Genomic DNA, 68,452 nt, shown 5'->3' on the forward strand with positions numbered 1-68,452 from the left:
ATTTGAAAGGCTATATAATGAGTTAATTTGATGGAGAGGCAATTAGCTACATCATATTTTCTCATAATTTTTTTTATTTTTTAGTTTTTTTGAAATTATTGTTTATTTTTCTTTTTTTATACTATAATAATATATAAATTCACTATTATAATCATTTTTAATATTATTTTATTTTTAAAATTTTAAAAAAATTAATATTTAATAAAAATTTAATATATTTAAAATAAATATAATAAAACATTATTTTTTAATATTTATAAAAAAATAAAATAAATAAAAATTATAAGATGGAACAGAATATAATTCTCAGAAGAGATCTTAGTTTTGATGTCTCACCACAAGTTAAGTGTTGTTCTTCCTAGTAATTCTCTAATTTTCATCATTAATTTCAATTTTTGCCTTAATTAGTTTTAAAATATTATTTTTTAGTCTTTAAAATAAATTATTTATCTTCAACTAAATTAGTAAAATTATTGAATTTAATATTGTAATCCCTCCATTGTTTCTCTTTAATATTCATTTTAACCCCTCCCATTTCTTTTTTTTTAAAAGAAAATTTCTCAATAGCTCGGAAATATGTTGTTTGAAATGAATTTTTTTAATTATATTTCCTCATATTTATTGGTAGATGTTACATAAATAAAATTATTTTTGGATTTGTCCTTTTTTAACATTTTGAATGTATGTTTCTTATAATTGGAGTTTGTGGTACTTTATTTTTCTAATAAAAATATTATGCATTTTTATTTTAGTTAATTTTTTTTAAAAAAAAAAAATTGTTCTATGAGATGTAGGTTATTTATTTAATAAAATATTAAATTTAAAAGTTATCTAATAAATTTCATTCTGCCAAAATGCTACTCCATTTATTTTATTTTATTTTTATAAAAAAGACTTGACATTATGTAAAATACAAATCAATAAGATAAACTTCAACTCTTTTTCTTTCTAACCACTTGTGAATTTCGAACCCTAAATCATCAAACCGTTGTATATTCTGTTCGTATTAGAGTTATTACTAAAAGTTATTTTCTTCTCGATTCTCTACATAGTATTAGATTAAAACTATACCATTGTAAATAAATTAAAATTTTAATTTAATTCAATTAATTTTCAAATGATTCAATCTCGATTTTAATATTTACTCATTTAATAAACAAATCAGACTTAAAATTACAGATGTAATCATTTGTTTTGTTCACCAAATTCATGAGTTAGTGGGGAATTTTTTGTTCGCTTAAAATTAATTAATTTTAAATTAAAAACCATTTAGATTATAAATGAGCAAACCTGCTCGGAAATTATCTAAAATTTGATCCGATAAAAAAAATAATTGGCTTATATTGATTTGTTTTGTAAATAAATTAAGTTTGAATTTATTAATATTTATGTTGAGTTTAAAATAAATCAATTTAAAATTAAAAAAATTGACAAATTAAATTTAAATAATCCAAAACTCAGACTCAATTTAATTAATTTGTGGTACCCTAGCTACCTAAATGAGCTACTTTACTTTCAATTTCTCAGTTTTAGATACATCAAGTTGTTATGTCTATTCCAACTATACCCTTTTTTTTTCTTTCTTTTTTTCTACCCTAAACATCTACAAGCTACACTAATTTATTCATAAAATTCACAACTAAAAATTAGTTAATAGCTTTAATATTTGGAATGATTAATTCTAAAAAAAAAATTAAATAAATTTTTATAAAATTATGTATAATTTTATTTTGTTAAAATAATTTTTTTTATTTTCACTTAAAAGAATTGATAAAAAAAACTACACATTAAATCACTATCTCAGTAAGATTACTCTCTCTATTTCATAATTTTTATTATTATTTTTAATTGTTTTGACATTATTGTCTTGTTTTGTTTTAAACTATAATAATATAGAAATTAATTATTATAATTTTATTTTATTTTAAAAAGAATTTAAAATATATTTTAATATTTAATAGGAATATAATGAAAAAATTAATAATAAAATTATAGAATAAAGTATTTTGTTAACTGTAGTATGTAGGCTGTAGCTGTTTCAAATTAAGGCATCATTAACTGGAATTTTTCATTTTTAGACTTAAATGTACATTTAATTCATAATAAATTGGATGTGAACAATAATAATGTTCCAATTAACTAAATAGCTCTTACAAATAATTTCAGTAATTTGAAAAAAAAAACAAAACTGAAAAATAAATCGACAATTGTTATATATAAGGAAAAAAGAGAAAGCGATGAATGTTTTTAAATCCAAATATTATAATAAATTTACAAGAAATTGTCAGCCACTTGCGCATTCATTAGAGGGCAGAATGGTTATATCAACCAAGGAAAAAAAAATACTCTTTTATTTCAAGCAGTTATACAAAACAAATATAGAACGAACAGAGAGACAGTTAAAATTTTAAGTGTATTCAAATAAATTTGAGAAATTTCAGATTCTACTCTTTCAATTCCCGGTCTCTATTTCAAAAAAAATAGAACTAGCTACATGCATCCAATTCCAAGCTATGATTGTTAACTGAAGTCAATAGCCTTTAAGCAATCAACCTATAAATAAAGCTATCTTAATATGAAACAAATATATACTCAAGTTATTGATAATTGATTAAGCCTGCAACTGCAATAAGCCTATGCACCTAAATAAGGAAAATAATAATTAGAAAGATTGAGAAACCCTAAAATAAAATCCATATAATATACATGCATAAGGAAACTAATTGAAATCAACTTGACTAACCTAGATTGTACTTAGCTTTGATTGCATTAAATTTAGATGTTTGTAAGTTTCTTGATCCTAAATCACTGATGATAAATGTTTTGCTTTTTCTGAACATCTAAAGTCTTATTTAGTTTAAATGTATTATTTATTAAAAAATTCACTTTTTAAAAAAGTAATTTAACTGAATTAAGAAAAATAAGTTATTTTTTCAAAATAAAGAAAGAAAAATTATTAATTAAATAAATAAAATTTTGATATGTTTTGGAAACTTGAAGTTCTTAATTAATTGAATTATCTCAATCAAATAAGGCATAAATCTTTCCCTCTTCAATGTATATATTCTTACAAAGAATGTTATAAATTGAGTGTATACAGCACCACAAACTAAGACAATCCCAACATCTAAGGAACCAAACATAAAAACCATATTATTAATCAAGTTTAAATGTTTGATGATTATAAAATACATTTCCTAATCCTGGGATTTGGATTATAATTAATTTGTAATATGTGTTCGTTTTTAGCTGGGAGTTCAATCTAATTTCTTGCTTTCATGTCTAAATATAAATTTTATTTCATTTAAACGTATTAAGTTCTGGAAATTCACTCTCCCGTAAACAACTTAACTACGATTAGTTCCTCTCTACTAAGGAAAGAAAAACCGTTAACTTACCAGAAAATAAAGAAGAAATGTCAACCAAATAGAAATAATTTTTACACTTACCTAAAAATTTCAAATTTCCTAATTGAATTATCCTAATCAAATAAGATCCTAAAGTTTAAAACTTGAGGTTTACTGAATTATCTCAATCAAATAAGGGCATAGAGTTTAAATGGGTACCTACCTGATTTCCCTTACAATAGGCCTATGATCCCAACAACTCGATCTTAAATGCCATGTCTTTCTTCATTAGCTAGAGAAATCTCATTTTCTAGATTAATTCTTTACAATAGTTAAAAGTTGCTTTCACATACATGACAACTATTAAATTTATATATTTATTATACATATTTTTCACAACTTCGATTTAAATATTTATTTTTTATTTAATTTAACTGTTGATGAACTTGTTACAATATAAGATTGAGCATATTTTAAATTAATTCACAGAGTGTCAAAACGTAGAGTATGCAGGATATAAATATCATTCAAAGTACAATTAGCATTGTCCGTACTCCCATTCAATGAATTAATTAACTATTATATTCCTTCACCATTGAATTTTACATTATTTTAAAAGGATAAACAAACTATAGCTTCAGCAATCAGAAGAATCATTATGTAGATGATGAAATTACTGTGGAGACTTTTTAATCGTCTTCTACAAACAAGGGAGCTTTCATTTCTGTTTTCAAGAACAGACATATTTCTAATTCCCCAAGAAAGGGAGAGACTAATAACAACAGCATATATATACATCTAACAAGCACTTAGATTATATGTTCAAAGGACAAATTTCATGTCTGCACATAATTTAGTCACTAGATTCACTATTACGCAAGCACTACTACTTGTACTAGCTCATTGCCAGTCCGATTGTCTCTTAAAGAGTAGTTCAAATGGTACCCACAAATCCAAACATAAAGCAAACTTCATTATATAGCCATCTCTTTATAGAATAAAAAAAAAGGAAGAGTAGAAAAATAATACCCATATATGGATAAAGCTGCACTGAGCCCACATCATATATATAGCTTCAATGTTCAGGCTTGTTCTTGTTCTTTCACTAGCCTGCACCTGAATCAGGTGGTGGTGCTTCTTGTGGTGTTGGTTTTGCTTTTGGTTTAGGCCTTTTTCGCTTCTTCTCATAGCTAACTCCCCTTGCTTTTGCCTGAAAATCCCTAACCTCCCTCAAGTAAATCCTCACTGTTCTTGCACCAAATGGGTTGCCTTCAGGCCTCCCTCCATGCTCCTCATAGGCTGCTCTGAGTCTTCCAATCAGTGCATCAAGGCTTCCCCAAGCCTGGCGGAGAGGGCATGGACAAGGTGCTGGTGGATTAGGAAGGCCAAAAAATGGACAAGTTTGATTGTGGACTTTAGTCTTGCCGAATTGATCGAGGTACGTAAGAAACTCAAGAACATGGGAACCACTGCACATGGGAAGCGAAAGAGGGGGCCTGTGATTCCTAAGATACTGACAGAAAGTATTCCAGTCTCTGCGCTTCTGGTTCTCATAGCGACTCGGAGTGGAAGATGGGGAAAGCGTTGCAGTTGGTGTAGTGGGAGTGTTGGAGGAAGTGATCGAGCCACCCATTACTGGGGATGGAAGTGTTGGGTTTGATGAAGAAGACGCCAAATCCATGTAAAAAAGATGATATGGGAGATGGGATTAGGGTTTTACTGCTGTCTCTATCTGGATCCTGGTAAGAGATTTGCTTTGCTGTAGGCTGCAGCTCTTCTTTGTGGGTGTCTTACTACAGTTTCTAAATTTCCCCTTGTTGCTTACTTTGAGGAACGTGATGACTTGAGGACGAACCCTAGAGAGAGAGAGGCAACAGTTCCTTGTTGTTCAGGTGAGCAGGCCTTGAAATGGAAAAGTGATGAAACCTTGTTGTTATCCTCTTTGCCTCTTCAAGAATGGGAATCTCTTGTGAAAATGGAACACAAGAATAACCAAAAAGGGGATCAGAAAGCAAGAAATTGCATGGGCTCCCAGTGAGAGAGGGTTTTGAAATTGATAGTATAATTAACGAAAGTTGTAAAAAAAAAATAAAACTTGAAAGGGAGAACACAAGATTCTGGTTAAAAAATGAGTGCAGTCTGCAAGAAACGCAGTTATTGGTAATTGATATCTGAAATATGCTTAAAGAGAAGATCAGATCATCAGATTTTCTTTTCCAGGAAAAGAGAACTCAAGTTAACACTGTAGATAAAGTTAGAGTGAGAGGGCAGCTAGTAGGTAGCTAGGAAAGACAGAGAAAGAGAGGTCAAATTGGGGTGAGAGATAACATGACAAGGGAGTGCTTTGTTTTGCTATAATTGGAGAGGTTTGGCAAGTCACCAGAATTCATGATCACCAAAATATGCGGTTGCCACTGCTCTTCTTCTTCTACCCTTTGAAGCGCGTGCCCCTCACTCCCCTCTAAAAGTAGAAACTTTCTTTAATTCATGGTAGCTAACATGATCCGCTCAAACTGATTTAAATCATATTTATTTATTTTTTATTTAAATTTAAATAATTAACTCAAATTATTTAATAAATAACACCATAAAATGATATATCTGGTAAGCTTCACAGTAATTGCTCATGTGCTCACATTCAAAATCTTTGTACCCTTTGCTTTAATTTTTACTAACAACTGTTTATTGTTCATTGGGTAAAACTTCAGTAACTAAAGGTTCTTACACTGCAACACTAGTTAAAAGGGATGTCTACCTTTCCAAATCCTGCTTCCTCATCCCAAGAAGGAGAAAGGTTATATATATATATATATATTTATAATGCAATTTTCTATGAAAAAAATATTAAATAAATAATAAAATGTTATTTAGAGAACGTTAAAAATTTTAATTAATATTATTTAATTAAAATGATATAAAAAAATAAGTTAAAAAATAAAAAAATTTATTCAATTTTTTAAAAATTAAAAATGAATATTTAATACTAAAGATTGAAAAGCGAATATTTTTAATAAAAAAAAAATTTAATATGTAAAATTATAAAAATATTTTTAAAAATAATTAAAATATAAAATTAACTCTTAAATATAAAATTTTTATATTGAATTTTATGACTAATCTGTGACTCTTGTTATATTTTTGAAAGTTATATATTTTGAAATTCTATTTTCGATAAGTAATCGTAACCCAAATCTGTTTTAAAATCTAAAGTTAATTCCTACGTATCAATAAAAATTTTACTCGATTATATGGTTAAAAAAAACTCAAACTTTTTATTTATAACAATTGCATCTTAAATTTTTTTTTTAATCCTTCATAATTTTTTTTTATATTTAATACTTGTACTACATAAATATCCTAATTAGTAAACACTAATTTATTCTAACTCCAAATTAAACTATTTAATCCCATGTTATGCTTTTTCTTCTTATTTTTTTATTTTTAGGAATTGTAATTTGTTAACGGTTAAAATTATTTAGCTCTTAAAAAAAAAAATTCATATGATCAATATTATAAAATTGGGCTCTATTGTTTTTATTGTGTTGAAGAATTTTTAATATATAAATGTTTATTGTGAGGGATTTAAACATAATTAAATTGATATTTTTTTGTAATTTCAGAAAATCATTTATCTTGATATATTATTTTCCAAGTGTTTTAACAAGAAGAAGCAAAGGGCACAGTCTACTTGATAATAGATATGTGGATGGAACTAAAAATTTCAATCAATGGATCACTCAAAGATTCCTCTTACAAGTGTAGGTGGAATCAATTTAAAGGTGTGATAGAAAGAAAGCTACTTCCACCATCAATGATAAGGAGAGAAAACAATTTTTTTTTTTTTAAAAAAAAAGAAATAATTAGAAATTCAAAGAAGGGTGGTGTCATTTCAATCTTTGAGCTAAGGTAGGTGTTGACCCATTTATACATTTAACCTACTCCATTCACTCCATCAAAGGGTTAAAAAAAGTTAGATTAAAAAAAAAACATAATAGGGTAATATTGAAGGAGAAGATCAAAGAAGAAATAGAATGGAAAGCAGAAATCTCTGATGATGATTTGGGTTCAATTCCAGTCTCCTCTTATCTTTCTCCTCCTAATAAAAAAAAAAGCTTTTTTTTTTTTAATGTTGATATTGTTTTTTAAATTAGTATTTAAAAGCACCTAAATAGTAAAAAGCAAATATTCACCACCAACAAGTTGGTAAATAGACATAAAGTTGAGAACAAATTAACTTGATTAAAGTTAAAAAGGTAAAATGAAGAAAAAAAAAACCATGATATATAATCGCAATTGGGAAATCAAAAAATAATTTATTTGTGTAAAATATTTTCCGTCTAAAATAACATTTAAAAAATAACTTAGTTTATAATGTTTAATTTGCAATTGGGAAATCAAAAAATAATTTATTTGTGTAAAATATTTTCCATCTAAAATAACATTTAAAAATGTTTAATTGCAATATTAAAAGATAAATAGTATTAATAAATTTGTTAGTGAAATCTATTATGATATAATAATCGATTATAGCATGTGATCCTACGATAAAATTCTAGTAATTATAACCGATCGATTATCTAAATTTCATTTATAAAAAGGAAGACAATTAATAAAATAATCAGTATTCAAAATAATAAGAAATTCATCTCATGTATTTAATCGAGTTTTTGTGACATCTAATTACTTTAATACAATAGATTTTTATTACACCTGCAATTAAGAGATCACTTATTTACTAGTTAATACCATTTATATTTTTAAAAAAAATTACTAATTAACTTTATCTTATTATTGTAAAAAAGCAAAATATATACAGAGTTCAAAATACGTATTCTAACACAATTTTCTAAAACTCAAGTTATCTATTTATATTCACCATTTTTAAAAATTTTATTGATTTAAGTATTGAGCTGATGTCTACCACCTCACATGAGTTCAAAACATGCATTCTTACACAAATTTCTCAAATTCAAATTATCTATTTATATCTATTATTCTTAAAATTTTTACTGATTTGAATATTAAAATGACTGTTTTTAAACTGTCTATCACTTTAAATTCTCATTTTGCAAACTAACAATTTATATTCAACTCATTTTTTGTCATTATTAATATTTAAAGATCAGAAAATAATTTAATTTAAAAAAATTATTAAAATATATTTAAATTAATTTTATTTGATAAAAAAATATATTTTATTGACTAATTTTCATCGAACAAAAGAAATCTTAATAGAAGTTGAATGTAGAAATCCATCAATTATGAGTTGAATGCTGTAATCATTTAGCCATAGATGCTACAAATGTGAATAACCAATTTCAAATTGAAACAAAATGTTCAATATAAGTGAATGCAATTTAGAAAGAAATTAATAAAAGAATATAAATTCATTTGGTAGGCAAATTGAAATGTTAGAATTGATGAAATTAACGCTGTACATAAATTATAATGATTATTTTATAATTTCACTTATTATAATTTAATTTATATTAAAATAATATTTATAGTATCAGATCGTTAATAAATAGTGATAGTTTTCTAATACGTTAACGTGTCAATTAAAATATAATTATTTTTTTTTAATCTGATTGTATTAATAAAATTTTATAAACAAAGAAAGGTATCATCCCAAACAGATAAACGATTATACTTGATAAATTCTCTAACCAAGAGTAGGATTACAACGAACCTATTCAATAGAAATATTAATTATAGAGTCTAACAAAAATTTACAATTATTCAAAATCAATCTCTGTATAAAATAATTTGGCAAAAATACTCTTCAAATGCCTGTCTAAACTCCTGTATAAAATAATTTGGCAAAAATACTCATCCTTCTTCCTCATCTCTCGAGCATAAATCATTAAAGTCTCTCAAATAAAGTTACAGAAGAGAGTTTCTACTAGATAAAGTTTCAATAAGGTTTCAAGACTGATATCGTCGTTGTGATTCTGAAAACTCATAATAACTGGTAAACCTCTATTGAATATTACCTTTCGAAACAACCGCATCAATAAAATTTGAAGAAAAGCCAACCACACCCATGACTCTTTCACATTAACAAAAGGCCTCCTCCCATTCATTGTCTATTGACTAAGAAGCAACCATCAAAATGTAAAAAATTATAAAAAAATTTCATACGAGAACTAAGAGTTTTTATTTCTATCAAAAATAAAATATTTGGCTTGTAACTAGGAACCAAATCCTTAAATGCAATAACTTTATGATGATTGCTGCCATAAATCTGACAAAAAAGTTTGCATACTTTGAAAATTGATTGGATTGTATGTGAGAAATATTTCCACCATACAGAAATCATAAGTGACGATCGAAATATCTCTAGAGCTTTTAATAGGAATAACATCTTCTTTTTAATCGATAGTCAATTAACGCAGATCATCTTTTATAGGAAAGGAAAAAGGAGAAGTTAGATTTAAGGAAAAGGAAAATGCGAGAATATCGAATTTCAAAAGAACCACAGAGAAAAATTTATTTTTAATAATATTTATATAATAATATTTAATTAAAATATAATTATTAATTAAAAAATAAAAATATAAAAAAATATATTATAATTTTACTCATTTTTATTTTCATGATCTATAATTTAATTTAAATTAAATTAGTATTTCATTATACAATTTTCATATCAATATTAAAATAAAAAATTGATAAAATTATATAGTATTTTTTATATTTTTTTAAAAATTTATTTTAAAGTTTTTTTTTTAAATTGAAAAAATTAGCAAAGTCATTGGGTATGATTATTGTGAGCAAGATAGAATAAAAATTATAATTAATTTGTGTTCGATTATTATATATTTATAAATTTAAATATTTAATAAATTATAATTTTAATTTAAATACTTAATAGATTAATCTTAATTTGTAGAACGGTCTAATTTGTTTCACAAGATAGTCAAAACAAAACCCCTCCGTTTTGGAACTGAAAGCTGTGGAATAGGCGTTGGAGGCGTCACCCTTCCAATTACCTTAATTAGCTAAATAAAATAATAAACATGAAGAAAATATTTTTTTACATTTTTATGACATTTATAATTAAAAAGAAATTGTCAATAAGAATTTTTTTTATCAAATAAAACGTTAAATTGTTTTTAACGAAAATAACCTTTTTCTTTCAAAGAGTATATATCATTTTAACCACTTTTAAAAAATCTTATTAACATATTTTATAATTGCAATCAAACAGTAGAAAATAAATTACTTTTTTATTAAAAAATATTTTTCACAAAAATAAAAATTATTTTATACAAATAAATAATGACTTAATATTTAGATTTTTTTATATATCCAGACTTAAACCTTAATTATTATATTATGAAGTAAATTTCAATTACTGAACTACTAATCCAACAGTTAATTTTTTTTTTCGTACAAATACTTTAAAGAAATAAATTATGATAACGTTTTTTTTCTTAAAAAATGTGCAAAATATAAAAAACAAATTAATTATTTACTTCGGAAATTAAACCAACATTTTATTTTGAAAATTTATATCAAAATATACATTAGGTTGTTTTGAAAATAAAGGATTTTAATTATTTGGATTTTAATTTGTTTAAATAAAATTTTCTACTTAAATAATTATTTGGATTTAAATGAGAATAATACCTGCTATTTTGAATAATAATTAAAATGAAATATGAATTTTGAGTCCCTAAAATCATTTCCAAAATGCTCTTAATGTAAAGCTTAATTATGGATTATTGACCCATTAATTTTTATCTTTTTTTATAAGAAAAATAAAATAAAAATTTCTTTGAATTTTATATGTTCTTCAATCTGACCTATAAGAAATAATTAAATCCACTTAAATTTTAATATAATTAAGGGAAAATTTCTTAATAAAATTTCTTAAACAGAAAATTCATCATTCTCTTCCATATATGACATGCTTCAATGCAAACAATCTTTGGAAATTGTTCCATAAATTTTCATTAATTTTTCATAAAATTCAAACCAAATTATATATTTTTTTATTCCTTTGAAAGTTTTTAAATTTCTATCAATTTAATAATTAAATACTTATTTTCTAATCTAAATAAATAAAAAGTGGAAACTCCAATTCATTCTTCTGAAGAATATAAAATACAAATAGGATATTTATTTACAAATTTTTGGAAACTAAAGAAATTTAAAATATTGTATAAGGTAAACGAATATAAGAAATAATTAAATCCAAAAAAATTAATTTTTATATGCAATTTAAATAATTTCTAAAAGAAATCCACCAAAGAAATACATTATTATTTATTATTTCATTTGAATGTTGAAATCTTAATACCGAATACAGGTTTAAATCTTGACACCTCTGTTCTTGTAATGAAGGGGAAACACTTCTACTTAACAGATCGAAATGATCTTATTACAGAGAAATTCAGAGAAGTTTCTTCCACTACTTGCCATTTTCACCTTGCACACCTGTTGAAGCTTGCTGCAATTTGTGTCAGCAGACAGTTTGTTCAGAAACAACTAATTGAAAAAAAAAAAAAAAAGAGCTGTCAGACATAGATATGTCGAGACCTGAAAGCATGATAAAGCGAACTGCACATCACTTGCTGAGATTTGATGATGAAGAACAATCCGAATCCTGACAAATGAAAAAACAACACAAACACAACTTGTTAGCTTGCTGTCTGAGTGATCATGAAACAATTTGCATTTGCTGATGTAATCAAGAATCTGCCTTCTGAACTGCTCATGTACCAGAATATTCCTGCTGTACTTGCACAATTGAGTCTCAGAACTCAGAATCTGAGGCGTATTACGCAAATTTAAAGAATTTTTTATGAAGTGCTCAGAAGTACAAAGATAACCACGTTGGAGGCTATACAGGAATTCATGTTGGAGAAGAAACAGACCTGAGTCGGCCGGCTAGCATCACGAGTATACCATGTTGTTCCAAGCTCTTGCGTAGAGTTTCTGCTGTATATTTTGAGCCTTCTTCTATCTCTAAATATACCTGGTCAATTGATACAGATCAGCTTGTGACAACTTGATTAGGGTCTTAATCGAATCGAGCCGAGTTTTGATAAGTTCAGGCTCGATTAGAAAATAAATTTAAAAGTTCGAGTTCGAGCTCGAACTCAATTCGAGCTTCATTTATAAGCTCGAGCTCGATTCATAAAATAAATATTAAACTCGAACTCGGTTCGACCTCGATTCGTAATAAACTCGTTTATCTCATTAACCAGCCAACGCAAACTCCATTCAAAAAACTCGAATTTGAGTTCATTTAGACTCGAATTTGAACTCGATTATATTATAAACAAACTCAATATAATTCAAATTTATTTAAAATATAAACAAATTTAAATTATAAAATTATTAAGAGACTTCTAAATTAAATTTTTTTATTTAATTGAAATCTCTCGAACTCAAAACTAATAAAAAAAATATAGAAGGATTGTTCTTTCGTAGAGCAGGCACGATTCTCCATATCCCTTCAACTTTCGACATGGGATTAGTGTTAGCAAAAAAAACTTGTTCGCGAGCATGCTCGTGAGCATGTTCACGAGCCAGCTCGCGAGTCTAAACGAGCTCGGCTCATTTAGAAAACGAGCCGAGCCCGATCGAGTTTTTATCGAACCGAACCTCGAATAACTCACGAATATTTTGGTTCATTTGCACCCTTAAACTTGATCAATAATATATTTTGATGAATTGCATGTCAGACTGAAATTTTCATCGAATGTAATGGAGCAGCAACTGGTGCAATTTGGAACACAGGTAACAGTTACACTTACAATGTTGGTTTCGACGGCAGCGACATCCACTCTTAGTCCTTTAATCTGATTCAGTCCCTCTGAAGAGAGAAATCCATAAATTTGCAGAATTAGATTAACCCCTTTTCAGCAAGAAGATAGAGATAAAATCAAGCATATAGATGTTAACCCGCGAGCGTCTTGGCTTTCTTGTGATCGTCCTCGAGCTTTCTAACATTCTCTTGTATGGCAACTAAAGCAGCAGCACAAAGGATTCCAACCTGTCTCATCCCACCTCCTAATGTTTTCCTGAGAATTCTTGCCTAAAGAAGAACAACACTAAGTGTTTGAGTCCACTCTCAATGAGGGAAAAAGCAAGCATTCCCCATGAAAGGAAATTTTTATTTACTACCTTTGCAATAAAGCTTTTTGAACCAGCTACAACTGATCCAACTGGTGCACCCAAACCTTTCGATAGGCATACCTGGAAAATTTTAGGTATATGATTTGTTTTTCAAAAAAAAGCGTGCGCGTGCACACACACACAACAACAAATATCAGTCATCTGAAAAAAAAAAAGATTGATAACTTCACCCTTCATCATACCGAAACTGAATCAGCTGCCTGAACCAGCCTATCCACAGCAACTCCAAGTGCCTGAGGGACAATGTTTTCAGAACAGATACTTAAAACAGCAGTCAAATATACTTCTAATGCTTTATAAGGATTTTTTTTAAAGAGGCAAAATAAAAGAAAGGAAAAGAAAAGAGTAGTAGTAGAGTAGGAAAACTGAAAAAAGGAAAAAAATAATCCACTGAAAATAGCAGTTCTAGATAAAATCTCTTGCAGATCCATCTAATTCTTAATTATGAATCTAAATTCAATCCATTTTCAGCAAACCTTTTGTCCCAAGGTTATGACATTATGAAGCTGCCTATGCTGCCTAAAACATTGCAAAAGATTAGCCAGTTATATTGCTCTACTAAAAAATATTTCCTAAAACAAATGTGGTGTCTGGGAGACACCATCTGCAACATCTTATATCAATTTAGTCAGAAACATTTAACTCTAGGATCATCATCTTTATCTTGACTTTCACATGACATAACAACATGCAAAACAACTGCATATAGGACTCATAACATATTGAAAAAATTTTTACTCACAACTGCTGCATTGAAAATGCGAGCCCCATCAATGTGAAGCTTCAAACCATGCTTCTTTGCTAATTCTCCAACTCTATCTGTATACTCTATAGATAGGCATCTACCACCACAACTGCATTGATTAAAAAAACCACTTACAAAATGTAACAGAGAAGACATGGAGAGCTCTCAATGACAGTAAAATTTGAGCAAAACAATCCAAAAATATGAAGCTGTTGATATTATCCAAGGTATTTTACTTCTGGGTCAGCCAAATAATCCAGAAACTTGAAACAATTTCATGGAATAGTAATATGTACTTGGCCTGTGAATTCTCCAAGCAGATAAGCCTAGTAGTAGGATAAACAAGGCTCCCTCTCGGATCTCTAATTGCAGCTTCGATTAAATCAATATCCATGGTTCCATCCTTGTTATTCTGCACTGTCCTCGAATGCACACCTCCAAGAGTTGAAATGCCTCCGTTCTCATAAATGTGGATGTGGGAATTGTGTCCAAGAATTACTTCACTTCCTCTAATGTCACAATGCACAAGCACACTAATAAGGTTACCCATGGTGCCTGATGGAACAAACAGGGCTGCTTCCTTGCCCATGATTTCTGCCATTTCAGTCTCTAATATTGAGGCAGTCGGATCATAACCCAGAACATCATCATCAACCTCTGCATTTGCCATGGCTGCTCTCATTGCTTCTGTTGGTTTAGTGACAGTGTCGGACCGGAGATCCACCGTTCTGGTTACCATCTTTGCTGAAAACAACCAATCATTAAACAAACATTAATGACCTCATTATAATGGGAAACATGGCTAATATATTGATGCTTACAATTTTGTCTTTCTGCAACCATTTTTGGCTCATACCCACATCAATGATTGTGTAGGCAAGAAAATTTGAAGAAACAATAAAAATTCTCGATGATTAAGGTTGAAAGATGAAGAAAATAACCACGAAAAATAATAAAATCTCCACAACGTTAATCTAACTAGAATCTGATCTTAAAGAGCCCAATTTTTTTTCCTTTTGAATTTAGACCAGAAACCGACAAAAGCGTATTGACCCACAATTCAAGTAAGACATACGGATCACATATTTCCTAAATTTTTCTCTGGTCAAAGCAAAGAGCTCAATCTAGTAATTTCTTGCAATTATCTAATTTCAAATGCATCAGTGCCCAACTTGAGCTATTCTTAAGGAAATTCAAGAATTTTAGCTCAACCCATTCAAGATTTCAAGTGCGTGTATGACAGAGGGGGGTGAGAGAGAGAGAGAGGGTCCTGCCTGTGTGAAAGTTTCTTTCTTCTCCGATGCAAATCATTAAGAATCTTTAACCTTTGAGCTTGATATCAAGAAAGTCTCTATTCAACCTGCAGCCCACTTCCTTATACTCTGGATACATGCAAGAAACATGAAACTTAAATTACCAAACCACACGCTAAGGCTCTGAACTCAAACCATAAAATTGTTAACAGAAACCAATGGGATTACCCACAACAAACACACACACACACACACAGAGCCTAATAGTAATTACGTAAACCTGATCAACCACTCAAATACTCAAAACAACCAGCAGCTAGTCTCTCAGGACTTTAAACAAGAAGTTTCGTAACATTCAAAAGAAACCCTGTTCTGTTTTGATGGAATCCTTAGAGGTGGTCTTGGAAATAAATTCTTAAACAAGAATCCAAAAAACCAGAAGAACCACTGAAACACAACGCAGCATGCATAAACGTGTATGTGTGTGTATGCGCACAAACAATCTCGTCCACTTGGTTCTGAAAGTGCAGCGCCATGCAGTGACCAAAACCCACAAAATGTTAAAGAAAAGCAGAGGAATCGCAAGATAAACCCGTACCAGCAGTGGTGACGTCCTGTAGAACCCACAAGGAAAGCTGAATGCTATTATATTTTTTCTTGGAATTGCTTATTCTGCCTTAATAAAAAAAATATTATAAAGAAAATTTATTATTTAATCGTATATTATACGAAAACTAATTAGGTAATCCATGGACGAATGAAAATATTCATAGATATTAAAAAATTATAATTTTATTAATTTTAATTATTAATGTTTTACTATTTAATTAATCTATTAGTATTAAGTATATTTTGTATTTTTTAATATTTATTGATTAAAATTAATAAAAAAATTAATTATTTTTAAACTCTGATATAAATTTTTTAAAATTGAAAATTTAATTAATTAATTTTTTATTTTATATTGATTAAATAGTAATTTTTTAAAAATTAATAACATTAGATCGATTTATTTTTGGACTTATATTTTAAAAATAATTTTACTGTTTAATTGAAATGTTAAAAATAAATAATATTCCATTTAAAAAAAATAAATAATATTAATAAATTTGTATATGAAAATGATAATAAAATTTTTGCTAAGAAAATATTTTTATTACTTAATCTTTTCAAGTATTTAAACATTGAAAAAAATATGAAAAATGCAAGAAATATTTTCAGCGGTTAAATTACTTCTTTCTCTTTTCTATCTGATTTTAAATTGTCGTTTTTTCTCTTTTTTCCTTCTTTCAATAAATTTGGGAAATCCATGATTTGATGAATCTACCCCACAAAGAAAATACAGGGTCCAAGATGATGGCCGATGAATCTACTCAGAAGGAAGAACGTAGCTAGAGAATTTGACAATGTGGTACACGCGCAGGTGATGGAGAAACTCCACTAGAGATTTAGCGGCCATCGTGAAGCTAAGCGCTCGTGAATTGTTCACTGCATTCTTAAATTATGAGCTTCAATTTAGTGACATTCAAAATTATTTCCTGGGGTAAGATCTCAAATTGAAATTTCAAAATCAAGTTTTGACAAAAAAAAACTCAAAATAAAATGAACAAAATTATTTCTCTACAAAATTATTTTTATTTACTAAGTATAGAATTCATCTTATTTCATATTATAACAAATCAGTCTAAATATTTTTACGTATTTGATTACTGAATTAATATATTATTGCTAATTCTATTTGACCATAATTGTTATTTGCAGCGAACGATAGATACCGTAATGATTGCAAAATTATTAACGATGAAAAAGAATTAAAACTTATTAATATCTTTAATATTTAAATTTATTCCAAATTTAGTTATTATTATTTAAATTCATTTCAAAATCTCATTATTATTACTTAAATAATATCTAAACCAATTTTAACATTATATATACATAATTTAATAATTTATATTTTAAATTTTAATACTCCTATAAAAAATTCAAATTAAAATAAAACATGCATAAAAATTATTAAATATTATCATAAAATGTATTTTATATTTGATTAATTATTCATAAATAAGTTGAAATATGTATACTCGACAAATAAATTCCACATTCAAGCTCAACCCATAAAAACTATTAATTTCCAAACGTAAATCCAAATATATACTATTTTAAATCCTTCAATTGAAATGGATATCCGAAAATACTTGCGGTTATCATCCTCTACGCTGTCGCAATAATTGACACTCCTTTGTGACAGTGTAACATACAAATTTTATAAGCTTTTAAATAAATAAATGTGAAATAGGGAAATACAAAGTTCAACAGAAATGGAGTGAGAGTTGCCTAATAAAGGATAAAAGAGATTATCGAATGAGGTCATATGATCGAACGCAGAGAGAGAGAGAGAGAGACACATACCTCATAGGCTTTGATTGAATGCCAACTAGAGAGAGGAATACCTGTCTTGTAGAACTCTCAAGTAGCTTCACAATTGAGTTTATCGCTTAGCGGATTCGTTTTGGCTTGTGATTCTGCCCTTATATATAGCAATTCCTTGACATGTCAAACACGTATTCTATCATCATGTCCCAAAAGGGAGCCTTGGATAAGTGCATACGTGGATACGTGTTGGCAGGCCTAGGCCTGGTTTCCTGATGTGTTGGTGCTCAACTCAAACGAAGTGCTTTTGCAATTGATTTTCACAATAAAAGAGATGGTCAAATCATTTACCATTTCGAGTTCTTAATCGGACAAAAGATTTAGGTTCATGCAAAAGATTTATCCAACTGGACATGCCACAACCTCAAAATGGTAGAGAAAATTAAAAAAGCGAGCAACAAAATTCAGCCTAAAGCCAAGCTACAATAGTGTTGATCGGTTATGAACTATAACTAGATATAATTAAATACCAGTAACTATGTCACATAATCCTTCACAGGTTCGATGACATAACAGTTCCTGAGACATCAATTGCAGCATACCATATATGGGATTGTATTTTCTTTTTTTAAGGTCCCTTTGGGCATTCAACAAAGCATTAAAACGATAGGCGTGCATGCTCAGTTCTGGCAAAAACTTAGTATGGACAAATTGTGGAAACAGTCCGCAGAAGTCCTTGTACTAGAGCAGCTAAATAAGGTGCTTGCAGATACACTTGAATTTTTATGACTCCAATTAAGCAAGCTATTGTCGCAAAATTTGAATGAGACTTCCTTGCACTTTAAACTTCCTTTTTCATTCATATATATCACAATTTTCTCTCATCAGTTCAGCAATTGCCTATTCAGAATTGGCACCATCCTTCACAACCTCGGCAGCTTCTGCTCTCTCACCTTCGCCAATCTCTCCTTGTTTAATTGCAACACCATCTGGGTTTGTTGCTTCCGTGACAATTTGTTGGTCCTCCGCAACTGCACCATCCTCTATATCATCAGCGCTACCTTCAGTGCTCATTGCAATGCCACCAGCATTCCCGCTAACAGATTTATCATTCAACATATTTCCCTCTGCAACTACCACATCAGAAATATTACCTCCTTGCTTATTCAAGTTCTGTGCAGTAACTTCTTTGTCACTTTCATCAGCCTCGGTGACATTAACACTATGCAATCCCTCCACCACTGAAGGCGCATCAGTAGATAAGCTAACATCTGTATCCATAGCTGCATGCTCGTTCCCAGAATCAGCATTTATATTATGTTTTGGACTGGCATGAACAAGGTCCTGAGCCTCATTTGTTTGCTGCTCTGCAAGATTAGATGAATCAACTAGCACAGTGCTTCCAACATTATCCGAAGGCAAAGGCTCAGAAGTTTCCGAGTTTTGCATGGCAGCTTGCTTTGCCGCAATCTCAACGAACTCAAGTGCACGATTCTTTTCAGCAATCTCTTCCTGTTGCTTTGCTAATGTTCTGTAATTAGTGGTAAGATGTTGTATCCTTTCCAGCTCAGCCACAAGATTTCCATATCGCCTTTGCAAAGTTTGTTCTAGTTCCTTTTGCTTCTGAACTTCCTCCCAGAGACTATTGATCCTGTGGGTTGCTGCTAATTGCTCCTGCTTCTGTAAAGCTTGGAAGCACTCAAGTTCTGTTCCAGCAGTGTCCATCTGCTTTAAAATTGATTCAATTGGTGGCAACAGCTGCCTTTCTGACCGCGTCTGATCATTCAATATATTAATGATTCAGTAACACACTATTGTTGAACTCTAATGAGAATGTGACCATGTAAGATCCCATCACAGATACACATTAGATTCACTTTAAATCACATTGTTGCCTAAAGAAAAATAAACATTGAAAAAGAGATGTACATTTATTTCTCAAGGATACCTGCTCCCCAAATTTAACACAGTTCCAAGTAAAAGAGCTCCTAAAACCTATGAACCTCACAGAAAAGGAAAACCGTCCACTTAAATGAAATGTCATTCCAGAAAAAGACAGCAGTTTGTTATTAAAGCAAACATGCAAGTCTCTTTGATGTATTTCAAACTTTCAATTACTAGCTACTAACTGATTGTTAGAAGGGGAGGATAAAACAAGGAAAATAGAGAAAGGCTGATAATACATGATAATTGAAAAAAGAAGAAGAAAGGAAATCCAACACACAGACACAAATAGAAGAGATAATTGAGAAGATTAAGCTATCACCATATGAGGATATATTCTTGCGAAGGTGGTAGTATAGAGATTGGTGCATCTGGAACACCCTATAAAAATGTGAATAATTTCACATCTTTTTAGCCATAGAAATAGAAGGCCATGAGGGCATTTGCAAGAAAAGCTCAAATAAAAAATTCCCAGATATCCAAGAAAGCTAGATTGTTTGGCATTGAGGCCGAAATTGATTTTTGAAAAAGCATGCTTTTAGATCTTTATAATGCCAAATCCACAATTAAGAACAAATTCTCATTGGCTCTAGTGAACAAATTCAAAATGGTACTCTCTCTCAACTGCAACAATGCCTAACATACTCTAAGAGCAAAGCAGAGAAAAAAAGGAATAATTTACATCAGAGATAGTTAAAAAGAAGAAGAAGAAGAAAAAGAAAGAAAGAAAGAAAGAAAGAAAAGAAGGAAACAAGAGGACAACTAAAATAAAATAGAAACAACTCCCAGTCATAACAAAATCCATAAGCTACACTACAACATACCTGATAACCCTGTGTAAGAACATTAACCTTCTTCTCAAGGCGTAATGCCTTCTCCCTTTCAGCCTCCAACCTCATCTTCACATTCTCAAATTCATTCTGTAAAGCAGCTAGTTTCTCCACATTTCCAGCAACACTTGAGAGACCAAAAGCATTCCGAGTGGGAAAGTACATCAAATCATTTAGACATGTTTTGTGAGCATCAACAAACACATCAAGCGATTCACTTTCATGTCCCATTGCTACACGGATATAGTGAGCCTCCTCCTTGATCAAATTATCAGCCTGTAAAGCAGAATGTGATCATCACAAGTTTGCAAATGGGTCAATAGCTAAACATTTTACTTTTAGGGTCTTCCTGGAATACAATAATCAAGGCTACTGATTTATCAAATCAAGCAAACAAATAAACTTTAAAAAATCAAATCCAGAATGAAGACATAAAATAACTTCAGAAAGCATGTGAAAGCAAAGGGACAACCTGCAAGCCAATGGATCAGATAAGATGGAACATCAGAAATACTGATGATAACAAGAAACAACATGAAGAGAGAGAAATAGAGATCATAAAATATACAAATTCAAGAACACACAGCAAATCTCCAGAGCACTGGCAAGAGCCAAATGTGTTCATATATCTCTCTCTCAGCAGTTGTTCAAATACTTCAGACAGAAATCCCTCTCCAACCAGCAACTTACAGTTCTCAGACAAACATTCTAGCCTTTAAACTAAACTCAAAACATTGGCCTGGTTTATAATATAAATGGCATTAAACATTGACCTGGTTCATGTATCACTAAACAATGGCATTACTTTGCCTCAAAACCACTTAGTGAGTATACAATCATAAACCTCCAAAGAAAACTCACTTGGTGAGTATACACTCATAAACCCAAGAAACTTATCTATTCTAATTTCTGACCAAGTACTAACCAGAGTAACCTCTCTTTACTGCTAACCTCAAAGACCAAAGGGACTAGTTGAGAAGTTTCAAATATCAGCTAAGTAGGTTTCACACCAATTCTGAAGAGGGAGAGAGCAAGCAAGCACTCCTAAGTGAGAAATTTGTTTTAAAAAAAAAAAATAAAAATAGAGGGGAAAATGAACCAGAGAGCAATCCTCCCTAACTGCTCGTGCAATCCCTAGAGGTAAATATAATTCTAACCTTTTAACACAACAATAATGAACCTCCCAAGTCACTAAGATCTTCAGCTTAGCAACATCTTATCACGTCTCCCCAATACTCACCCAACACAATAAAAAAAATCAAAGCAGAGAAACCAAAACTCATGCAAATTCTTTCAAACAGCAACACTGTAATAAATTGTTGACGTCTTAAATACGAGATCTACTAAAGACATATGTAACTAATTGAAGTCTTTCCATTAGTGTCTACAACTAAATAAGAAAAGAAACCCCAAGCATTACCCACGAGCAAAGTCACATGCTTCTAAGAGTAATAAATTATTCCCATCAACCGTAGATTCTGATACTCAAAGCAGAGTTTGAAAATTCATTCAAAAAACTCTGACATCTTAAAAGAAACAACAATCCTCTAACTAGACAGGGGAAGACATTCATCCAAAATAAGAATAGTGAGGAGAAATTTTATGCATTCAATTATGTCTATAAGCAATTGACACACACCCAAATCCAAGAAAAAGTATCAACATTTTTTTTCCTTTATATTAGTTACCAAACTACTAATAGCCTAAAGATAAAATGCAAAATGTTAAACAACAATAAGAATAGAAACTATGGAGCTCGTCAAGATGCTTAGATCACAATCAACATAACAATTACATGAATATAGAAACAACAATAAAATGGAAGGCCATAAGTTCAAAAAAGAAAAACATAGAGAAAGCACTTACTTCTTTCAGCTCATCTTCTTCAAAATCTTCAATTATAGGGACAGAAACAGCATTAGCAGCTCGTTTTGCACCTTTCTTTTTCTCCTTAATCAACTTCTCATCTAGCGGATATTTTGCATTATCATGCTCAAGTAACGTTAGAAGCTCCTTCCTTATCATTTCATCAGCAAGTTCAATAAATGTAGGAGGCACAAAGGAACTCTTATCTTCGTCAGCTCTCAGCAAAGAATTTCTAATTAGTTCTAGTGAAGCAGAAGGCGGCCTAGGCAGTTCCCTCTGCAGTACTTTTGATCTCTTCTTAAGCAATGCCTGCTGTCTTGCTTCTTCCTCAGCCTTTTCTCTAGCTATCCTATCAGACATATCTTCTTCAATCTTCTCTTCTGCTTCTTCCTGATCTTCTGGAGGTGGTTGAATAACTATTTGATATTCATTCTTCGGCTGTGGAAGATTACCAAGACCAGACCGCAAGTTCCTTCTTATATCAGCTTGTCTTCGTTGCTCAAGCTTTGCACTGTCATGCATATCCATGTCTTCATTTATATGGAGTTCATCCCTGATGGGAGTTCCTTTTGGTGTCATACCAAAAGAGTACCCATCCCTTGATGGCGTCATGCCAATTCTAGGTGTAAAGCCAGCACCTCCAGGAGTTGCAGAAGGGGTCAGCATTGGATTTGGTGTTTGGATCTCCCTTTTCTTAGGGGTGACCCCTGAAAAATCTGAAGGGTGCAACTCTGGATTCTCTCCCCCAAGTAATGGTGTCTGTGATTCTCTCAACCGAGCCAAGTTTTCTGCTTCCATCATAATAGCATCACCCTTACCAGCAGGAGTTCTTTGTGGAGTTCGCAATGGTGTCATTCCCTGCTGTGGTGTCTGGGCATAGTTCGCCAGAAGAGCACGTGTTGCACCACTCCCTTCTGTTAGTGCCTCATCCCCTGCAAGAAGATCACTTGCATAACCCATCTTTGCAATTTCCTCTAATTCATGATCTGAAATCTGTGGTGCAGGAAGCATCAGTTTTGATCTCTTCCTCACTGTTTCTGGATCATTCAATTTGTTAGCTTGTAATATAGCTGATGGGGCATCCTGCCTTTGAGCAATTTTATTTTTTGCAATATCCTGTTTTCTCAGTTGGGCCTCTACATCAATCCTTCTTTTTCCTTCAAGTTCTTCAATAGTAGTTGGGAACTTGGGCTGTTCCACTGGTCTATCTTCATCAGTAACATCAAAAAAGCCAGGTGGAGGCCTCTTTTCAAAAGGAATTTCCGCATTATAATCAATACCCTTCCTTTTCCTCTTCCTTTGCCGTGTGTTGATACCAGCAGCCTTCAGTTCTCTTCTCTTTTGCAAGGATGCAAGTCTCCTAGCCTCTTCAAGCTGTTTCTCTCTAGCTTTCCTTTTTGCTTTTTTTCCCCTAGTGTTGGCTAACCGAGCTCGTGCTTCAGAAAGCATTTCCTTTTCATCTTCATCCATATCAACAGGATCAGGACGTGCAGGCTTTGACTCTGGATTTGGATCAATCTCTCCAGGACGCAATTTGCGTGGGTCATCACCAGGTTCATAGTTCTCATCCTTAACACAAGCAGCATCAAGAAGTTTCTCGTATCGTTCAAGGCACTGAGATGGTGTACGGCCAACAATAGGTGCAATTGTTCTCCACTGTGTTGGCATTAGCTTAGCAAGATGAAGCAATTTCTCATCCTCTTCTCTAGTCCACTCGGTCTACAAATATCATAAAAAAATGTAAAAAAAAGAAATTAATCTTACATAGGTACCTACTTCGAGTTTGCAATTTTTTGAATACATAACATTAAATAGAAGGTTCAATATCAAAAGTTGCCTCCCATGTTGTGACTTACCAATATAGGAGTGGAATGATATGGCTTATAATTTTCCTTATTTTGGATTAAAAGGAATCAAAATTGCAGATCATCATTTCCCAGCTCCCCCAACAACCCAAAAGGTAAACCAATTAGCACCCCATGCATAGAATAATGATCACCATCTCCAAAAAAGAAGTATCATATACACATATAACAAATATTAAGACCCATCCCCTTTTTTCCAACACCATACATTGACAGGAAACATCATTGTGAAATTTTGCTCGCTGTTGTTGTTCACCGAAAAAAAAAAAAAAGCTTAGAACGGTTTTTCAAAATTATTACGCACTTTAAAGTATAAACAATTAGCTTCGCAAGTCTGCAAAACTTTTTAGGGAGCACTTTTAAAGCATTAAATGGAGGTTATACAATCATACAAGTGCAAATGCAGGTGTGTATGTATCTCTAAACAAATTGAAGAATACAGAAGCACAGAGTACCTTTTTGATAGAGGGATCGAGCCACTCATACCAGCGAGCCTTACACTGTTTAGCAGATTTACGAACCAGAAGCGAAGAGATTCGAGCCCATTGATTCTTTCCATATTTCATAACCGCCGCTTTGAGGATCTCATCCTCCGTGTTCTTCCACACACCACCTTTTATCATAATCCTCATCTTGCCTCCTTTGTATTTGACTACCGCTTTCTAATTGTTCAAAATTTTCAGCGTTTTAAGATTGATAGCTCTCAACACGAATTTACTCTATTGCTCGCAATTAGGTAAGATAAAAGAAAAAATGGCTGCAGCAGTGATGACCGTAACGGCTACAAAGCAGCGAATGAAGATACTGTAATGAAACAAAGAAACGGCGATAAACTATTCAGAATTTATCGGTGACGATATTGCAAAAAAAAAAATATGAGAAGGAAGGAAATGAATGGAAAAATAACAGTGACCGGCGAGGAGCCACGGCCGGGGGATGCAGGAAACTAAGATAAAACAAAGGACGGAGAGGGACTCGGCGACAAAGAGACTGCGAAGCGGGTTAGGGGTTCAACTCGGAAAACTAAAGACGATCCTCGGGCATGAGTACTTTCCTGCTTCGATCTGTTTAACGGGTTATAGAGCTAAAACAGTAAAACCTAACCCAAACCTCCACTCCTCGGGTCACGTCGACCCGAACCGCCCTTTTCTGTTCGACGGGTGAGATTTTTCATTTTAATCTAAAATCAATGAATTGATTGAAAATTTAATTATATTCTAATAATTTAAAATAATTCTAATTAAATTTAAAATCGATAAGTTTCCATTTTAATTGATTCCAGTCAAGTTTCCATCCAAATCCATACCTAATCATGTATAAAAGTAGCATTTGATATTTAAAATTTTCACCTTTATAAAAATAGTTTAACTTTTGAATTACCAATATTTCTTTACATCTATTTTACAATTTAAACAAATACATCTTCCCTTGATCCTTCCAACAGTATTTCTTAAGAATTGATTCTGAATTTTTCTCCCAAAATTGCACTCAAAATTTTTTGAAAAAAAAAATAATACAAATGATGTAACAAAATCCATTATAAATTACATATATTCATATAGGAAAAGTAATTAAATAAAAGAATACATTATTTATTTATATGCAAAAGAGAAATCGCAGGTATAATATTCTCATGGTATTTCCCATTTGGGGATTATGAATTCTATAAAAAAATTCATAGTACATGATAACCGCTGGATTTCTCTACTCCGATCCGATATCTGACCCATGATGACAACTCTTTACCTGAAAGCCCTTTAAGTCTCCCGCATGATCAGGTCCAGCCCATTCGGCCTTAAGACTGGACTCCCTCTAAAGCCTCCCAATCGGGCCGGTCCGGTCCTTTCGACCCAAAGATCATACCTCCCCTAAGGTTCAGTCTTAATTCTAGGCCTGTGCAGATTTCGGTTTAAACCGAAAAACCGAACCGAACCGATTAATTTCGGTTTTTCGGTTCGGTTAATTGGGATGATCGGTTTGGTTCGGTTAGTATATTTAAAATTATTCGGTTTTCGGTTCGGTTCGGTTTAAACACGTTAAATAACCGATCAAACCGAAAAAACCGATTTAGTTGCCCAACCCAACCCAGCACTCTGTGAGACCTATTATACCCAACCCAACCCAGCACTCTCTGAGTCCATCCCTTTCACCGAACCCCTCAATCCCATTCTCCAATCTCCCGATTCCCCCCCCCCCCCCGAACCCCTGTTCTCCTCAATCCCGATTCCCCCCCGATCGTCAATCTTTTTCTCGTCGACCGCCGACCGTCGACCATCAACCTCTTTCCCGTCGACTCCGTGGACTGATCTCTTGAGAGCAGAGATACTAGTATGGACCGCTTATCGATCTCTCCAAAGTAACTTCTCACATCAGCGACTTCGTTCAGCTTCTCGTTTTTGTTCACCGTTGCAATCCCGTTCAGGTCTCTCTTTTTCTTCCTCTCTGTGTTTTCTTTCTTTTTTCTTTTTGTACCAGTGGATTTGAATATGGTTTATTTTTCTTCCTCTCTGTGTTTTCTTTCTTTCTTTTTTCTTTTTGTACCAGTGGATTTGAATATGGTTTTGCAGTTTGGCAATTTGTGTTACTTTTAATATTTGTTTGTCTTGGGTTGAGTATGGGTTAGGATCACCTTTGGTGAAAGAAAGAGAGGTCCTGCTCACTGCAACTTCGCTATTCTGGGTTCTTATTGAGCGTAGCCATGCCTGAAAGATGCGAAGAAGAGAAAGGGGACAACCCATTTTAATTGTTTATTAATTTTATTTCTTAATTGTTTATTAATTTTATTTTTTGAGATAAAAAATAAAAAAAAATACAAATTTCGGTTTGAACCGAACCGAACCGAACCGAACCGAATTTTATCGGTTCGATTCGGTTCGGTTATACCTTCATAATCGATTTTTTCGGTTTTACAAATTTTAACAATTCGGTTTTCGGTTTTATCGGTTCGGTTCGGTTCGGAACCGAACCGACCGATTGCACAGCCCTACTTAATTCCACCCTCAGACCCAATCCGGAAAAGAAGAGGTGGCCAGTCCATTCGCCTAGTGGGTCCATCCGCATGCGTGCTAGGGGGAATTAAATTGCCGTTACGCATGGAGCAGAGATCTGATATTCTCGTACGTCCGTATTCGTATGGCAGAAACAGGTGACCCAATAACAGTGAGGTCGTTACACGCCATTGACAGATAAAGGAAAAAAATAAAAAGGAGAGAAACATTATTCTCTAGGACTAAGTTTACAAACCCCTTGTAAAACCTTATTTTCTGAATTTCAGATCATCAGGACATATTCTTAATTGCACTGGCTCAAGAATTTATGTCAAAAAAATGCAATAGTACTTTAACAAAATTTATTTTCCTTTCAATTTTGTTTGTCTTACACAAATTCCTCATATTTGAAATCTATGGCAGCTAAATAAACTTGGGACAAAGCAATCTCTCTTGTGGGGTTTTATGGATAAATAAAATAATTTTTTGGCCTTCACTAGTATGAGATTCATTGTGGTTTGTTTTAAATATGTTGCAATTTTTTTAGATTTAGTCTTTATTTATTTTTACTTTGAATTACTTCTATAAGGAAGTAGAATTTTATCGGCAAATCTAGTCGCGCTTAGTCCTGCGTGCTTCGACGGAAAAGAGGTTTCCTTCTATGTGATGTCTGCCCTTTTTCTAGTTTTTCATTTTTTTAATCTGTTTGCATTTTGAAAGGCTCCATATTTATTTTTAGTGGTGTGAATAGTGCATTTTTTCAAATTTTATATTAAGGTTCTTAAATTTTTTAATTATTCTTTATATTTTAGATGTTCGACCTTTATAATTTTAAAATGCTGAAAATTTTTTTAACATCTCTTTTTTCAACTCAAATGAAAGTTATGCTTAATTGGTTGTCTGAGCTTCATAGTCTTTGAGATGTATTTAGGAGCCATTGATTTGTTATTTGAATTTCACTAGATGTATCTATGTAGTGGTGGTACAGAGCTCTCTTCTCAATAAACTATGACTCTTTGGTGGTCATAAGCTATTGTAATTTTGGTAGGCAATAAGCATCAGGCGGTTGTAAAAAAAAAATTACACTGGTAATTTGCTTTTAAAGTATAAAAATATTTAAAAGTAATATTTTAGAAAAATAAAATCAATAGCCTATTGATAATCGTCGGATCTCGAATACGCAGACCACAATTGAATCCATGAGGGAAGATCAAGCCATAGTCCTGTAAAAGTCAAACACGTCGGTCCACCTGCATAAGTGCAGTCCAGACCTCGCGCCAGCAAGATGGACAGAGCAATTGAGAGTGATCCAGCTCAACTGACTTGATGGGTCAGCGGAGTAATAGACCTTTACACATTCGGGATCATATCAACACGGGCGCCGAAGGGAATTAAATGGACGTCTGATGATGGAAAAAAATACAATACGTCTATACGTATAGCCCTGCATGATATCGACATATTATACTGTAGCAGGGTGGTAGTTATACTTCATTAGAGGACAAAAGGGAAAAAGAATAAAGGAAGGAAGGCATGAGCCATTCGGACTAAGTTCACACACGCATACCCTAATCCTACCTTCTATTGGATCTCAGGACTTCTATTGGCGCCGTCTGTGGAAACAAAGGAGATCTTTTCGTCACCAAAATTCTCATTCTCATCATACCCATTGAGATCCATATGATTAATCATGGCAAAAACCACGCTGGAAACACTCCAAACGACTTGAGCTTTGCTCAAGAAGGACCGTAGTTTTTATTTTTCAGCCCTATCGCCCCATTAAACCAACCACCTATGTTCTTTAGCCCTCGCCAAGCTCAGTAGGGACCATGTCCCAAACTACTCTATCTGACCAGGACCTAAAAACATGGCTCTCCAACTCCAAAACACTATTCATTGGCTAGAGTAGATACTGCAGCAAAAGGGACCTAATATGTCATTGAACATACCCCCACTAATTGAAGGATTCAATATTAATGAGTAATCAGTCCAAATTTAGACAATTTTATTATGTTGTTATTAAAGTTAATTTACACTTTTTCTGCCTAATTTTGTGGTTTTGATCTTATTTTGTAGAAAATTGTGTAAAAAGGTAATTTAGTGAAAATGCTCTTAAAACTGCCTAAAATAGGATGAAGGAAAACAAGTTGTTTGCCCAAGTCAAGTTGCAGCTGAAGTGAAGTTAAATAAGGAAAGTGCAGTAGTGAAGGCAAATAAGGAAAGAACATTCAACAAAGTAATTTGAAATTCAAATTTTAAATCTTCAAGAGCATTCAAAATTCAAAATTCAGCTTATTCAAGAAGCCAAATCTCAAGAAGATGCAATTGCCTTTCAAGCATTCAAAATTCAAAATTCGAAATTCAAAAGAAGGCTCCACCTCACAAGAAAACTTAGGGCAACATTTTCAGCCTATAAAAGCTTCAAGTGTCGCACGCCTCACCGGTCCTTCCTCTCTTCCCGTTCGGCCACAATCGGCGCACCACTCCTCCTTCCTCTCCAAGGTTGTCGGCCACCTCTCTTCTTCTTTCTTTCTTTTATTTTTGGTGTTGTTTCAGCCATGAGTGGCTGAAACCCTTTTTTCTAGTTGAAGATTAGGTGAAATTTTGATTGTTTTATGGATTGGGAGATCTGAACATACATTGTTTATCTTTTGTTTTTCAATATTTATGCAATTTCATGCTTAATTACATTGTTGCTTTGTGGTTTATATCAATAGGGCCAATTGATTCTTGATTGCAAGGTAATAATTTGTTAGATTGGATAGTTTTAAGTCCGTAATTGCTTGGATTATTCAAACATAAGTAACTCTTGGTGTAAAAACTAAGAAAATTGCATGATCTAGCAATATCATTATGCGTTTGGGTAGCTAGAATTAAGTCTCTCTATTTCTTAATGCAATTGACAGTTGTTAGATGCCAAAGGCCCAAGGACGTTCCTTGACAACTTGTTGATTAGTAATTAATTAGAGGACGTTCTCTAATTGATTTATGCTTAAGGAGGGATATGGTGGTGAGAAGCGTCTTCCATCTCCATAACTAATTTGTTGAATCAAACAAAGGAACCTAAGTATCAATGATCAATCCCAACAACTAAAGTGGATCCAATTCTTCAACTAGAGCTTTTCTCATATTTGAATTTCTTTACTTTAATTATTTGTTTTACTTTATTGCTTTCAATATTAGTTTAATTCAATCAATCTCAAAAACCTCCCCTTTTTATTTTACTTTCAGTTTGTTTACTTGGTCTTGATAAGGAAAATAGGTAAGTATCAATTCCCTGTGGATTCGATCCTTTTGCCACTATCTACAGTTGTAAAATTGTTGATAACCAAAAAGGTTATTTTTTATCGGCTTCGACAACCGCACAGTCAACGAGCCCCAACCCACACTGAACCACCAAACCCCTCAACAAAGCAGTAGGAGGATGGGTGATGGAGACAGAGAGGCTAGCAGGAGAAACGAGCCCATGGCCAAAACAAGAGGCTGGGTAGTAAGGGAGCTCATCGAGAATGATGAAGCCGAAAGCTATTCTTCTGAGCTGACAGAAAGGTCAGAAAGCGAAGAGCTAGAAAAAAAACTACCGCCTGAAAAAAAAAAAGGCAGGGAGAGAAGAGACAGGCATAGATCATAAGCTAAAGAGACTGAAGGAGCAACTCCTAGCAGAGCTGGGGGCACAAGACAACAGCAGCCCCCTACTACCAACCTCATCCCCATTCGTGAGATGAGTACAGTAGGAAACTATCCCCAAAAAGTTCATGATGCCGACAATGGCCATGTAGGACGATATGGGGAACCCCCGAGAGCATGTCTTTAACTACAAAAAATTCATGGAGCTTTAGACTTACTCGAATGCCTTGATGTATAAAGTCTTTCCCGCCACCCTTACTAGACCAGCCCGAGCATGGTTCAATAGTCTGAAAGCAGGACACATCAAAAGCTTTATGGACCTAGCCATTGTGTTTATCAGCAGGTTCATCATCAGGGTCCCAGTAGAAAGAAAAATAAGTTACTTGGAAACGGTTCGACAGAGGAGGAACGAGTCCCTGATGGAATACATGGCTAGGTTTAACTCGGAGGCTCTGCAAATCCTCGATCTTGATGAAGCTAGGGCAGTAGAAGCCATGTAAAAGGGGATGAGTTTTTAGGATCATTATGCAAAAAGTCACCTATTATCCTGGCAGAGCTGATGAATAGAATAGAAAAATACATAAGGCAAGACGACGCCTTAACCACTAGTAGATGTGCCAAGGAAGCAGGAGACAGAGGAAAAGTTGTGGAGGACACGTTCAAATAAACAAGAAAGGAGGCAAAACCAGAGGCTTGAAGCATTAAACAGACACCAGTGGGAGAGGAAGGAGCAGAGACCTTACCAACCCTGGATTCCTGAGGTGATTACTCCCCTGAATGTATCCAGAGCCGAGGTGCTTGTAGTTGTCCAAGACAAGGACTTCACACAGTAGCCCAAGATAAGAACGCAGTGACAAAAAGGCCCCGAAGACAGACAGGAGGACCAGTGAATGACAGTTTTAGTGGGACAATCAACATGATCATGGAAGGAATTGAAAGCAGTATGAGCAGAAGGGGAAAGAAGAGAAATAGGGATGGGGAAGGGAGCAGTGCTGAAGTTATGTAGATAGTGGAGCATTCTCCAGTGACCATCTCCTTCTTTCCAGAGGACGCCTAGGGAGTGGAGATGCCCCATAATGATGCCCTGATCATAGAGGCCGTCATTCATAATTTCAGGGTCCAAAAAGTTCTAGTAGATGATGGCAGCAAGGTGAACCTACTGCCTTATCGAGTCTTCTAGCAAATAAACATACTAGGGAAACAACTGGTCAGGGACTAAGCCCCAGTTAAGGGAATAGGAGGGACTCCAGTGCTAGTGGAGGGAAAGGTAAATGTAGCCCCAACCCTAAGAAAATCACCCCTATCTCGAACTCACTACGCAGTGTTCCTTGTGGTGAAACTGCCCCTGAACTATAATGCCATCTTGGGAAGACCGATGTTGTATGACTTTAATGCAGTGACCACCATCCGGTATCTGACTATGAAATTCCCAATAGAAGCAGGGGTGGGGGTAGTTCGAGGAAGACAGGAGGAAGCCAGAGCTGTATACCTGGCCACGGTAGAAGAGCCAAGCACCCAGCCAAAAGAGATAAGCCCTGAAGTCATGGAGGTCCGAGATGAAAAGAAAGAGGCCAGGATTGAACCAGTAGATAAGCTGGAGACCCCTTTCCACTATCTGAGGAAGAAAACGGCAAGGTCTTTAACATCAACTCAGGCCTTGGAAAGGACCAAAAGGAGGCAGCGATGGCTCTGATTAGAGGACATGCCTCAAGCTTCACCTGGAAGCCTTTAAACATGCCAGGGATCAATTCTAAGGTGATGACCCACAAATTGAACATTCTCTCTGGGGCCAAGCCAGTAAAGAAGAAGAAGAGGATATTTGGGAAGGAGAAGTAACAGTCCACGAGGGAAGAGGTGCAGAAACTAGAGGAGGCCGGATTTATTAAATAAGTCATATACGCACAGTGGTTAGCGAATCCTATACTAGTAAAAAAGGCTAATAGGAAATATAAAATATGTATAAACTTTACTGATTTAAATTAGGTCTGCCCCAAAAAATATTATCCTCTCCCAGATATTAATAAAATAGTCGAATCTACAGACGATTTTGATTACTTATTGTCCCTAGAAGCTATGTCAGGGTATCACCAAATTCCTATGGACAGGTCGGATGAATAATAGAGCTCCTTCATAACTGAAGATGGGACGTACTGCTATAGGGCTATGCCTTTCGAATTGAAAAACGACGGGGTAACATATCAGCAGTTGATGAATAAAATATTTAAGGGTCAGATACGAAGAAATGTAGAAGTCTATGTTGATAACATGTTGGTTAAAAGTCAGACCTTCCAACAACACCTGACCGACTTGAAAGAGGTATTTAGGGTATTACAGCGGTATAAGATGAGGTTAAATCCAGCAAAATGTGCTTTCTTTATCAGAGGGAAAATAGCATAGAGCCGAACCCGGAGAAGGTAGAGGTTATACTAACAATGCCAGAGAAGGTTGAGCCTCGGATACCCAGGCCATAGTTGAGCCCATAAGGGAAGATCAGGCTATAGCCCTATAAAAGCCCAACACGTCGGTCCACCCACATAAGCCCGGTTCAGGCCTCGCACTAGCAGAACGGACAAAGTAGGGCTCAGACCCAATTGAGAGGGATTCAACTCAACTGACTTGGGTCAATGGGGCAAATACCCATTCACATTCAGAATCATGTCAATACAAATGCCGAAGGAAATTAAATGGACACTTGACGATAGAAAAGATACAATATATCGGTACGTATGACTCTACATAATAACGACATGTTGTACTGCAGTAAGATAGCAGTAACACGTTACTGAATAACAAAAAGAAGAAAAAAATCGGGTTAAATTCACACACGTATATCCTAATCTTACCTTCTATTGGATCAGGACATCACCTATTAATTCAACAATTTTTTTTCTTACCATCCTTTATTTTGAGGAAAAGATTTATATTCTACTAAATTTTTAATAATTAAAACAAAATTTTATCCATTTAATGTGTCCTTTTTAAGAAAATGTACGTTTAATTCTAATTTATATAACTTGATATTTCAATTAATAGTTTTTCTTTAATATTCTAAGACATGATATGTGATGAAATTGTATTTAATTTTTTATTTCTATATTGAGAATTTTAAAAATTAGTTGATATTTGATATTGAAATTTTGGCTATGATTTTTATTAATATGAGAATTTAAGGAATTATGTTAATTTTCTTATTCTTGTCTCAATTTTCAATTAACTTTGATACATACTTATATTATTGACTATAAAATTATCATATAATGCCATCAGAAAATGGAATAAATAAAAAATTATTGTAATAAAATTATGATAAGTTATCACATTCTTTTTATGAGTATTTTTATTTTAAATATGACATATATTTTCAACTCGACCCTAACTAAAGTTTCACATCCATCACTACCATATTTTGCGTTAAAAAAAAAAATTCAATTATGTGCAAATTTGAAATTAATTATATTTTTGAAAATTAATTTATATGTGGTTCAGTATTAAGCAGTTGTTCGCGTGGCCTAATGGATAAGGCGCTCGCCTCCGGAGCGGGAGATTGTGGGTTCGAGTCCCATCGTGAACGTCCTTTTTTTAAACTTTTCTATTAATTTAAGTTACCTAAATTTTAAAAATTTTAAAAATTTTTTGGGTTGAAAATCCCTCAAATTTTCTAAACAAGCTGTGTTTTCGAAGCAAAAATAAAAAAAAGAAATATAAATTCTTCATCTTGCCAATATATATATTTTTTTTATGCATAACGAAGCTCAAGTTTTACGTGCATAGTTAGTTCTAGATTTGATGAAAAATTAAAGAAAACAAAATTAGAAGAAATGTTTAATTAGGTAGTGTTTACTGTTAAAAAACCTTGATATATAACATATATATTATTGAAAAATAGAACATCTAAAGAGAAATATACATATATTATTTATTTATTTATATATAATTATAAAACAAATAACACAGACTAAACCCTTAAATCTCCATGCATTTCTCTAGAGTTTCCTGCTTCCATGAAGATGTCGTACCAAAACTCCGTATCATTTACAGTACTGAAACCGTTGATGGCTTCCACTGCTGTTGCCACAGGTTCCTGAGATTTCTCTTCTGTTGCATATCTTATATTTTGATGGGTAGGAAAACTCTCAGGCTGCTGTGATGATCTTGCATTGTTGATCACTGCCTTTATGTTTGATGATGTTTTGGTGGTCTGATCAGCTGAACTGCTTGTGCTTGGGGTGGCTTGCTTCCCATCAACTCTCTTCTTTAGATGGGTGTGCCAATAATTCTTTATCTCGTTGTCTGTTCTTCCTGGCAACTTTGTTGCAATTGCAGACCATCTGAAGATCAAAAGAACATTACTCGAAATATTTCTCTGCCTTGTATAAGTGATATGTGTGTGTTTTTATATGTATGTAAGAATTATACCTGTTCCCAATAATCTGATGCAGCTTAATGATAGTTTCTTCTTCTTCGTTGCTGAAGTTTCCTCGTTTAATGTCTGGTCTCAAGTAATTAATCCACCTAAGCCTACAGCTCTTTCCACATCTTAATAAACCTGTAGCAGTAAAAGAAAATATATATGAAAGGCTTATAAAAACTTGAAGTAGCTATGCGATCATAAGTACCTGCTTGCTTGGGGAGTGCTCGCCAATTGCTGTGGCCAAAACGCTGGATATAAGACACCAAGATTAGATCTTCTTCAGCCGTCCATGGTCCCTTCTTCAACCCCATATTCTCACAACAAGGAATCCTCACCATTTTTATTCTTTTCAAATCTCGGATGCCTCTCTCTCTCTCTCTCTCTCTGTGTGTTTTCTTCTTTCAAAGCTCAAAACTTTATTCTTACATTATGGTAACAATGGTCCAAGAATTGCATGATTTGTCAAAAGCAAAACCTGCCGTTCTTTTTTTACTGCTACACGAGTGATAGTGATATGGATCGTTGATCACTAAGAAATGGACCATCTCCAACTCCTACTTTTTTTTGCTTGAGTTGAAAGTATATGACGATACCCTTTGAGTAACGTGCCTGATATATGTCGTAAGAAGATTACGATCGAGGAAAAAAACACACCAAGTCCCACCATGGTTCTTGGTTGCTTCGCTTTGGAATTGGATTGCCCAAAAGTTTCAGCAGCTTGTGCTAATTGTCAAAATTAGTATGCCCAGTGATCAACAATTGATGGGCTTAGCGACGTTCACAGCCGCCACTCCACTCCCATCTATCGTCTGAAACAAGCATGCTTAATCTAGGCTATTTTTCTGACATTATCCATTATAATATGATGAATTCAGGATTTTTTTTTTCTTTTGAGATAGTAATCTAGACAACCAAACAAAAGAAAAGAAGAAAAAAGATAGAAATTGAGTTAGATTTTTTTACTTAAGAATGTAATATAGCCAAATTGTGGACTTTGTGCGCAGAATGAATTGTAATTTTCAAAACCTTTCTTGGCAGATAAGAACTTTTTCCGGGAAAGTGGTCGTAAAAAAAAAAAAAGAAAAGAAAAAAGCTACGGGTTTTAGTGGAGAGACAGGATGTAAGAGGGGAATCCAGGAGGTTTGCCGACATTAGATATGGTTGGAAAAGTAAACCTAAGGATGCAATGAGTTCATCACCTTTCTTCAAAAAGCCATTTGTTGCACGAATTTTTGTTCAAAAACAAATTTATAATAAAATTAATAAATCTCAAAAGCATAACTTACCCCTTTATATTTTCATCAAAACTCATTAATAAATCTAACAATTTAATCTTTATGTTTTGCCTCTTTCAAATTAAAAGTCTTTTCATCAAAACAATACTTTTTTTTTAATTTGATAATATTAAAATACAAAAACTAAACTATTTATTTTTTTAATAAATGTAGGAATATAAATATTAATTTTAATATAAATCGATAACTAAATAACACTATACATTTAAAGTATTTTAATCATTTCAAAAATAATTAACACAAATGAGATATATAGAGACTAAAACAATAATTGAGTTTAAAATTTTAGTATTGGAGAATGAAAAACTCTTTTTAGCATTGGCATTCTTAGCTACCAGCCGACTTTAAGAAAAAAAAAAAAGACAAGAAACTGGGTGTTGAATCTGATGACCGCTGGATTTCTTCACCCCAGAACAGGGGCTTGACCACAGCCAAAGGCCCATGACACAGAGGCCCACGTACTTGATACCCCCCAACAAGCCTGGCTCATTCCAGCTTCCGGGCCGGGCTCAACCAAGCCTCCTCACTCAGTCCAGCCTGATCCCTGACCAGCAGACCCCACTCAGGCCCAGCGTCCAGCCCAACTCTCGGCCCAGCCCGGGGTCCAGAACAGTACTCGCCAGACAGCCTGGCAGATCCGCTCGAACGTACGCATGAGGAGAATCAGAGGCCGTTACGCATGTAACAGGCAGCTGATACCCTAGTACACCCGAATCTGTATGGCAGAGACGCGTGGCCCAATCCTGGAGAGACCTTTACACGTCACCAGCAAGCAAGACAATGTATAAAAGAGGAGTCCCCTCCTCAGAAAGTTTTAAGCCTTATTCTGTAACACAAAACCCTGAAAAAACCCTATTCTATTGGATCTCAGATCATCAATTGGCGCCGTCTGTGGGAAACGAAGGAGATCTTTTCATCACCGGAGTTTTCACTTTCAAAACCCACTGAGATCCACAATGGCAAACCACCAAGAAAGTAACCTTAATATTCCAAATGACTTAAGCTCCGCCCAAGAGGGGCAGCAGTTCTCTTTTTCTAGTCCTATGACGTTGAATAACTAAACACCCATCTCTCTTAATCCCTCGCCAGGCCTGGCAGGGAATACTCCCACCATGACCCTATCTAACCAAGACATTCAAACCATGGCTCTCCAGCTGCAAACCACTGCTCACTGGTTGGGGCAGATAATGCAACAGAGGGGGCTTAGCACCCCAGTAAACGTACTCCCAGTAGTGGAGGAGCCTAGAACCGATGAACCCCGACCTACCTCTATCCGCCTCCAAACTAACAACCACGATGCCGGAGAAGAGGAAGAACCGGAGGCCCGAATCCATGGGAGAAGGGCAAGAGAGATGATAGAAAATGAAGAGGTGGACGACTATTCTGCTGAAACAACCAGGGAAACGGGAACTGAAACAGAGGAGGAAGAATATAGTTTGGGCAAAAGATCCAACCCAGAAGACGAGAAAATGAACCAAAAACTGAAAAGGTTGAAGGAGCAGCTCCTAGCCGAGCTAGGTAAGAAAGGTCAGAGTCAAACCTCCTTGCCTACTTCTTCTCCCTTCTCGAAGGTAATGCAGCAGGAGACCGTTCCCAAAAAGTTTATGATGCCACCGATGGCGGCCTATAATGGGGCTGGAAACCCGAGAGAACATGTCATGAACTATAAGACCTTCATGGAGTTGCAAACTCTGTCAGATGCCCTGATGTGCAAGGTGTTCCCAACAACGCTCTCGGGACCAGCGAGGGCATGGTTCAACAGCCTGGAGGCCGGAAGCATTAAAAGTTTTGGAGATCTTGCCCTCCGCTTCATCAGCCGGTTCGTAGCCGGGGTGCCAGCAGATAGGAAGACGAGCTACCTGGAAACAGTTAGGCAAAAAGCTGGTGAATCTCTCAGAGAGTATGTCGCCCGTTTCAATACGGAGGCCCTGCAGATTTCCGAGCTCGACGAAGGAAGGGCGGTAGAGGCCATGCAAAAGGGAACAACCTTTGCCGAGTTCTTTGGTTCTTTGAGCAGGAAACCTCCGACCTCACTGGCCGAGTTGATGAAGAGGGCGGAAAAGTACATAAGGCAGGATGACGCCTTAGTAACGAGTAGATTTGCCAAAGGGGTGGCAGGAAAAGAGAAAGCCCCGGAGGAAGGAAGGCTGGAGAAACACGAGAAGAAGCGTGGGAAGAGGCCTGAGCCATATAAGCAGGCCTGGGAAAGAAGGGATCAAAGGCCCCCCCCTCCTCCCAGGGCTCATGAACCACGAGTGCTCCCCCCTTGGGTTCCTGAGAAGCCTACTCCCCTTAACGCTTCCAGAGCCGAAGTGCTCATGGCAGTCCAGGATAAGGAGTTCCTCCAGTGGCCTACACCCATGAGGACGGAAGCAGATCAGAGGAATCCTGACAAGTATTGTCAGTACCACCGGACACATGGCCACGATACAAATAACTGTTTTCAGTTAATCGCGGAGATTGAAAGATTGATAAAAAGGGGGCATCTCAAAAATTTTGTGAAGAAACCGGAGGGGCAGAGGCCTCCGCCCAGTCCGGCAGCCCAGATGCCCAGGAGAACCGGAGCTGGACCAGTGAATGATGGGTCTAGTGGGACTATTAATATGATTGTTGGAGGAACTGGAGGACGGATGAGCCGTCGAGGAAAGAAGAGAAACCGGGAAGGAGAGATCAGCAATGGCGAGGTCATGCAGATCGTTGAACACTCACCCATGGCCATCGTTTTCTCTTCAGAAGATGCACAGGGCATTCAGATGCCCCATGATGACGCGCTTGTTATTGAAGCAGTCATTCATAATTTTCGGGTGAAGAAAGTTCTGGTGGATGATGGGAGTAAGGTCAATTTATTGCCATATCGGGTTTTCCAACAGATGGGAATCCCGGAGGAACAGCTGGTTCGGGACCAGTCACCCATCAAAGGGATCGGAGGAGCACCGGTATTTGTAGAAGGGAAGGTGAAGCTGGCCCTTACCTTGGGAGAAGCACCCAGAGCTCGCACCCATCATGAGGTGTTTTTGGTGGTTAAACTCCCACTGAGTTACAATGCGATTTTAGGGAGGCCGGCGTTGTTTAGCTTTGAAGCTGTCACCAGCATCAGGTATTTGGCACTCAAGTTTCCAACGGAAGAAGGAGTGGGAATGGTTCGGGGCAGCCAGGAAGAAGCAAGGGCGGTATACTTGGCCACAGTAACAGAACCGAGCTCAATTGGAGAAGCACTCGACTCGGAAGTTCTGGAGGTCAGAGATGAAACAAAAGAAGCCCGGACAGAGCCAGTCGGAGAATTGGAGACCTTCCCCTTATCAGAAGCAGATGCAAGCAAGGTTTTCAGTCTTAACGCCAACCTCACCAAAGAACAAAAAGGTGAAGTCATGACTCTGATCCGAGGTCACGCGTCGACCTTCGCATGGAAGCCCTCAGACATGCCAGGAATTGACCCCAAAGTGATGACACACCGATTGAATGTCCTCCCCGAGGCTAGACCAGTGAAGCAAAAGAAGAGAGTAGTAGGAAGAGAAAAACAACAAGCCACCCGGGAGGAAGTGCAGAAGTTAGAAGAAGCAGGCTTTATTAGGGAAGTAATGTACCCACAATGGTTGGCAAATCCTGTGTTAGTCAAAAAAGCCAATGGCAAATACAGGATGTGCATAGATTTTACCGACCTAAATAAAGCCTGCCCCAAAGATTGTTACCCCCTCCCTGATATTAATAAAATGGTCGATTCAACGGCCGGATTTGATTATATGTCTTCTTTGGATGCTATGTCTGGTTATCACCAAATCCCAATGGAGAAGTCGGATGAGGAGAAAACCTCATTTATAACTGAAGACGGGACTTACTGCTACAAAGCTATGCCTTTCGGATTAAGAAACGCCGGGGCAACTTACCAACGATTAATGAATAAAATCTTTAAGAACCAGATTGGCAGGAATGTAGAAGTGTATGTGGATGACATGGTGGTTAAAAGTTCAACTTTTCAACAACACATAGCAGATCTAAGGGAGATATTTGGGGTGTTAGATCAATACAGAATGAAGCTAAACCCAGCAAAATGTGCTTTTTTCATCAGGGGAGGAAAGTTCTTGGGATACATGGTGAGTGGAAGAGGCATTGAGCCTAATCCGGAGAAAGTAGAAGCCATATTGAATATGCCAGAGCCGACCTGCGTAAGGGACGTCCAGAGATTAACCGGGAGAGTGGTGGCGCTTAACCGATTTATGTCAAAGTCAGCAGAAAAGTGTTTACCATTCTTCAAAAAGTTGAGAAAGGTACCAAACTTCGAATGGACGGAAGACTGCCAAAAAGCTTTCGCGGAACTTAAGAAATATCTTAGCTCGCCTCACGTGCTCAGCAGTCCCATAAAAGGGGAAGAGCTTCTGATATATTTGGCAGCCTCAGAACAGGCAATCAGCGCGGTACTAGTAAGGGTAGAAGGAGGAGAGCAGAAACCTGTTTTCTACATCAGCAAGGTACTTAGAGACACTGAGGTCAGGTACTCGAACATTGAAAAATTGGCTTATGCCTTGTTGTTAGCAGTCCGGAAATTCAAAGTTTATCTGGAAGGCCACCAAGGAGTTGTGATGACGAACCAACCCTTAAAGAAGATCTTACGTAGGCCGGAAACTTCAGGACGGATGTTAGCATGGTCCGTGGAAATCAGCCCCTACTGTCTGGAATACCGACCTCGGACAGCAATAAAATCTCAAGCGCTGGCTGACTTCATAGCAGAATGCTCATTCAACGAGGAGAAGGAAGAATCATCCTCGGAGATGCCTAGAAAGGAAGGAGAGCGAGAGCTTTCCCAAGAATTTAGCTGGAAGCTATATGTAGACGGAGCATCAGGATCTGAGGGCAGCGGCGCAGGGATAATGCTTAAGGGGCCGGAGGGTTTCAAAGTGTGTTATGCTTTACGGTTAGAATTCAAGGCTTCTAACAATATGGCCGAGTACGAGGCCTTGGTGAATGGGATGTTGGTAGCCTCGGAAGTAGGGGTAACCGACCTCGAAGTAAATAGTGACTCTCAACTGGTGATCAACCAGGTAACGGGGGTATATCAAGCCAGAGACCCCATCATGCAAAATTATCTTGATAAAGTAAAAGCCATAGAAGCCGAGCTCGCAGAACGGGGAGTTATTGTCAGATTTCAAAGAATACCTCGGGATGAAAATGAGGAGGCAGACCTGCTTAGTCGATTGACCAAAGAAGAATTAGAGCAGCTCCCTGACGAAGTATACATACAGCATATCCGCACACCTGCTTTCAAAAAGACAAACACGGTACTGCAGGTGGACCAGAGCCCAACTTGGATGAGCCCCTATCTGAAATATTTGGAGAAGGGCGAACTCCCTGAAGATAGAGACGAAGCCAGAAAGATAGCAGCTCGAGCTGCCAATTACCAAGTAATAAGGGGAACTTTGTACAGAAAGGGGAAGTCCAGCCCATGGCTCCGGTGTGTAAGTCCGGAAGAAGCTGCAAGGGTAATGGAGGAAATACATAGAGGCCTATGTGGGGCTCACGAGGGAGCAGGGACATTAGCTAACAAAATATTCAGGCAAGGATACTACTGGCCTACTGTTAAGAAAGAAGCAGAAGAGTTTGTCCGAAGGTGCGACGTATGTCAGAGATTTGCTAATGCCATCAGGACCCCTGCCACTCCTCAAGCAAGCATATCCAGTCCATGGCCTTTCTCACAATGGGGAATTGACATCCTGGGACCTTTCCCCAAGACTACGGGGCAAAGGAAATTTGTAGTAGTGGCTGTGGAATACTTCTCGAAATGGCCAGAGGCAGAAGCAATAGCAACAATCACAGCCAGAAAAATGATAGATTTTGTATGGGGCATGTCATCTGCAGATTTGGCATACCTAGAGTGCTTATCTCAGACAACGGCAGACAATTTGACTGCAGCACCTTCAAAACCTTCACGACGAACATGGGCATATGGCATAAGTTCTCCTCCGTGGCCCATCCTCAGACCAATGGTCAAACGGAAGTCACTAACAGAGCAATCCTCCAAGGATTAAAAAAGCGGCTGGACGGTGCAAAGGAAAACTGGGCAGAAGAACTCAATAGTATCCTATGGGCACTCCGAACTACTCCCAGAGCACCCACTAAGGAAACACCGTTCGCACTCGCTTACGGTACAGAGGCCGTAGTTCCAGTTGAATTACAGATCCCCACTCATCGAGTTTAATTTCTCAGTGAGGACACCAATGGGGACAAGTTAAGAAGCAACCTGGATGCTCTTGAAGAAGTTAGGGAAGAAGCACAAGTCCGAACTGCTGCTTATCAACAACGAGCGGCAAGATATTATAATCAAAAGGTCAGAGAAAGAAGCTTAAAGGTGGGAGACCTGGCTTTAAGAAACTTGGAAGCTACAGGAAAAAGAGCAGCCGCAGGCAAGCTAGCACCGACCTGGGAAGGTCCATTCAAGGTGACAAAAGTGGTTAAGCCCGGGGTATACCGAATTGAAGATATGCAAGGAAACCCCGAGCCCCACGCCTGGAACATCCAGCACTTAAAAAGGTACTTCCCTTGAAATATATGTAAAGAAAAATATTGTACTCTGAAAGGCACAAATAAATAAAATAACGCCATTCTTTACGCAATGATGTTATCTCCATTAAGAGTGTTACTTCTCTTTGAAAAAGAAAGAACAAAACTAGAAGACCTCCTTGAGACATAGAGACCTCCTGGAGGTAGAAGACCGGGATCCCCAAGATCTCCCGGACACAAGACCAGGATCCCCAAGATCTCCTGGCAAAAGAAGACCTCCTTGAGACATAGAGACCTCCTGGAGGTAGAAGACCAAGATCCCCAAGATCTCCTGGCAAAAGAAGACCTCCTTGAGACATAGAGACCTCCTGGAGGTAGAAGACCAGGATCCCCAAGATCTCCTGGCAAAAGAAGACCTCCTTGAGACATAGAGACCTCCTGGAGGTAGAAGACCGGGATCCCCAAGATCTCCCGGACACAAGACCAGGATCCCCAAGATCTCCTGGCAAAAGAAGACCTCCTTGAGACATAGAGACCTCCTGGAGGTAGAAGACCAGGATCCCCAAGATCTCCTGGCAAAAGAAGACCTCCTTGAGACATAGAGACCTCCTGGAGGTAGAAGACCGGGATCCCCAAGATCTCCTGGCACTAGAAAACCTTACTGAGACATAGAGACCTCGGTGAGGCAGAAGACCAGGATCCCCAAGGTCGTCTCGGAATTACAAGACCAGGATAGGTCGTCCCGGAATTACAAGACCAGGGTCCCCAAGATCTCCTGGCAAAAGAAGACCTCCTTGAGACATAGAGACCTCCTGGAGGTAGAAGACCAGGATCCCCAAGATCTCCTGGCAAAAGAAGACCTCCTTGAGACATAGAGACCTCCTGGAGGTAGAAGACCAGGATCCCCAAGATCTCCTGGCAAAAGAAGACCTCCTTGAGACATAGAGACCTCCTGGAGGTAGAAGACCGGGATCCCCAAGATCTCCCGGACACAAGACCAGGATCCCCAAGATCTCCTGGCAAAAGAAGACCTCCTTGAGACATAGAGACCTCCTGGAGGTAGAAGACCAGGATCCCTAAGATCTCCTGGCAAAAGAAGACCTCCTTGAGACATAGAGACCTCCTGGAGGTAGAAGACCAGGATCCCCAAGATCTCCTGGCAAAAGAAGACCTCCTTGAGACATAGAGACCTCCTGGAGGTAGAAGACCGGGATCCCCAAGATCTCCTGGCACTAGAAAACCTTACTGAGACATAGAGACCTCGGTGAGGCAGAAGACCAGGATCCCCAAGGTCGTCCCGGAATTACAAGACCAGGATAGGTCGTCCCGGAATTACAAGACCAGGGTCCCCAAGATCTCCTGGCAAAAGAAAACCTCCCTAAGACATAGAGACCTCAGTAAAGAAGAAGACCGGGATCCCGTAGAACTCCCAGAAAAACAAAATAAAGGATAGCCGGTGAGGCCCCAAGGTCACCCCGGCACAGCCAGGATCTCGTAAGACCTCCTGACGGTAAGAATAGTTGATGAAGGACTTCAGGGCCCCCCCCCCCAAAAAAAAAAAAAAAAAAAAAAAAAAAAAAAAAGAAAAAAGAGAGGTCGAGCTCCCAGCTCGGACCAATAAGCCCAAAACCGAGCTCCTAGCTCGGATAAATTCATTTCTTCAAAAGATCAAGATACGAAAGACAAAAACAAAGGCCGAGCTCCCTCCATAGAAGAACTCATAAATCCTTAGGAGGATACTGAGGCTATAATCAGAAGCCTAAATCAGTTTATTTAAAATAAATATACAAAGTCACAACGAAGAAAGAAGGACTAGAAGTCAAAAACTAGCATGACAGTTGCCATCAAATGGGTACGAGATTTGATCTCTCAGACGACAGCTAAGAGCTGAACTCACAACTTAAGATTAATTTAGAGCTTCTGAATAAACATATGCAGTCTACATTACACATACGAAGAGTAAAGATAAATGTCAAAGAATATGAAAAACAAAAAGGAAACTAAGATTCCATTAATAACTATTACAATTTATTTCTCCGGTGAGGAAGGAGGATGAATAGTCCTTAAAGGACTTACATCAATAAGAACACCCTCACTATTCCTATTTACAGCCACCCCTGAAGGAAGCTCGGTGTCCTTCGGACCAGAACTCTCAATAGTAGGGGCAATTTCTGACCCAGGATGAAGGCCTTCTTTCACAGAATCAAGATCGTCCTCCTCCGACCCTAGCTCGGATCCCTCTGAAGAAGACTCAGCTGGCCGATCTCGGTCCCTCCGGCAATCTCCTCGGGGCAAAGGGAAATCATCCTCCCCGTATAGCACTGACTCGCCATCTGAGTCCACTTCGCGCCTACGAAGCTTAGCCAAAGGAATATCAGGAGCCTGTCTAGCTTCTCTTAAACCGCGATTGTAGCCAGTTACATACATGCGGTAGGCCTTATCAAAGATAGCTTGTTTCATTTCACTAGAAGCTTTATACTCATCAAGATGTTCTTCACAAGCCTCGGCTACAAATTCCTCAAACTCAGAAGAATCTTTGTAGTCCTGCAGATGAGCTTCACAGGCCCGCTCAATTTTACTCTTTAGCTCATCAGACTCCTGATACTCCGCTATGTACTGATCGCGCTTCAGCTGAGCCTTCCCTTCGGTATACTTTACCACCTCAAGCAGGGCTAAACATTTACGTTCCAAAACTCTGACTTCATTTTTCAGCTGTTGTTGGCGAAGGTCGAACTCTTCAGCCGAGGAAGTCAAGTCTCTGATACGATCAGAGCTTGTGCCCAACTCCTGCTCAAGGACCTGCACCCGAGCTAAGGCCATCTCTTTCTGAGCCTTTACTTCCTCCAGATGAGTCTGAAGTCCTTCGAGATCAGCCTTTAAGGCATCAAATTGGCGCTGGACTTCAGCTTTTTGGCTAACGGCCTCATCTCTCTCCTTGAGAGCCTCTGTCATAGAGGACAGCTGCTCTAGCACTCCTCTACAGCGAACCTCCAAGGTAGCTGCCCTCTCATCAGCCTCCTGGAGAACATTGCGAGTCCGAGACAACTCATCTTCTAAGGACGAGGTATGCTTTGCCGTCTCGGCTGTTTTCTCTTCAGCCTTTTTGAGGGCCTCCAACGCAGAATGCAATTCCACCTGGAGGGACTGGATCTGCTCCCGAGCAGCTACCAAATTGCCCCTCGCATCACTGGTGGCAGATATATTCTCTTCTAGACGTGCCTCTTCAATTCGGCGATCCACGGACTCCCGAAGGGAGCGATCACGGATATCCACCTCCATCAAGAGGCCCGTCACCTAACATGAAAAAGCAACCGTCAAGAAAAAAAGACAAAGCAAACTGAAAGGAAGGGGACAAATGACTTACCATTAGAAGCATCTCCCTAATGGACGATCCGAGCTCCTCACGAGAGCGAGACTGGAAGGATGTTTGCTCCTTGGTAGAGCTGGCTAAAAGGCCGGTCAGAGCAAGAAGGCGTGGATCCGAGGCCTCCGTGGCTCCACCAAACATTTGCTCCCTAAGAAGGTCGGCAACAGCACTGGCCGGAGACTCGGATGTAATACCCAACGTCTTTAGAGAATTGCCAGGAGAAGGCAATGAAGGGTCAGCCGCAACACCTTTCCCTTTCCCAATGGGAGGAAGAGCTGGAGAAGATCCTGTGGCAACCCTGGACTTCTTCCGGGCAGGAGAGGAGGCAGATTTTCCAGAAGAGGCTGGGTGCTTGCCCCCGGTCTTTGTTGGAATGCCCTCAGAACCCTCAGGTTCAGTCCTCACAGGGGCAGGGGCACTTTCACCAGAAACCTCTGGACTTTGATCCCCTAGGAGGATGATCTCCATCCCCGTCCCAGAAGTCTCCTTGTCTTCAGCAGGGGACTTAAACTTTCCCCTCGACACCCCCTCAGTAGAATGGGCAGCACCCTGTCCCACTTGTTCAGTAGACTTTGAGCTCAACCCACCACGGCTAGAGGGCCGAGCTGATTTAGTGCTGTGAGAGCTCGGCTTGGACGCTCTAGAAGAAGCTTTAACAGGAGGCCGGCTGACCTTCTCGGAGGAAGCGACCTGAGCTAGCTCCATAGCAACCTCAGTTACAGAACGCCCATCCCCGAAGGCGTCAAAAATTGCGTGCATATTCTCCCGAGACAACTCAAGGTTCTTGGGGAATTTGATGCCGTCCATTTTAACCTCGGAAGCTGCAAAAAACAAGAAGTTATACAGAATCAGCATATTATCTGATAGTCTTCGCAACGAAGAAACAGAATAGCCGGACAAAGCACTATACCCGTGTCCTGGATATCCCTAAGGTTGGACGCAAACATACACTTCTCGACATCATACTTCCTCTCAACGGAAGTCAGTCGAAGCAGCCCAACCTGCTCAATAAGACTCAATTCGGGCAGATCGTTACAGCCCGGAAAGATCTCCCCCCAACTTAGGTCCACATCCCATGATCGGCAGGACCCTAGTTTCAGCTCCGCCACAAGGAAATTCTCTATCCACCCCTTTATAGAATCCTTGTAGCCCGTAAGAAGAGATAGCCCATTGCGGGGGGAAAAATAATAGAAGTTCTGCTTTGCCCTAACCAGGCGGAAAAAAGTAACAAACAGACAGGCCGTAGGTGTGAAGCCCCAACACAGACAGATAGACTCGAAACAGGACATGAATAAAATAGAATTTGGGGATAACATTCGAGGAGTTACCCCAAAGTATTCAAAGACCTCAACAAAGAAAGGGGAAAAAGGAAACGGTAGACCAAATTCTCTCTGCTTTAGGAAAAACACTATGCTACGACCCTCTTGAGGATCCACTAAACCAGGAGGGGGAGGGTAGGGAAGAACTATCCTCTCATTTGGACGAGGTGCTCGAATAAAATACAACGGAGTGTCCAGAAGCCTCCGGGAGATGTAATCAGTTATATTGGAAGACGTAATACGCGACTCAAGGTTAACAACATCAGGAAGCTTTGAACTTGCCATTGGAGAACAAGGGAGCGTACCTGAGAACACAATAAGGTGAAAAACGCAAAGGGAGTCGCAGGAAGGCAGAGAGCAGAAGAGAGCTAATTTCTTCAGAAGACAGAAGGAATTCGAAATGAAAGGCAATGATGAGACGGAACGTTGATCTGAACAGTTTTGTCTTGGAGCGGCGCGATCATTAATTGCTCTCGAAGTTTACCCTCTCAACGGTTAAGCAATAACCGGAGAGAAGGTAAAGGGGCAAAAGAATGATCGATTGGGCTTGTCTACATCTATCAAGGGCCAGGTCCACAATGATAGCCCATCACTTAAAGGCCCAGGCAAGCCCAACTTGTTCAGACCTGATCTCCAGCCGAGACAACTTAACCCACAAGATTCATCACTTCACCAAGGTTAGACCTACTCATCACATAGAATATATAAGATTTGACTTGTTAAAACAAGGGTACCTCGGATCTATGCTGAGCTGAGAGCTTAGAGTTCAACTCATCAGAAGCCGAGCTCATAGGTCGGAACAGTCCAGCTCGGACAACATGACCTGAGAGCCCGGCCAGCTAAAGGAAACCCAGAGCTCATTTTACTAAGCGAAAGACAGAGCTCTCAGGTCGGCTAGTCTAGCTCGGACAACGCACCTGAGAGCCCGGATGAAGGAGACTCAAAGCTCAATTCATCTAAGTAGAGACCAAGCTCATAGATCGGTCAGGCAACCCAGTTTGGAAATACAAGAGCCCAGTTGGCTAAATGGATCCGAAGTCCGGCTCACGAGTACAGTTAGTTCAGCTCGGAAAAAACAAATTTCAGTTAAAGCTACGAAGAAAAGCAGTTTCAGTACTCCATCCATGGTAGAGAAAGAACAACTCAAGTATGAACGAAAACGAGAACTTCATTAAAAGAAAAGCACATTACAGCACGTTACAAAGGCCTACACTACGGGACGAAAGACTATCCTTAAAGGATTTACATAGCCACATGCATCATCATCAACAATTACATCGTTATCACCTATCCTACTACTTCGGCCTTCGGTTTGGAGAAACTCTCGCAGCTCGATATGTGAGTTTGGCAGAAAGAGCTGCAGAAAGCCAAGAAGTTAATCCTCATAAGCGTTTCCCATGGATCCTCTGTAGGTCGGCATTCGGTTGTCCAAGTGTGATACGCGTGACAAACTCACATGTCATATGCTGTGTGTATATCACGCATAAAAAAACACGGGCTTCAGATTAAGACCTCAGAAGGATCGCCGGGCTAACATGTGAAGGTACCAGCAGAAGCTTGGCTGAGTGTAGCAGATCTCAGTCTCGCGTAATACTGGTACTTCACATCAAAGAGACTAATAATACTGGAGCTTCACATCAAAGAAAACAACAAGCCGAGCACTTGAGCCCCTTCCATTTATATCCAAAGAAGGCAACAACGGGGGAGGTCGGCCAGAAGATCTGGGCAAAATAATTTCAGCAACTTGCCGAATGGTCCCACCCATCAACCGCCCTACCAGACGGATCCCCAAAGCAACACTCAAACTCCTTAGAGGTAATACCCACTCCTCTGAAATTTTGAATTGACTCATCTTCGTCTCAGGTACTACGAAAGAGTCCCAAAACAGAGATAAGTTAGCGCAATTCTCCGTCGGGATGATAAAAGTAAGATTAAGACAAATTCCTGGGGCAACACAGCAATGTAATATCAAGCTCGCCTTCGCCCGCTTGAAGAAGGCACCAAATGGATCCTTCACAGATAAAACAAGAAAATCTCTCTGTTCCAACAAAGTGCCTGGGAATAATAAAGAGGCGAGATTGATATATATATCCAAAAGTTTATGTTTTGCAGGACAAGGTAGAGCCGAATTCTCAATTAATGCTGTCAGAATCCTTCAAAGATATTCATGAGAAAGGAAAGGAAAGACATGTCCAGATAACAATGACAGGAAAGCAAAAATAACCGGGAACGCGGAGAATAAAGCAAAGTCCGAAAGAGGAAAGAGCAGATAGGATTCAGAAACTGCGCAAAGATAAAAAAATGAAAGAGTATTATAAAGACACCTGGACACGAACAGGCGCGGCCATGATGGTTCTTGATATTCACCCCCTCGGCAGTTGGAGCAATAACTCCCGAGAAGGTGAAGGGGCAATTGATGACCGCTGGATTTCTTCACCCCAGAACAGGGGCTTGACCACAGCCAAAGGCCCATGACACAGAGGCCCACGTACTTGATACCCCCCAACAAGCCTGGCTCATTCCAGCTTCCGGGCCGGGCTCAACCAAGCCTCCTCACTCAGTCCAGCCTGATCCCTGACCAGCAGACCCCACTCAGGCCCAGCGTCCAGCCCAACTCTCGGCCCAGCCCGGGGTCCAGAACAGTACTCGCCAGACAGCCTGGCAGATCCGCTCGAACGTACGCATGAGGAGAATCAGAGGCCGTTACGCATGTAACAGGCAGCTGATACCCTAGTACACCCGAATCTGTATGGCAGAGACGCGTGGCCCAATCCTGGAGAGACCTTTACACGTCACCAGCAAGCAAGACAATGTATAAAAGAGGAGTCCCCTCCTCAGAAAGTTTTAAGCCTTATTCTGTAACACAAAACCCTGAAAAAACCCTATTCTATTGGATCTCAGATCATCAGAATCTCTTTAGCATTGGCATTCTTAGCTCTCTGCCGACTGAAAATGCAAAAAGCCAAATCTCATCGTTCCAAACAAAATGCAATAATATCCATATTATAGTGATGTAGCCCAATGAATCCGAATCATAATACCAAAAAATATATATAGCTGTTTTTGAATGTCTCACATGGGAGATTTATTATTTAATTTTTGAATATTATCATTATTAACAAATGAGTATGTATATTTTCAGAAATTTATTAAAACGTAATTATCTTTTCTCTCCGTCAACGAAATAGTCTTTCCATCATTTTTTCAGTTAAAAATAGATGGGAGATAAAAGAAAAAAATTTTAAAATTCAATTTTACTCTCAAATAAAACCCCTTATTTAGTCTCTGTGTATTATCATTATTATCAAGTCAGTCCCTACATTTTCAAAAATCTATTAAAACGTCTTTTATTTTTTTTTTCAGATTTATTCAAATGTCTTATCTTTTTTTAGATCTATGATGTCCTTATCGTTTCTTCCTATAAACGAAATAGTCCCTTCTTCTCCTCAAAAAAGAAGAAAAAGAAAAATAATCGCCTCCTCTTCCTTAAAGAAGAAAAAGAAAAATCAAAGAATAATCAAAAAAGAAGGAGAAGAAAAAGAAGAGAAGAAGGAGAGGAGAAGAGGAAGGATAATCTGATAGACGGAATAACCGTCTCCTCCTTTTTAAAGAAGAAAAAGAAAAACTAAAAAAAAATCGAAGAAAAATAAGAGAAAGAATCATAAAAGAAGCCGAAGAAGAAGGAGAAGGAGAAAGAAGATAGAGGATAACTTGATCTTTTCCTATATTTTTAACGGCAGAAATAGACGGAAAGGCTATTTTGTTGACGGAGATAAAATATAAGTACGTGACTTATTAATAACGATAATATTCAGACACTAAATTATAAATCTCCCTAAATAAATAAACTGATACATCCATTCAAGCAACAACCAGCTTCAAGGATTTTTTACTCTCGTTTCTGACCTTAATGCTAAAGGTATCTGCATTATTGTTTCTGGCCTTAATGCTAAAGGTATCTGCATTATTGTCACTAGAGTATAACAAATTGATAGGGTTGATATCAACCCCATTCGCCATTAAGAAACCAGTGCCGGGAATCGGATTCTCACCGTTGGCAAGGCTATTGGTGGGAGGAAACCACTGTTTGGCCCGATACCAGTCCTATTAATGGAGCTGAAAACTGCAGGGCCAGTGGCCATGATACAAAACCACAACTACTCGTAAAGGCGTCTGATAACTTTTTGTTTGTTTTTTTTCTCTCAGGTCGGTGATCAGAAATCACTTATGAAGTGCAAAAGCTTTAGCACTTTTATTCTCTAAACAAGTGTTACAAACATTTGATTCCTCGGATAGGCATTTTCTGTGATGATATAAAAAAACCCACAACTGGACAATTGTATATTATTATAAATAGAACTTACTAAATCCTTGATGGTTATTTTAGAACAAGATGCATGCATGGCGGCAAAAACCACTCTGGTATATTTTTCAAACCTATGTTCTGTCACAATTTATATATATATATATTAATTAATTAAAAGTGAAAAATTAATAAATTATAGCCTATGTATGATTTCAGAATTGGATCTATATGTGCATCACTCACTTTAGCTAGAATTTATTTGTATAGTTTATTTTTATTTTTTTAATTTTCCAGATATAATATGATCTTCATCAATTATGCAACGAATAATTAATATTATTCAGAGTGGGGTTGCTATTAAAAATTAAACGTCACCCATGATCCAATGAAATATATGATGTGACAATTGTACCATACGCATTAAATCATGGGTTTCAATTAATATTTTTAATCATTACAATAAAAATAAAATAATATCTTGGTTATCATTTATAATTTAATAAATTACGCATGGCATACAGCTCAATAATTAGAATTTCCCAAACCTTGGGCTAGGAAAATAGTGGGAAATAATTATTTCAATAATCATAATTATAGGAAGAAATAATGGAATGTATTTTTGTTTAGTTCCTTATATGCTTGGGATCAAATGAAATAATGAGACGAGAATACGTAGATAACATAAATCAGGAAATTAATGATTTTGATGGATCGGTGAGATTTAATAGAGTTGAAAAGTTTTTGATTCGAGGTGATTGAGGTTTAGAAAAAATATTGTATGTTATATGATATAGTTATAGTTGAAAATTTTCTTTTTAAAAGTGGTGGTTCAAAAATATTTATATTCGGATGATACGAGAGTTTTATGATAGATGTCATTTTGAATTAGATTTAGATATGTTATAACAAATATGACAAACAATTTATTAATGATGGATAATCAATTAATAAATATTTATATTTTTTCTATTATCTTTAATGCACGCATAATTATGATTCTATGATGTTTTATATGCTTTAAAAAGACTATTCAGCTGATGATAAATATATCTGAATAAATTTTAAAAGTTTTAAATTTTACACCCTAATTTTTAATTTTTATTTTTCAAAAGGAAAAAAGACTGGTTAGCTGGTTTGTGAGATCGGCTCGTCTATTTCGAACATAGACATAACTTGAAAGACTTTTCTATTTTTCTTATATCACAATTTATTATATTATCAGGTTCTTTTAATTAATTAACTAATTAATTAAATATCTCAAATTATCCAAATAAAAATCTTTCCCTATATACATTAATTAATTTATAAGTATTTTTATTTTTAAAATTCAACGATTTAATTTGTATATTTTAATTTATATCCAATTGAAAACACTTTTGTCTAAATTTCTTTTAATTACATGATAAATTATTAAAATATCATTAAAAATATACTTTTTTTATCACTGAATTATGTTAAAATTAAAATTCGTATATTTTGATTTTTTTAAATATAAATATTTTAATTTATTTATTTTGATTTTTATCAAAATTAAAAAATTAACATTATATGATACACCTTATGAAAATTATTTAAGTGTTTTTAATTCAATTATCACTCATGCAACATAGTGTAAGTGTCACTTGTAGCTTTTTTTTTATTTAATATTTATAATAAAAATTATTAAATGGGCCAATATTTATATAAACATTAATATTAGAATTTATTTTGAAACGATTTTAAGAGAGTAACTAAGCATATTAATTTAATATACATTTTAAATAATTTTTTTAATAAAGTCAAAAATTGAATTAATAAAAAATTAAAGACTCCTATTTTCTTCACTAGTCAAGTGATGCCTGAGGCTGAGACTCCACCAACCAAAGCCAATTAAAGGGGCAACCACTATATCAAATGGATCTCCCCCATTTGTTTTATATTAATAATATAATAATTTTTTTTTATTAATTATTCGATTATATTCATTTTCAAAATATTTAATTTTATTAAATATTAAAAAATAATTTAAAAAAATAAAATAAAATAAAATATAATTAGGATATGTGATTAAACACTATATATTATTTTTTAAAAAATTACTATGATGAAATAAGTGGGTTTGATTTTTATTAATGCATCTAGCCATCCTTGGGCCCTCCATTATTTAATTAAAAAAATAAATCAAGAGAATAATATATAGGAGAAAAGTTTCCTAAGCAAACATGATTTGAAGTATTATGGCAAAGTTATAGTATTAATTATTAATATCAAATAATATTTTGAATGGATAAGGCAATATGATATGATTCCTCATCTCAATTTTGTACTTGTTAATTCCTGTTTTGAAGACCAACTCCTTGCAATAATTTCATATATAATATCAATTTCCACCAATCAAATGAAAGCAACAACTGCTATTTGTCTTCAAGAAGGAACATTCCAATTGCATTATGGTACAAAAAAATAATAGAAGCTAGAAATTGAGGTTTTAGAGTTGGAATTGGAAACCAACTTCTTGTAGCACAATAATCAATTATGCTAAAATACTTCAAATAAAAATCTTTAAATTTAAAACTATATCAAATAAGCAATTAAAGAATATGTAATCCTTTTATATTCTAATTAATGATTAAATAAATATATATATTGATAAATGTCGGGCCATTGACACTTGGACTGAAGCCGAACTTAATGAAAAAAACAAGCCTAAAATCTAATAGAATTCACTAAACTGGCCGATCCATCAGCACGTCTTTCAACCTGCAATTAAAGCGGACTAACCCAAAACTTAGACCTGTCAAAAAAGAGCTTAATTCATGTAATGTGACGTAAAGTAAAATAGCAGACCCAGCTATATCACTACACTATCAGCATGCACGCTGGATTAAATAGCCGTCTGACGAAAATAGACAGGTATATATATTCGTACGTATAAATCTACGTAATAAAAATAGGTGATACTATAATAAAATGACAGTTATGCGTCATTAGAGAATAAAAGAAAAAAAATCTATATAACAGATACAATAACATTATAACAGGGTGACAATTATGTATTATTAAAAAAATAATAATAATAATATATAACCTCTCAAACTAAATTCACACATACATATATTTCATAATCCTACATTATCTCAATTTCAGAATATCATATATATATATATATATATATATATATATATATATATATATATATAAAATAAGCACTTACTTTTAATTCATATGTTTTTCATGTTTTTCCCGTTGCCCTATTATTAATATAACTTATGAAATCTGCGAGTTTATATAACTTATTCACTTGTATTTATTTCTAAATGCATTAAACCATAATTAAATTAGTAATTAAGCAGTAATTAAATTGGTAAACGTGATTATAACGAATACAATAAATACATAAATAAGTCTTTTAAATTATTCTATAAAAAAAATTAACAATATTTATTTATATTCATATCTTTTTTATAAATTTTTATTAAAAATATAATTTTGGCGCTTCTAATTTTATAAAACTATCCGTGTATATTTATAATATTTTATTGATATAAAAATTTAATTTAAAAAATTATAATTAATAAATTTTAATAGGTAACATGGTTTAAATAAATTAGAGCTATCTAAAATACAGGCTTTATATCAATATTTTATTGGTAAATATTGTTAAACATGGTAGGTCTGTTAATGAGAAATATTAAAAATAATTACTTTTCAAGTGATAAATGTGATTGTCCAATATTTTTGGCTTTATTCATTTAAAAATATTTATTATATTTTTTCTTTTTAATTAATTATTATATTTTTCCATAAATGGAACGCTATCAATCACCTCTATAATATTTCTCGTCTGTTAATTATCAGCTACATCCAGAGACAAACCAAACGCTCCGTATCCAATATTCATTGGCTGTGCAGGCTCACCAACATCCGAATATTCCTCCGCTTCTCCGTTTTATAAATCCAAACTAACTCTGAAACTCTATAATATTTCTCGTCTGTTAATTATCAGCTACATCCAGAGACAAACCAAACGCTCCGTATCCAATACTCATTGGCTGTGCAGGCTCACCAACATCCGAATATTCCTCCGCTTCTCCGTTTTATAAATCCAAACTAACTCTGAAACGACCTTTTACTCAAACTACACCTAAACCAAAACCCCTTCCGACGAAAATCCCATCACCAGAAATGTGCGACTCCTTGAAGAACAACTACCACCTCTGCGAGGAGCTTGGCCGTGGCCGATTTGGCACCATCTACCGCTGCTTCTTCCCAATCAAGAACGACTTCTTCGCCTGTAAAACCATCGATAAGAAAATCCTCACTGATCCCGCTGACCGCGAGTGCCTCCACAACGAGCCTAAGATCATGACGATCTTGTCGCCGCATCCAAACATTGTTCAGATCCACGACGTCTATGATACTGATGAATCCCTCACTATGGTCATGGAGCTCTGCGAGCACTACACTCTCTATGATCGGATTATCAAGAATAATGGCGGATTCTGCGAGGGGAAATCAGCTTCCGTTATGAAACAGTTGTTAAATGCGATTGCTCATTGTCATAGATTAAATATTGTTCACAGGGATATCAAGCCGGATAATATATTGTTCGACTCGAGAAACAGGGTGAAATTGGCTGATTTTGGGTCGGCAGATTGGCTGGGGGAGAACAGAACAATGAGTGGTGTGGTGGGAACGCCGTATTATATAGCGCCAGAGGTGGTGATGGGGAGGGAGTACAATGAGAAAGTCGACGTGTGGAGCGCTGGTGTCATTTTATATGTGATGTTGGCCGGAATCCCGCCGTTTTACGGCGAGACTGTAGAGGAGATCTTCGAAGCGGTTGTCAGAGGGAATCTTAGGTTTCCGCCGAGGATTTTCAGGACAGTTTCGCCTGCGGCAAAGGATCTGTTGAGAAATATGATTTGCCGAGACGTTTCCCGGCGGTTCTCAGCCGAACAGGCGTTAAGTAAGCTTTCAATTTCATTTTTAAAAAAGAAAATTCATGTTTATTAGTATATTTTTGGAAATGGATTTTGGATTGTGATGATAGTTACAGAGCTGATACTGCGATGGAATGAATTGCAGGGCACCAGTGGATCGCAAGCGGGAGGGAGACAATATCGATGGACTAAAATGTCGTCGGAAAAAGCAAGACAAGTGAAAGCAAGTAATAGCTTATCAGTGTGTGCACGTACATACATGCACCTATCACCATCACCATCACCATCACCATCACCATCACCCACGAAGGATATAATTCCAAGTGTCCGGCGTGGTACACGAAGCCCCATGATGGGTACTTCCAGAATTTCAGTTTTCCACGCTAGAGGAGGAGAATTCTGACAAGATTGTCACGTGATCGATGAGTCTTCTACCCAGAAAACTGAGCACTTTTTTTTGCTTTTTTGGGCGGAGGAAGTGAGAAAGGTGTGAGTATGTAGAGAGTAAACTGTTTTTTGTATCTATCTGGCAATAAATATATAAAAATTTAGAAGTATTATTTGGGATGGGATTGCTGCAGAGCTGAGTAGCTCAAAAGAAACAGTCACTTGCGAATGCTGTTGATAACTTATCAGACTTCCTGATTTTGGGGATTTCTGTTTTCTTCCTTCCTTTTTTTAGGCAGGCTCGTAAATTAATATGTTTTTTTATTAATTGGACTAAAATATTTAAGACGAATGTTAAGAGAACTTTTAGAATTTGAAGGGTAGTTGAAAATTAAATTAAATAAGTTTAATTATATTAATGAAATATAAATCTAATTTTAATTATTTATTAGATTCTAACTGAAATATAAATCTAATAGATCGTATGTTTTTAGAAGGAAAAGCAATAGTTTTGTCTATATTGGATAAAATTAAAACCACTCTCTTAATAGTCAAAGACCTTTTTTAAATCTCACTAATAAAAAATTAGCTAAATATTAATAAATAATTATGATGAGATATATATAAAATTTACTATAATTACTTTCTCCGCCGTAGAGGGAAGGGGAAGCGGAAGCAGAAGCAGAAGCAGCCTCCTGACTGATTCAACAAAGCCACTTCCGTGGGTAATTTTAATATTAGTATATAATGCTCAATGGTCATTGCATACATCATTTTCTAATTTTAATTGTTATTTTATTAAATCAATTAATTAGAATTCACTATTTATGGCTTTTGTTTTTTCTCCCGGACATTATCTGTCTTATTTTGGATAAATAGAAAGCTTTGATTTCCAACATTAATTAAAATTTTAGTTTATTTTAATAGGAAGAATTTAAGTAAAAGAATACTATTTCTTTTTCCGTAGGAGAGGAAATAAGAGTTGAATACAAATTATTCGTACTTAATTCAATATCATTTGTCAGTCCAACAAGAAAGAAAACCACAGTAATCTATACTTATAAAATAAATACTTTTAGAAATTAAATATTTAGTTATTTCTTTAACATTTTTAACTTTTTCTCTATATTTGGATTAGACACTAACATTGAAAGTTAATATTTATTTATAAATATTATGCTTTTAAAACTCTAATGATATTAATTAAATCACTAAATATTAAACGTTCAATGTAATCGCATGAAAAAGTGCAATGTTGAGCTTTCTCTTGGCACACGATTAGCCTTGAACTAACATACGCTGTTTTCATTATGAGAAAGAAGGGTCGTCAATCCCCGGAAAATGCAAATCTAAGGATTAATGAAGAGTCAAAAGGAGAATATGTTATCGATTAAGGAAGGAAAACAAGTGGTTGGAGAGATACTAAGATGGAGCGGAAAGCACATCTAGGATTGAGCAAAGGAAGAGTGAAGAACAATAAGACACTGTAAAGGAGGAGGGGAACACTGATGGGAAGAAACCGTGGGTAGATCTGTTTGCTAAGAATAAGATCAGAAGTTTTGGTTGTCAGCTGAAATACATCCCGCTTGCTATCTTAAATGGTAAAAAAATTATAAAATTTAGATCTAATCAGGTTGATCCAGATATTGGAAAATGGAAGAGTCCCTAATTGGCAATGTATATGGATGGAGCCCTCGATTCAAAGGATTGGAGAGTTTTGCTATGGGGAGATGGAAAAAGTTTGCTCTAGTCTCTGTGCACCTTATTAAGGATAATGTTTTCCTATTTAATTTTGAGAATGAGGAAGGCAAAATGAGAGTCTTAGAAGGTGGACCATATACCTTTGATCGGAGACCCTCAGTTTTGCTTCCATGGAAGCCGAGACTAAGAATAGATCTTGAATCCATTCAAAAACTACCCATTTGGATTCAGCTACTAGGCTTACCATGGGAGTTTTAGTCTAACATAATTTTGAGTAAAATAGGCATCATACTAGGGAAGCCCTTATTTCCAGATCAATATACTGGGAATAAGTCAAAGCAAGGATATGCTGGAGTTCTTATGGAAATGGAATTAAATGATGTATTCACTGAGAATGTAGTCTTGGAAGATGAGAAAGGTGGGCAGTTTATTCAGCAGGTTGTTTATGAGTGGAGACCTTTGAAGTGTAAGGAATGTAGTAGGTTTGGGCACACAGTGAAGGATTGCAAACAAAAGCAAGGGAGACAGATTTGGTAGGTCAAGAAGAATGGTGAAGGAGGAAAAAGTAGGAATATGGAAACAAATAAAAATGGGTGGAAGTGGGAGTATGGAATGTAGTGAGCAAAATGGGGATGAGTTGAGTAGAAATGGCACCACGGAGGTGGTTAGTAAGGATAAAGAAGTGTTAGAGGAAAGTGAGGCTTGGTAAATCAAAATTAAAGGGCAAAATGGGTGAGACTAATGATACTGCAAAGGGATTGGATGCTTGAAGCTCAAAAGAAAAGAATATAAACCCTGGAGGAAGAGACCCAGAAGAGTAATAAAACCCCTGGATAAGGAGAAATGATTGGGTCTTGGAATTTGAGGAATGACCCCAAGAAGCAGTCAGAGGTGCACACTCTGGTGGCTAGAAATAATTTAGTTACTATTGGTTTAATTGAGACAAGGGTGAAACAAGAGAGATGTCAGAAGGTGTGGGATTGCCTTAAGTAGCAAGGGTGAAATTTTTTTGATAACTACCAATTTACAAATAATGGAAGAATTTGGGTTGCTTATAATGCTCGACTAATACAAATACAGGTTAAGTCAAAGTCTGAGCAGTTTATACATGGCAAGGTGACGGTGGATGGTGATGAATTTTGTTGGACATGATTGTTTATGGTTGTAATTTATGTATAGAAAGGAAGAAGTTGTGAGAATCCATTCAAGCCATTGCTAATGTTATGAATATCCCTTGGATAATCCAAGGAGCTTTTAATACAGTTTTAAATATACAAGAAGGAGTGAGTGGGAACATAGCAAATGGTGAGTTTTGTCAGGAATTTGTTGACTGTGGCTGGAGCAAGCTTGATAGAATTGAGATCTAAGGGTTGCTTCTGTACTTGGACAAACAACCAAGAATAAGAAAGTAGAATATGGAGGAAATTAGACAGATGTCTGGTGAATTTAGCCTGGCTAGAGAAGTTTGCTCTTTCAGAGAATGAAGCTCTACCCTCTGGACTCTCAGATCATTCTCCATTGATTGTAAGTATTAGAAAGGATATAGAAAGCATAAATGTGTCATTCAGATTTTTTTAATATGTGGACTTCACATCCTGAATTTATTGGGATTGTGCAGAGATCATGGCAGAAGGAAGTAGGTGGATCTGCTATGTACAAATTAAGATGCAAATTGAAGGGTCTCAAGCAAGAGTTGAGGAAGCTAAACAGAAGAGGATTCTCTGAATGAAGACAGAGTTGAGGAAGCTAAACTCTGAGATATAAAGACATAGTTTGTAAGTATAGACAATTGATGGAGGAAGTTTAAATGAGGTTGCAGGAGGATTCTCTAAATCAAACCCTCCTGAATGAGGAAAGAGTCATTGTGAATCAGTATAGGATGCTTCTTAAGTAGGGAGAGGAGTTATATAAACAAAAGTCAATAGTTAATTGGATTAAGCTTGGTGATTCAAATACTAAGTACTTTCATAACTCAATGAAAGTGAGGAATGCAAGAAATAAAATTGTGAGCTTGAAATTACATTATGGGGAAACCTTCGACCAAAGGAAAATAAAAGTGGCAATGGTAGAGTATTATAAGGCTCTGATAAGGGCCAATGAGTTCAATAGACAATATGTTTGTATAGAAACAATTAGAAGTGGAGCTACAGTGAGTGAGAAGGAAGCTGATGAGCTGTGTTCTGCTATCACAGATGAAGAAATTAGAGCTGCAGTATGGAGTATAGGGGATAATAAAGCTCCAGGAGTAGATGGTTTTAATAGTCTTTTCTTTAAGAAGGTATGGAGAATTGTAGAAGCAGATGTCACAGGGGCAGTGAAAGAATTTTTCGAGACCGGTTGGCTTCTAAAGCAATTCAATGCTACTACTTCAATTGTTATCCCCAAGATACAGTCCTGCTGGCTTGACAGATTTCAGACCTATTGCATGTTGTACTGTCATCTACAAGGTAATTACAAAAATCATTATAAACAGGTTAAGAAATATTCTTGGTAGAATTATCAACTCGGCTCTGTTTGCCTTTGTACCAGGAAGGAAAATAATTGAGAATGTCCTCTTAGCTCATAAGCTAGTGAGGAATTACCATCAGGGCTTTGGGAGTCCATGTTGTGCAATGAAGGTAGAATTGAGAAAAGCTTATGACTCTTTCCAATGGGATTTTATGGAGGAAATGTTGATGGGGCTATGCTTTCCAAATAAATTTGTGGGTTGGATTATAAAGTGTGTGAGAACCCCTTGGTTTTCGGTGATGGTAAATGGTAACTGTGAAGGTTTCTTCCCTGGGAAGAAAGGGCTTAAACAGGGGATATGATGTCTCCACTTCTTTTTGTCATAGCCATGAAATACTTATCCAGAGTCCTTGCAGTAAAATTATCAGCGAGCTTCAAGTTTCATAAGGGGTGCAAAGAGATTAAAGTGAATCATTTGTGCTTTGCGGATGATCTCTTTCTTTTTAGTCATGGAGATTATAAGTCTGTGAAAGGTTTGGTACTTTAAAGCACTTTGAGATTGTTTCTGGGTTACAAGTTAATGACTCTAAAAGCTCAATGTATTTTGCGACAGAACAAGTGAAAGAGACAAATATTATAGACCTTGAAATTCAGGTATGCTACCTGTTATCTATCTAGGAGTCCCTTTGGTATCAACTGCGCTTAAAAAAAGCCACTGCATGTCTTTGATTGGTAAGATTACAACTAGAGTAGGTAACTGGGTAGCAAAGTACCTATCCTACGCAGGTAGAGTGTAACTTATTAACTCAGTGTTGAGGAGCTAGCATGTATATTGATGTAGTGTTTTCATTATTCCTAAAGCTACTAGTCAGGAAATTAATAGGAGATGCAGAAGATTCCTATGGATTGAGACTCTAAAAAGGGACAAAAGAGGACAGTAGCTTGGGACTATATATGTAGACCTAAAAAGAAAGAAAGTCTGGGGATAAAAGGATAGGGACATGGAATATTGCAGCTATTGGGAAACAAGTATGGGAATTGTTAACCTCAAAGTCATCTTTATGGGAAAAATGAGTAGTGTAGAATAAACTGAAGAAACTGAGTTATTAGAGGATAACAAAACCACTAGACGCAAGTTGGTCATGGAGGCACTTGGTTGGCCTAAGGGGTTTTTTTCAAGTTTGATTCCTAGATGGATGGATGCAGTATTGTCAATAGATTCTCTTCCATTAAAATTGAAGATACTGATATCTCTCGAAAGGCAAAGGTGAATGAGCTATTGAGAGTTGGGCAGTGGAGATTACCTGACCCTTTAGACAGTACGACTGAGCTGGCATGGAATGAGGAGGATAAAATCGAATGGAGATTAACTAATTCTGGCAGGTATATAATAGCAAGTGCCTGGGAGGTGCTGAGGAAGAAAACTAGCAAAGTCAATTGGTGAAAGCTAGCCTGGGGTAGGCATGTGGTGCCTAGACACAGTTTCATTGTATGGATGTCTATTCTAAACAAGTTAGCTATTAAAACTAAATTGGTTAAATGGAAGCTAGTGTCTAATGATAAGTGCAACTTCTGCCATGTTCACGAGGAGACAATGGAGCATTTATTTTTTTGCTGTGCTATATTTAATAGGGTCTGGAAGGAAGTGCTGCAGAGATACGAGACTAAGAAGGGCCCTGTAATATCTGGCTTGAGTCCGGCATTGGAATTCCTGTAGATCGGTGGAATCTCGAGTGTCGGAACTCTCGAGAAGGGTAATACATTTCTCATGTTTTGTGATTTGTTTTAAGGTTTTAAGCATAAAGGAAAATGAGTTTTTGAAAGCAAAGAGCCAAGGGAGAAAATGGCAAGTTCGGCCGCCGAAGGTGACTTTCGGCCGCCGAACCTTGCATGGTTTCGGATTCACGTTTGGCCGCCGAAGGTGGTCTGGCCAGCCACCTATAAAAGGGCGCCAAGTCGGTGGAAAGATGATATTTTGCTTCCATCTTCAGGCAGAGGTGAGTCCAACACCCTCCCTAGTTGACTTTCATGATCTTGCTCAAATCGTGTAAGGTTTTGAAGAGTTTTCATGTGTTTTTGAAGGTTTTGAGAGTTTTGAGCAAAAGAACCAAGTTTTGAAGTTTAGAGAGTTGTGAGGAGATTTCTCCATATCTCCACGATAGGATCACTTGATCTCTTGTTTGGAAGAGGTAAGTCAAGATCCAGAACCTCTTTTATTGATTTTTGAAGGTTTTCTGGGAGTTGTATGGATAGTATGCATGAATAGGGTTTTGGTTGAGGTTTTGCATGATTTTGTGTTTAAGCATGTTTAAGTGTTGTTTGATATGTTTCTTGGGGTTCTACGTGAGTTTTAGGCCCTTTTATGCATGTTTTATGGTATGTGCTAGTTGGGAGTAGTTGATATGCATGTTGGGTAAGTTTGGGGGAAAGGTTTGCATGAAACAGAGCAGGGTTCTGCCCAGCGGGCAAAACCAGGTTCGGCCGCCGAAGGAAGGTTCGGCCGCCGAACCCCTTATGGAGGCAGTTTCGGCTGCCAAAGCTTACCTCCGAAAGCTAGGCTTTCGGTTTAGAAAGGGACTTTCGGCCGTCGAAAGAGGGAGTTCGGCCGCCGAAAGTGTGTGAGTTTCGTCTCTGGAGAGGGGTTTCGGCCGCCGAACCTGCCGCCGAAAGTGCCCTGTCCAGCTTTCTTTTGCATGTTTTATGTGATTGTTTGGGGATCTTTTAGAGGGTTTTTGGGGATTTTCTTAGAGCAGTGCTTGAGTTAGTTTGGTCTCTCATTTGAGTCCACCTGTGTAGGTACGGACCAGAGGAACCCCAGAGAGCAGCAGTGAGCACTGTTTCTGAACCTGCAGAGTTAGTACAGAGTCAGCCAGAGGTGAGTGGAACTTCTCTTTTCAGAACTAAACTGCTTTGAGCATATGTCATGCATCATAAGATTATAGTAGGATGTTTGCATTAGTTTCACAAAGATGATGCATTGCATAATACGATGTATATGAGGCTGTGGATAGACCAAGGCGACTCCAATAGCCCAAGCTCTGTTATAAGACCTGGCCGGGCCAGGCAGCTATCTGTAGGTAAGACCTGACTAGATCAGGCAGCAGAGATAGTAAGACCTGGCTGGGCCAGGCAGGCAGAGTTGTAAGACCTGGCCGGGCCAGGCAGATTGAGGTTGTAAGACCTGGCTAGGCCAGACATCCTTTCAGTGGGATTTTTGGTGGTCATGTCTATCCCTGAGATGATGTGATGTAGTGCATTCCATGAGATCATGTTTTCAAATTATGGTTTATAGTTCTGCTCATTGGGCTTGTATAGCTCATCCCTCTCCCCTATCTCCCAGGTTTGCAGGTTCAGAGTCCAGAGGGAGTCCAACAGGGTTTGCAAGAAGAAGAGTTATGTAATAGCTAGTGTGGACATGTACATGTAAAGAGATAATGTATAGTGTGTAGCTTTGTGCTTGACTTAGAAGAGTTGTTATCCCTTTGTGTATACACCTGATTAGTCTATGTATGTTTTCTTTTCTTGTTATGTATATGAGAAAACCAGGCTTAACATTATGAGTTATGCCCGCCTAGAGTGGGAATAAAAGAGAAGAGATATAGTGCACGCATAGGTTAAGCCTTGGAGTAAAGAACAGTTTTATTATCATGTATGGGATTTCACAGGTACACAGAGTTCATAGCAGGCTTACTACGGGTCCCGGCGACCTTAAGTCGATTTGAATCCTAGTGCCGGTAGCAGTTCGGTTTCCGGGCTGTTACAGATTGGTATCAGAGCTCTAGGTTCACATGGTCGGACCTATAGAGATAGAGTTGGGCTCATCGAGGTTTCGTGGGTCAAGCACAATAGGTAAACATGTCCACTAGGATAGGATGAGTCCTGTCTATAGGATGTTGTGGAATGCCATGATTTATGCATGTGCATTATTTTTATGTGATGTGTGCTTATGTACTCTGTTATGTGTTGTGTTCCAGAGAGTTAAGATGCGAGGAACTCGTCGATCCGCGAGATTGACTGGAGTCCCACCTGAAAGTGAGGGTACAGCTGCTCGTCCTCCTGCATTGCCAAGGGCAAGGACTCACAGGTCAAGCAGGGAGGGAACGTCAAGAGACCCTAGAAGGTCTTCTAACGAGAGCAGAAAAGGAATAGGCAGAGGGGGAAGATCAGAAGAAGAGAGAGTTGCTATGGAGGAGGATCAGAGTAGAGATGTACGTATGGGTATAGGAAGGTCAGAAGAAGGTATGGGGGAGTCCCAGGGAGGCGTACAGGCCTCGGGGTTTGGCTATCCACCCTTTCCACAGGGCCCAGGGGATCCGATGGGAGGTACGTCGGATTACTCCAGCTTTGCCCCATATCCACCCTACATGCCATATATGCCTTATCCTTCTTTCTATCCACCATATCACATGTATCCACCCCCACCTTTTCATCCAAGTTCAGCATCGCCTGAATCCAGAGAAACAGTACCTCCACCACCACCACCTGAACCAGCAGCCCCTGTTGTTGAAGCACAACCCAGTTCTTCAGGGGGAAACAAGGTGAAGATGACGGAATACTTAAAGTTGGATGCTCCTAAATTCAACACGGGAGATGATCCCTTTGAGTATCTCAGTGCGGTCAGAATGATAACAAGCGAGTTGGGAGCAGATGAGAGCAGAGCCATTGAGATGGCAGGGTTCACATTAAAGTGCAAGAAAGCCAGAGAATGGTTCAAGAATTATGTGGAGCCTAGAATTGACAGCATGACATGGGAAGAGTTCGCCAACGAATTTGCTGGGTGGGCTTTCCCTGACAGTTCCAGGGAGCTAAAAGTTGTGGAGTTTGAACAGTTGAGACAGATGGAGGAGATGAGTGTTGATGAGTATACAGATAAGTTCCTGGAATTGTTACCATATGTGGGACAGGCGTATGATACGGACCAGAAGAAGGCAAAGAGATATGCCACGAGGCTTCATCCCAGGTACTTCTCCTTGATTCTCCACGCGGAGAAGGAGAGTTTCCACTCCATTGTGGATGCTGCTAGAAAGATGGAGGCCAGTGCCATAAGTCAGGGAGTAGTTAAGCAATCAAAGGCACAGTCTTCTGGTGCTAAACCAGGTTCCTCCTCACAGAGTACGGCAAGTGCGAGCAAGAAGAGATGGGATAAACTCAGAGGAAAGAGAGGCAAATCCTGGAACAGGATTAAGACGGGTCTGGGAATGAGCAGCGGCTCCAGCTCTGGCACAGATATTCCAGTTTGTAATAGGTGTGGGAGACCGCACAGAGGAGCTTGTTTGTTGGGATCGACAGCCTGCTATAGATGTGGGCAGGAGGGACATTATGCACGGGAATGTCCTCAGGCGACTTTGGTTACACCATCCCAGCAGATGACCTCAGGTAGTGTCGTACAGTCAGCAGCTTCAGCCCGACCACCAAGCAGTGGCAGAGGTAGAGGGAGAGGGGCAGCCTCTTCATCAGGGATGGGTTCCCGAGGTGCAGGTCCGTAAGCTCCAGCACGGATTTTCACCATGACGCAACAGGAGGCAGACACTTCGAACACAGTGGTGTCAGGTACTCTCATCATTGGGTGTTCTGAGGTGTATGCTTTGATGGACCCCGGTGCTTCTCACTCTTTCATTTCTTCTAGAGCCGCAGAGAGGTTGGGTCTAATGGTGGCCGAGTTAGAGTGTCCTCTTTGGGTCAGTGGACCCAAGTGTGATCCATCTTTGGCAGAGTCAGTCTGTCGGTTCAGTCCAGTGTGCATAGAGAGTAGATACCTTCCAGCTGACCTGGTGGTTCTAGAGTTGACAGATTTTGATGTCATTCTAGGGATGGATTGGTTATCTACCTATAGTGCTACCTTGCACTGCAGGGACAAGGTAGTGAGTCTCAGAGACCAGGATGGGTCCGAGTGTGTCTTCAGAGGAGACAGGAGAGGGACACCTAGGGGTTTAATATCAGCCCTCCAGGCTCGTAGGATGTTGAGGAAGGGGTGTCAGGGGTTCCTAGCTTATGTGAGAGAGCTAGACAGTCGGATTAGGGAACCATCCTCAGTACCAGTTGTTAGAGAATTCCCAGATGTGTTTCCTGAAGAGCTGCCAGGACTACCACCTGATAGGGAAATAGAGTTCGAGATAGTGTTGATGCCCGGTACCAGACCGATCTCTATTCCTCCCTACAGGATGGCGCCAACAGAGTTGAGAGAGTTGAAAGAACAGTTACAGGATTTGGTAGAAAAGGGTTTCATCCGCCCGAGTACCTCCCCTTGGGGTGCTCCAGTCTTATTTGTCAGAAAGAAGGATGGACCTCTTAGACTTTGTGTCGACTACAGACAGTTGAACAAAGTCACTATCAAGAACAAGTATCCTTTACCCAGGATCGATGATCTCTTCAACCAGCTGGCAGGAGCAGGTTGTTTTTCTAAGATAGATCTGAGATCCGGATACCACCAGTTGAAGATCAGGGAAGGAGATGTATCCAAGACTGCTTTCAGGACCAGATATGGGCATTATGAGTTCCTAGTGATGCCGTTCGGGTTGACTAATGCCCCTGCAGCATTCATGGATCTCATGAACAGGGTTTTCAGGGAGTACTTGGATCATTTTGTGATCGTCTTATAGATGATATCTTGGTGTACTCCAGGAATGCGGAGGAGCATGCCCAGCATCTGAGGGTAGTTCTCCAGACTTTGAGAGAGCATGGCTTGTATGCCAAGTTCTCTAAGTGCGAGTTCTGGCTGAGGAGCATTTCCTTTTTGGGTCATGTAGTGTCAGAAGAAGGAATAACAGTAGATCCCAAGAAGGTAGAGGCAGTAGCCAAATGGCCTACACCCACGACAG

General features: G+C 36.9%; 5 protein-coding genes and 1 non-coding gene across 13 annotated transcripts; 2 read left to right on the forward strand and 4 right to left on the reverse strand.

Annotated features, from left to right (window-relative positions):
• Positions 1-4,140: 4,140 nt before the first annotated feature.
• LOC110623606 (protein LIGHT-DEPENDENT SHORT HYPOCOTYLS 1) lies at positions 4,141-5,825 on the reverse strand. The gene has a single exon (XM_021768604.2). The coding sequence runs from the start codon at positions 5,026-5,028 to the stop codon at positions 4,453-4,455; it is 576 nt and encodes a 191-aa protein (XP_021624296.1). The 5' UTR covers positions 5,029-5,825; the 3' UTR covers positions 4,141-4,452.
• A 5,766-nt stretch (positions 5,826-11,591) lies between these two features.
• Positions 11,592-18,157, reverse strand: LOC110622871 (probable low-specificity L-threonine aldolase 1). 6 transcript variants are annotated; one of them, XM_021767563.2, is made up of 11 exons: positions 17,948-18,157; positions 15,516-15,623; positions 14,538-14,985; positions 14,239-14,350; positions 13,679-13,729; positions 13,485-13,556; positions 13,263-13,395; positions 13,115-13,173; positions 12,230-12,330; positions 11,892-11,958; positions 11,592-11,802 (listed from the first exon to the last, which is right to left on the reverse strand). In XM_021767563.2, the coding sequence occupies exons 2-11, from the start codon at positions 15,550-15,552 to the stop codon at positions 11,764-11,766; spliced, it is 1,119 nt and encodes a 372-aa protein (XP_021623255.1). In that variant the 5' UTR covers positions 15,553-15,623; positions 17,948-18,157; the 3' UTR covers positions 11,592-11,763. The 6 variants fall into 6 exon arrangements, with proteins under 6 accessions (XP_021623255.1, XP_021623252.1, XP_021623253.1 ...); XM_021767560.2 differs by having other exon boundaries at positions 17,907-18,157; XM_021767561.2 differs by lacking the exon at positions 17,948-18,157 and adding an exon at positions 16,093-16,186.
• A 201-nt stretch (positions 18,158-18,358) lies between these two features.
• LOC110622870 (cell division cycle 5-like protein) lies at positions 18,359-25,441 on the reverse strand. Of its 3 annotated transcripts, none has more exons than XM_021767559.2 (5): positions 25,286-25,441; positions 24,828-25,176; positions 22,508-24,226; positions 20,636-20,917; positions 18,359-19,643 (listed from the first exon to the last, which is right to left on the reverse strand). In XM_021767559.2, the coding sequence occupies exons 2-5, from the start codon at positions 25,002-25,004 to the stop codon at positions 18,768-18,770; spliced, it is 3,054 nt and encodes a 1,017-aa protein (XP_021623251.1). In that variant the 5' UTR covers positions 25,005-25,176; positions 25,286-25,441; the 3' UTR covers positions 18,359-18,767. The 3 variants fall into 3 exon arrangements, with proteins under 3 accessions (XP_021623251.1, XP_021623250.1, XP_043815423.1); XM_021767558.2 differs by having other exon boundaries at positions 25,280-25,436; XM_043959488.1 differs by having other exon boundaries at positions 24,828-25,440.
• Positions 25,442-34,484: 9,043 nt separating this feature from the next.
• On the forward strand, positions 34,485-34,557 carry TRNAR-CCG. The gene has a single exon. It is a non-coding gene; the product is annotated as a tRNA-Arg (tRNA).
• Positions 34,558-34,862: 305 nt separating this feature from the next.
• LOC110623483 (transcription factor MYB15) lies at positions 34,863-35,956 on the reverse strand. Its single transcript, XM_021768446.2, has 3 exons — positions 35,603-35,956; positions 35,403-35,532; positions 34,863-35,314 (listed from the first exon to the last, which is right to left on the reverse strand). Exons 1-3 carry the CDS (start codon positions 35,733-35,735, stop codon positions 34,942-34,944), a joined length of 636 nt encoding a protein of 211 aa, XP_021624138.1. The 5' UTR covers positions 35,736-35,956; the 3' UTR covers positions 34,863-34,941.
• A 20,067-nt stretch (positions 35,957-56,023) lies between these two features.
• On the forward strand, positions 56,024-57,665 carry LOC110622435 (phosphoenolpyruvate carboxylase kinase 2). Its single transcript, XM_021766929.2, has 2 exons — positions 56,024-57,124; positions 57,244-57,665. Exons 1-2 carry the CDS (start codon positions 56,341-56,343, stop codon positions 57,288-57,290), a joined length of 831 nt encoding a protein of 276 aa, XP_021622621.1. The 5' UTR covers positions 56,024-56,340; the 3' UTR covers positions 57,291-57,665.
• Positions 57,666-68,452: the final 10,787 nt, after the last annotated feature.

This window comes from Manihot esculenta, chromosome 9 (assembly GCF_001659605.2).
Source record: "Manihot esculenta cultivar AM560-2 chromosome 9, M.esculenta_v8, whole genome shotgun sequence".
In the NCBI taxonomy this organism is placed as follows: Eukaryota; Viridiplantae; Streptophyta; class Magnoliopsida; order Malpighiales; family Euphorbiaceae; genus Manihot; species Manihot esculenta.

Excerpts from the sequence above, each read along its gene's own strand:
- LOC110623606 (XM_021768604.2), bottom strand. The coding sequence starts at position 5,028 with ATGGATTTGGCGTCTTCTTCATCAAACCCAACACTTCCATCCCCAGTA.
- LOC110622871 (XM_021767563.2), bottom strand. The coding sequence starts at position 15,552 with ATGATTTGCATCGGAGAAGAAAGAAACTTTCACACAG. Across the intron at positions 13,730-14,238 it reads GCATTTTCAATGCAGCAGTT|GCACTTGGAGTTGCTGTGGA; the intron begins GTGAGTAAAAAT and ends ATTGTCCCTCAG. Across the intron at positions 12,331-13,114 it reads CTGCCGTCGAAACCAACATT|GTATATTTAGAGATAGAAGA; the intron begins GTAAGTGTAACT and ends TCAATTGACCAG.
- LOC110622870 (XM_021767559.2), bottom strand. The coding sequence starts at position 25,004 with ATGAGGATTATGATAAAAGGTGGTGTGTGGAAGAACACGGAGGATGAG. Across the intron at positions 24,227-24,827 it reads TCGATCCCTCTATCAAAAAG|ACCGAGTGGACTAGAGAAGA; the intron begins GTACTCTGTGCT and ends TGATATTTGTAG. Across the intron at positions 20,918-22,507 it reads AAGAAGATGAGCTGAAAGAA|GCTGATAATTTGATCAAGGA; the intron begins GTAAGTGCTTTC and ends TCTGCTTTACAG.
- LOC110623483 (XM_021768446.2), bottom strand. The coding sequence starts at position 35,735 with ATGGTGAGGATTCCTTGTTGTGAGAATATGGGGTTGAAGAAGGGACCA. Across the intron at positions 35,533-35,602 it reads AGCACTCCCCAAGCAAGCAG|GTTTATTAAGATGTGGAAAG; the intron begins GTACTTATGATC and ends TTACTGCTACAG. Across the intron at positions 35,315-35,402 it reads CATCAGATTATTGGGAACAG|ATGGTCTGCAATTGCAACAA; the intron begins GTATAATTCTTA and ends TTTGATCTTCAG.
- LOC110622435 (XM_021766929.2), top strand. The coding sequence starts at position 56,341 with ATGTGCGACTCCTTGAAGAACAACTACCACCTCTGCGAGGAGCTTGGC. Across the intron at positions 57,125-57,243 it reads CTCAGCCGAACAGGCGTTAA|GGCACCAGTGGATCGCAAGC; the intron begins GTAAGCTTTCAA and ends AATGAATTGCAG.